Source organism: Dermacentor albipictus, chromosome 7 (genome assembly GCF_038994185.2).
Source record: "Dermacentor albipictus isolate Rhodes 1998 colony chromosome 7, USDA_Dalb.pri_finalv2, whole genome shotgun sequence".
NCBI classification, from domain to species: domain Eukaryota; kingdom Metazoa; phylum Arthropoda; class Arachnida; order Ixodida; family Ixodidae; genus Dermacentor; species Dermacentor albipictus.
The window spans coordinates 72,922,315-72,994,403 of record NC_091827.1 but is presented as its reverse complement, the minus strand read 5'-3'; the positions used below and the strand labels follow the sequence as shown (position 1 = coordinate 72,994,403).

Sequence of the window (72,089 nt, the reverse complement as noted above, 5' to 3'; positions counted from 1 at the left end):
TTAAACTTTCCGACAAATTATGAGATGTGGGATACAACATGGCGAAAGATCAGCCGACAGACTGCGTTTCCCGCAATCCTCGGGGACGTGATACAATAATTATTAACTTTTTTTAATAAACATCGGCCTCGGCAGTTCCGGACATCAAGGTTTCTGAGCTCAGTACGCGGTACGTCTATGTTTTGTATAAAAGAGGCTAGCAATCGCAGTCTTATACAACCACGTTCCAAAACCACTCCTAGTATATAACGCACCAGTGAAAGGTGACGACAATGCTTAATGCAGTTCACATTCTTGGCGCGAGGTAATGCTACTGTGAACGTGACTGCGTTCCTTAAAATTAGTTGGCTTATCGTGTCGCACGACATACGACAAAACACACGTTTGGTGTGTTAAAATAAAAGAAAAATGCAACTAGTATAATATATGTGCGTGCAGGTTTCATGAGTGCATTAGTATAAAAGTAAATTAACTAAAGGTGATAGCTCGCGTTCCAACAAAAGCACATCAGAGCGTGTGAAAAGAAAAGCAGGAATGCGCCACGACTTCTAGCGAGATTCGGAACTAAATGCCTACTCACAAAACTTTGACGGTAAATAGTAGTCAAAATTTTGGTGGTGTCAACACCCTAAAAGAGGGCTTGCATGTAGGCTCCCTAACAATGATATTTACTGTGCGGCGTCTGATGTGCCGCAGGGAAAACGCAAACGATAAACACGCAAAGGAACCGGGAAGAGGAATAGCGAGCACGTCTGATGTGTGATAGGCAAATGTAAGATTGCTGCACATGCAAAAAAGAAGGAAGGAAGGAAATAAACTTTATTTTTCAAAAAGTAGGCGAGCGTCATTGGGCCCTTAGTCCAGGGCTCCACTGGCGCGAGTAGCTCGCTGGGCTTGGTCAAGGAGAGCCACTTGGCTCTCCTTTCCCTTGTCCGCAAGCCATGACTCTCGCTGCCTATTTAACATAAGTGGATGTGCAGTTATGTATGGGCAAGTAATATGTCAAGGCCTTTCCAGGCACTCCTATGTGATGTGTTTTATTGTGGGTTTGTAGAACACCATGGACCAACGTCCAAAAATCTAGTTGGTTTATTTTACTGAGTTGATGCAGATTGGGCAAACTGATCGTTTGGATGCGTCGCGATTCCCTACTCTGCTGTCTGTTAAGGGCCTTGTGTGGATGACCGCACGCTCTGCCTTCCTCCCGCTGTTGTAGAAGAATGGAAAGAGGCTGCCAACATGCAGGGGAGCACCACGGCTTCGAAGCACAAATGAAAAGGGCACGAACGCGGTTGCCGACGCTATGTTGATGTCGACGGTGCAACGCCTAGTGTGTCATGGGGAAGGGTAATACTGCTACAGATACAAAAAAGGGAGGCCGCGAATATGCAGGTGAGTAGTGCTGCGTTGAAGCACAAATACAAAGAGCGCGAACGCGGTCGCTGACGCCCACCATTCGTACTATGAAGGCCGTATTAGGTATCTGGAATTTTTCCGTAGTCTCGTAAAGAAAAAAAAAAGGCGGTGCCGTTCGCTCCTGCGTCAATTATCGAACATTAAATAAGATCAAAACTTACGACATAGCTATGTATCATACCTCGATTTAACGCCGCTTCGGGAAGTTACCTTTGGAGCGGCGTATTTCTCCAACCTTATTCTTCAATGAAGAAACTGGCAAATTCTGGTGAACGAGACTCACAAAGACCGCGTTCGCTGCACCGGATTCACTTGATGAATTTACCACAATGCTTTTTAGCCATTGTAACGTTCTAGCCACACATGAGCGCATGAAAGACAATAAACTGCTACCTCTATCATCTAGATGATATTGGCGTCTTCTCCTCTAGCCCCAGAAGAAGTTCTCGGGTGCCTTGCAAATGCTGGCCTCCTGATCAAGACAAAAATGCACATTTACATTAAAACGTATGAAAGTTTAGGGCCACATCATTTAAAAGAACGGCATCCAGCCACATCCCGAGAAAATTACTGCTGTTCTCCAGCTTCCTCGCCCACAGCAGCAGAAATATTTAGGTGGTTTCCTCGGCTTGGTGTGTTAATTGCATCGTTTTATTCGCAAATATGCTGCAATAGCGGCTCCTCTACACGAGCTACTGGTTACCGGTGCCACTTTCACATAGACTGAAGACAGCGAGTCGGCTTTTCAAGCTCTCAAACAGCCGGACCATTGCTCTCTCACTTCGATGACAAAGCTCTCACCCTCCTGCTGGGTTAACACAACATGTTCCTTGCTCGGGGTCACCTTCGAATTAGGTGCTATTGACTTATATGGTCCCTTTGCTCTGACACCTCGTTACCATTGGATCGACACTTCGGCCAGCCCTTTAACGAGATATGCCGAAACTGCACCTCTTCAATCCGGTATGGCTTCGTAGGTCGCTGACTTTCTGTTGCGCTCAATCGTCTTGCGCCAGGAGGCTCCTCGCATTCTTCAGGGTGACCATGGCAACGCGCATATTTCACGAATTCTCAAGGAAGTTCTTCGGGTTGCTGATGCCGTGCACACATCTACTTCCACCTATATTTTGCAAACCTACGACCTGTCTGGGCACTTGCACCGCATGCTGTCTCACATGATTCCCACGTACGTCCGTCCTGACCTAGCGGAGTTGGATAAAATTCCTTCTTTTGTGATATTCGCATATAACACTGCTATTCAGCGGACTAGCAGCTACAGCCCCTAGTCCTTCTATACGGACGATCTCCTTCCTCCGTGTTCGACAGACTTCTCATTTGCACCTTCTTTGTCTAACGCGTTCCTTCCAGAATAAATTGCTGTCCAGTGGTACGCTCGTCAAGATGGATATTTCTTTTTGTTTATGGCGCGGCCACAGAAAATCCAATGTCGGCGTTGTCAGCGTCTGTTGGCTGTGAGCGCAAATTTATGATAGAGACAATAAATAAACAGATGTTAATCTGAAAAAAAATTGCGGGCTGGCGATTCGACCGCAAGAATTACGAAGCACGAGACTAGTACGTTAACCCATTCAGCCACTTTACCTCTTTTTATTTTCCAATTCAGCCAGTGTCGGTCGATGGTGCACCTGCTCTTCAAGGAGGTTTTGTATTGAAGAGTTCGGACGCGGCATATGCACGTGCATTCGATACTGCGTCCGCTTCCCCTTCGATAGGGTCCCGCCAACAATAGCCTGCAATGATTTCCGATGCGAACGCCGCACGTTTACGCTATCTGGTTCCACTCTTAAAGGGAACTTTAACATTTTTTAATGTTGTGCTAGCTGTGATATACTCGCCCATGTTATTACTCACGTCTACTTACGCTGCCTCACTCACTTTCGTGCTCACGTCTACTAACACTCACGAGCACTTATTCACATCGATACCGTCATCCACACTCGTATTCGTAGTCATCTCAACTCACTAGCACTCATTCAAATTCACACTCACCCGCGTTCAATATCTCAGTTTCACGCTCACGTCCACTCACCCACTTTCACACTCAGCTGCACTCGCACGCACTCAGCTTCACACTCACCTGAAATCGCACTCACAGGTGCTCACTCACGATTACACTACACTCACACTCAGAGTACTCACTAACGTTCACACTTCACCTCCACTCACACTCGCAGTATTCCCTCACGTTCACACTCACATCCAGTCACACTCACCGGGACTCACTCGCACTCACACTGACACTCACTGACACTGACTCGCACTCGCACTCACCTCCGCTCACACTCACTGACACTCACTAGCACTCGCACTCACCTCCACTCACATTCACTGGCACTCAATTGCTCTCGCACTCACCTCCACTCACACTCACTCACACTCACTTACACTCGCACTCACCTCCGCTCTCATTTGCTGGCACTCATTCGCACTACCACTCACCTCCGCTCACATTCACTGGCACTCACTCACACTCTCACTCAAACCTTTGAAATGAGTACGAGGAAGTGTGAATGAGTGCACTCATGCGTGATTGCGTCGACCTGTGGTGGGGAGAGTGCATCGCCACGAAGCCATCATCCTCGCCGTCACTCACGCAAGCCTGTATTATGAGCGCGTTCCTTGTTTAAAGCTCTCGCCTGCGCCTCGGTAAGGCCCACTGAAAACGCACCAACCATCTCAACGTGCTCGCTTGCCCTCGAGTGGTTCAACTCGAACGGCAATGAGCAGCTTTTCATTGGACACTGCGGCACCCATAGTCTCACATTAGCCCACACCCAGATTTCAATTTAGCCCAACCTCTAGATTTAGCCGTGCCAGCCCCACATTTAAAGTAGGGCCAACCACGAATTTCAAGTTGTCCCACACCCTAATTTCGGTTTCGGCCATCCGGACCTACAATCTTTAAGTTGATCAACGCCTAAATTTAGGTTGACCGACAGTAAATTTCAACTTGGCCCATCACACAATTGAATTCGCCCACTCCCAAATATCAAATTTGCCAACTCGCATATTTAGGTTGTGCCACCCGCAAATTTTGTGCTGGTCTGCCCCCTAATTTATGTTTGCGCACCCCCAGGTTTCAACTTCAGCCAACCCCAAGTTTGAGTCGGGCCAAGTTTAAATTTCAAGTTGACCCTCTAAACTTTATTTAGCCCACGTCCACATTTCAAGTTGCTCAACCCCAAATTTTAGGTTCTCCCAACCTCTAATTTAAGTTGGTCAACCCTGCATTTTAGGTGGGCCCACGCGCAAATTCCAAGTTCACCCAACCACTAAATTCAAGTTGACGCAGCCCCAAATTTCAGGTGGCGCACCCCTACTATGAGACGCCACCTGCGTTTTAAAAGGAGCCCTATGTATCATTACGGGTATCCTCTTTTACTGCGATAGCAATTACATAGACACAGAAGCAGCATTTCAACAGTCGGCGTCACCGTAAGGTTCAGTATTAAGTTCACGGGCAATCAAATCGTCACTGCGTTACCGGGTTACGCCGCACATCTTGAAAGCCATCTGCGGCGGTGACAGTGTGTACGCTGTGCTGTGTTTCGAAGGCATAGTTCGCATTAACGATTTATGAAGGGTGACTCGCTCGCTGCTGCTGCTGCTGCGTGTGCTCACTGCTGCGTTTTGACAGCGTGTATCCACGGATATTTAGTGAGGCGTATCCTTGCTGGCTTGTGCTCGCGGGAGGCAATGTTTCTAAATTTAGTGATACTTGCGGACAGCATTCTGTGTCTGTGAAGGGAAGCTAGAGAGCTAACGCGCAGAAGTGAGATCACTTCCGAAGAGAGTCCGCGATTTAATGAACGGTAGTTTGTCTGGGAAGGAGAAAACGAAAACCTTATCAGCAGTAGTCAAGCGGGACAGAACGCACCATTGAATGTAAAGGATTACTTATTTTGCTGCGTTTTTCGTCCAGGCACGAAAAACGCGAAATCCTCGCACGTGGAAGCTACCTCTATTCACCATCTCTTCCGAGCAACCAAAATCACTATAAAACGCTGCCGGCCTATTTGGCGCAGGAATATATGTGCAGCAGCCACGCGCCCGAAGATTTTCCTTCATAGTCACAGAAAGTTGTCTGCGCCTGTAGTATGTCTATGTTTACATGTTTAAACAACCAAAACAACAACGATCCTCACTTTGTACAGCTGTCCACTAAATTGATATCACCACTGATGCTTTGCATTTCTGCGAAAATGCGATTTTCTATTTTTTTTTTCCTTTTAGTTGAGCCTTATCACTAAAAATCTACCAATCGTCTACATTTACACTATAACGAATAAATTCCTCATAGTAGCAAATTAGGCACTTCTGGGCAGATGCAAGGCATCGCACATCATGTGTGACACGGCTTCAGAACTCGCCGAAAAATGCTCACGCATTACATCTTTCCCGATACAGCTTTTTGTTGCTCAATACGTGTTACATAAATGGCTTTTCCGGGTGCGGAGAAGCCTCCGAATAAACGCGCGGTGCCCTGAGCGGCCAGTGGTATTCTCTGGATTTTTCATGCTAGGAAAAACTCTTTTATGTAGCACGTATTGAGCAACAAAAAGCTGTATCGGGAGACATTCATGCTGCCCTGCAATTGTCTCATTGACGCTTTTCTTCTAATTATAATAACTGATAAGTTGAATTCATGTTTAATTAGGACTAATTTATTGTTGCAGTTGATACACGTAGCGTACATGAAGAAAGGTCGTCGAATGGCATGCCTTTATTGCATGGCAAAGTAACCGGGCAGCAGGCTGGCTGCCGGTGAACAACTTTAAGGTCAGGCTGCAAGTGACTAGACCAAGGCAGTGACAGCTGCGTATGAACACATCTTGGGCAAGGGTGATTGCTGGTTAGCCCGGCACAAGAAACCGCATGGGGCGTTATAAAAGTTCGTTGCTGATATACCACATCCCCCCAGCACTTATTTACAGTTGCTGTAAGCACCCAAATAGTCAGCCCTAAACGTTCAGGTGGTGGGCGTTGTCTCAGAGAGTATCCACCACCACTATCGTTGCCTCAGCCGTTAGCGTGGGCTGATCTTTGAACTTTTGCATTATCACTGTTTGGAACCCTTGATTCTGTAGGCGCCGGCGGCTGCTGCTTCTATGTCGACTCGGCGTGATTATCCACGCCCGGACGCACAATCAGCGCTTTGCTGTCGCGCACGATATGTTACAATATCGCAGCCACTCATGAACACCCCGTGGAGTAACAACACTGTCTGTACGACTTAGTCTTGTGACTCCACTAGTCCGGCAACGTAGCCCGTGCGGCCTAGAAGTGTTGCCTGCTACCACTTTGTTCCCGCACGGAAATTGCGTAAGCGCATTTGATCGCCCTCACTGAACACTGACGTGTGACTGCTGTAACTGGCGTTACGCGACGTGTTCCTCAATGGATGGTCTGACCAGGTACAACCTGGTATGGAGCCGCCTCCTCAGGAGCAGCATGGGAGTCGCTTCGCCGGTAGTCGCGTGTAGCGTGTTGCGACCGGTCAGCAGAAAATGCACAATCTCCGATGGTGACATAGGTAGTAGGATTGACTTTCGAAGCGCTGACTTCAGATTCTGGACGAAACGCGCGGCCAAGCCGGTGCTGCTTGGGTGGTAGGGCGCTGTTCGTACATGCCAAAATCAAACAGTTCTGTTTACATCCCTAAAATATCTGGGAAGTACAGTTCCGTAAGCAGCTTGTTCTTAGTTTTATTTCGCTCACGGAGCCTTGTTAACGGATTGATGCAATATCAGCAGCCTGCCGTACCACTTGCTGGTTGAATAATTTTTCCGCATATGTCGTGGTTGTTTTGGCGCAGGATAGGGTATCTCTTCATGAACCTAATGTTTTTTGATGAGACACTTGTCCTAGGCTGCAGCGGAGAACCTTCAACGGTCAGTCATTTTTTAGGACTGCCATTATTGCTTCTCAACTCGCATTATGCGAACCATAAAGACAAGGCTCAGTAGGCGTTACCAGCGATAATAGGAGCTCAGTTTCACGCACCAACTACGCCCTGAGTCATACTGTGCGCCTGCTGCAACGTGTTGGTTACAGGGGCTGGATGTTATCTATATAGGCCGGTAGTTTTCAACATTCAGGTGATCACCTTTCTTAAGGACGGGAAATATACACGCCGTGAGGCAATCATGAGGGAGGATTGAATATTTCAACGAAAACCGGAAAAAGACGTACCGCTGCAGAAATACGTTTGGTTAGGTTAGGTTACGCTTAGAAGATTTAGCCTCAAAGGGCCCTTCACCAGGCTTCATATAAAATTTGGTTATAGTATGGAAGATGTTACGTGTCCTGTAGAAATCATTCTGCTGCAATTTTTTTTTTCAAATCGACTCTTTAATAGCCGAGATAGAAACATTTCAGTGCCGCGAACCCATGATTTCAGGAGGCGAGCTCCACTGCCAAGTGGAACACTCTCTCCACTTTCTCCGTCTAGCCCCTTCAAGCAAAATTCCGTTCATGCGCTGTTCTCCCATACCAGACCTCGCGGATTGCATGGCGTCACGGTCCCCCTCTTCATTTTTTTCCTCGCTATATTGCGGCCCGGCGTACTTGCACTGATGGCGTCGCGCGGGAGCTGTTTTGATTGTCTCGTTTCGTGCAGTACACAATTTTGCGCGTTGTGCACGAGCATACTTGACTAGCCGCATAAATAAGTACTACGCGAACACTGAGGCAGACACAAGCGGATAACAAAGTATGATCCCACGTTTGAACGATGTAGAAAATAGCATATTTTATGTGTCTGTACGTGTGAGTGCACGACGTGGGAACAAGCAGATGAAACGGAAGTACATATCTCTTGTTGCGGTGCGAAGTAAAGCACAAAAAACCTGTACATATTGGGTTGTGTGTTTTATTATTGTTTTAAGCTTTAATTCCTCTATTCAACCAACATATGATGTTGGTTGAAAACAACATACCTTGCCTTGAATAATTCCTGAAGTCATGTGTCACGGCAAGGGACCCCACAGTGCAAACACGTGTACATAGACGCACTACCAGGTGCACGGTACCCTCCGACTTGGAGTGCGGCGGACGCGAGGGGAAAACAAACTGGCATTCAGTTGGAAATGTCAGGTCTTTTCGCAGCGCGTAGTGATGTAATACTTTTCAGACACCATCGTTATTGCGCAGTTTATGCTCTGTGCATGTTAGCTCAATATAGCCAGGCCCGATAAAACAAGATACAGCAAAAAAGAAAAGACACCTTCGACAGTTGTCAAATCGTCCGATGTGAAGATAAAGATGAAAACACATGCAAGAGGAAATGATTTTTCCACACAGATATATACGGTGACTGTAGAAACTACATCAATCAGCAGTGATTACGCTCCAGCATACTTTAGTACGTCGTGTTTTTAAGCAAAGTTTGATTGTCCGTCCAAAAACTCACCCTCCAATCAATATACATTAAGTAGAATTCTCATCCAAGGTAACACATATATAACAACAACTCTCTTGCTTTAAGGATGAGCAAAATCAATCACAGTCTAGTAAATTCGTAATGTCTTCGTCACACAGAGGATTTCTGATCTTAATGAAGCCCTTGGAATCAAGTTTACAATCTTGATCGGTTCCATTAGGAAACTTACACCAACGCGAATTGATATCAGAAAATTTACCGCCGGTTGGAATAGATTGTGATCCGTTGTGTTTGTAAGGCATTGGTATTTTTATCTACATGTTATCACACCTGGGTTGTGTTATATTCATTGGCGTAATAACATACAGACTTATTCTAAGCAGGGGCCTTGTAAATTTTGGTTATTCACTGGAAACTACCGAACACTTTCTAAGCGTTCTTTCGAAATAACTATTGGAATCCCTTCATTATTTGAAGTCACTGAAGATATTATTTCTTATGTTATTTGCCGGCCACGATGAGTGGGTCAGTGCCGAGGGAAATTCTCTCTCCAAGCGCATCTACTAGCCTTTCGAACCAGTTTTCCTTTCTTGTAGTTTCCCATAGCAGAGTGTAGGGACCAACCACGGCTTTGCAATCCAGTAAAGTTTTTCTTTCTGTTTATAGAGCGCATATATACAGCGCATAGCGCTGCACGTTCGTTATAGCTCGATTTATAATGCTAGGTGGCACAGATGGCACTGCGTAGAAGAACTTGTGCGGGTCACTAACCATCTGGCTGCCTGCGCAGCTTCCTTGCAAGTAAAAGTTAAAAATTAATTTTTGGGGTTTTACATGTCAAAACCACTTTCTGATTATGAGGCTCGCCGTAGTTGAGGACTCCGGAAATTTCGACCCCCTGGCGTTCTTTAACGTATACCTAAACCTAAGCACACGGCTGTTTTCACATTTCGCCCCCATCGAAATGCGGCCGCCGTGGCCGGGATTGCAAGGAAAGGTGCACGGCATATATCTTTTACATTTTCTGCTGTTTTCACGGCACTGTGGCACTTTAATAATTCTCACACGCAATCGCCAGCACTGTATGCATACGCAGCTTTTCATTTTTTTAAAACCACCAAGCCTTTTGAGGAGTCCTTTAATTCCACTAAACAAAGTTTATTGGTACAGAAGTGGCGAAAAACACTCGTACATGGCCGTCACCTCAGGTTGTCTGAGCAGCACTTATTAAAGGAGTGCAACAAACTTACATAGTAGCATTACCAGGTAGTGCAGCAGATAAGTGGCTATCGGGTAGTTGTGATAACACTCTCCATGTTTTGATACTGCACTTGTATGAGAGTGACAAGTAGATGTTTACTTCGTTCAAAGTACAGCTGAGCAGCAAACATATAACAAAGAAAAAGTAAGTTCGGAACGCTGATGTTTCAAACACTCGTAGGTTAGTTTAGCAATGGGAGAGGCTACTGCCAAGTTCCACAAAAGCAATTCATGGCTGTAGGGCACTTCTATTACGGTCTTGAATTTTATTAAATTCATCGTTTGCGATGTCCAGTTCTTGTGAATTTTGCGAGCGTCACACTCTGTCCGTTTATCAATATTGATTTTTTATTCAAGTACCTTAAAGGAAACTTGCCAAGGTTGACGACTGGGCGTGTTGGTATAGCATATTGGAGGTTGGAATGCGCAACAGTTTCACGATACACACAGAGGAGACACACACCACAGAGCGCTACTTGCAACTATCGTTTTATTCCCTTGTCAGTGGAATAAATACAGGAAGATACTCAGGGGGGAGGGCGGTAGCGACAAAACAAACAAGCAAACAAAAACTAAAATAGTTTTGACAAATATTGCCAACTACCAATGCCAAGCCGGCTTTGTCATGCGATCGTGTTTGCTGCACTCATCACAAAAAAACCCGGATACGAAAATTCCCGATTAGCGCTTGAGGAAATCTAATTCCTTTGCACTAAGGGAAACTGAAGGCGTGCTCACGCACATGCTACCCAAACGCGCAATCTCCGCAGCTTCGATTATCTCCCGCGTTATTTGGCTGCCATCTTTGCTTACAATCTTACAATTCTTGAATAATGGCCGACATCCGCAATCTCTACAATGTATCCCAAGGTGTCCAGTGACTGTTCTTGAAACGTTATATTCATGTTCATTTAATCTTTCGTTTAAACATCGTCCAGTCTGACCGATGTACTTTCTGCCGCACTGAAGTGGAATGGAATATACTACTCCCTCAGCGCAGTCGACGAACTTCTTTCTGTGTTGTGTTTCACAACCTCGTTTCTGTGTGGCACCTGGGTTAACCTTTGCACACATGCTCAGCAATTTCTCCGGTGCGGAAAACACCACTTTCACCTCGCATCTTTTACCAATTTTCTTAACTCGGTGCGCGATCGAATGAATGTACGGCATCACCACTATTTTTTGTCGTGTGCTTGGACCGCAAGGCTCCTTCCCAGATAACGGAGCCCTGGTTCCGATTTCCTTGAACAAACATTGTGCCACAGATACTAATAGTTGTGAAGGATAACCTGCCTCTGTGAGCCTGCGCGTTTGCTCCCGAAAGCTGTCAGCAATGCTATGATGGCACGACTTTTGCAACGCGTTTCTGTAGCATGACTTAACTATGCCTCGTTTTACGATTTTGGAATGCGCAGATTCGAAGGGCAAAAGAGGCTTATTTGCACGCGGTTCATATTGCCAACAACAATGACTGGAGCCCAGACTTGGCAATATTTGTCAAAACTATTTTAGTTTTTGTTTGCTTGTTTGTTTTGTCGCTACCGCCCTCCCCCCTGAGTATCTTCCTGTATTTATTCCACTGACAAGGGAATAAAACGATAGTTGCAAGTAGCGCTCTGTGGTGTGTGTCTCCTCTGTGTGTATCGTGAAACTGTTGCGCATTCCAACCTCCAATATACCTTAAAGGCTCATGCGGGCATACTAAGGGTATCAGAATAAATGAATTATAGTTAAAGCACACACACTCAAATATATCATCCATGCTGAAACAAAAACAAGAACACAAGAGAAAGAAACGCTAAAGATGTACAATAACACATAATAAAATTTGATGACCCATATAACCATTAAAATTGGCGTCAAAAATTAAGGTTGCATAGAATCTGTACTTCAAATGTAAGAATAAAATCATTGAATGCACATTACAGCTCACACTGCATGTCACAATAAAATAAGAACACAACCAGAAAATCTCGTCAACAGTAAAACGGACTCGGCGCTAACCTGAAAGAAAGCCACGTGCGCCACGGACATGAAAATATCGTGAAAATAAAGTAAAACCAAAAAAACTTAGCACAAGAACACACCGCTTTCTTGAACAAACGAGCGAGAAAATCCTACATGTGCGCTTTAAAATAGTGTTTCAGCTTTGCAAGAAATTCATGATGACCTATAGCGGATGCGATAAAATTTAGTAACTTATTCCAGTAATTATCGCAGAAACAAGGGACGAGTGACTCAAAGAACTTTGGGGACAACCGGGGGAAGCCGGGAGATGGAAATTCAATATGGCGAGCGAAACGAGAAAAAGCAGGAGCCAACGCTACGCCAAGTGTACTTGAAGAAGGCAAGTCCACTTGTCGAAACGTTGGCTCAAGAAATTCGGACGTACAAGTACGGTCTGCACTTAAAAGCAATGACAAAGGCGCAGGAAGGTACGATGAGCGGGCCTACTGTGGAAAGCGCTGAAATACGGCCTGCACTGATAAAGCTTGTGAAAATGAGAAAGAGGTCGTATTAGAATTTCATTTTGTAGTGACGGCAGATTACAGATATTATAATGTTAGTGATGCTAGCCGTTCGAGAGTAATTTTTCATAAGGAAGCCGGCTGCCTTCTTTTTACACATACTCGAGCTTCTCGATGAGCTATGACTGATGCGGGTTCCAAAAATGACGCGTACTCTCTGAGTGAAATAGCCATTCATAGGCGAATAGCTTAGTAGGCTTGTTGCCAAGTTACGCGAGATGTAGCCAAGTGTATTATACGCACTGCTAGTGATCGCATAGATTCGTTGATTCCATGAAACGTTTGAACTTGAATGACTTGCCAAGTAGTTTATTGTGTCGGCATTTGCAATAATAAGGCCGTTCATCAATAATTTGAAAGTTCCGGATCAGTAGCTTTTGTGAAAGCTAAAGACTTAGCTTTTGGAATAGCTTTTTTTGCCCCATGTCACATTGCAAGGTGTCACTGTAGCAACTGGTAATTATTCGTCTATAAATTACACAATTATCTAGAAATAGTCTAACTGTAGATGTAATAATATGGCAGATGTCGTACACGTATAGCAGGAATGCAGTCGTTCACAATACAGAACCCTGTGGTACCCCAGATCTGACTAGTGATCGTGAGGAACATTCCTTAGCTCTTACAAATTAGTACCGGTTTGTTGGTTCGTTATCCAAATGGTAGCCTTTGTATTCATATTAAAACAGCAAAGTTTTGTTTCCATAATAAACGCGTATTTGATACCTTGCCTAAAGCTTTCTTAAGCTCAACAAAGATTGCTTATACTTATCATGAATTCCGAATGCATTGGTTTTGGTCCGAGACCAGGTCGATTACCTGCGTCTCCAGTGAGCCGCCTTGTTGGAACCCATGTTATTTTTTGGGGAAAAGCTTTTGCCCTGTTGGGTATTTATTATTGCTGATTAGATATCATGTTTTCCTAGTTTACGTCATATAGTGTTGAGTCAAATAGGACTATAGTAAGAGAAAGAGGAGGGTACACCGGACCAAACTATTTGAAAATTTCAGCTATTTTCCCTCCATCAGGAACACATTTTCAATCAATGGAATGCTGAAAATAGGAGATATCAGTTCTTTCAATATTTTTCGAAGTTTTGGACACATTCCGTCTTCACCTTGAGCCGAACTCTTAGGAAGACAATAAATAGCGCTTTACGTGATATTAGGAGTGATTATGATAATATTACTCATGGAAGTAACAGAAGCAAATTCAACAATTTCGAGACCACATGGTACAATATAACACAAGATATAATTTATTGTCGTAGCGCTTCTAATGTTGTAGGAAATTGGATGGTTTGTATTATATATACGAAGTACTTTGACAATGGTTTGGTGTTTATTACTTTCAAGAATTTTGTTTTGTCGTTAGCTAACATGATGAAAATACCATAGTTAAGACTTTTTTCGTTAGCTGCTTCAATTTTGGTTAAGCATGACTTTGATTGTTTCCGATAGCACTTCGAGGCATTATCAGATGTCGACAGTTTAGCCTAATAACATCGTTTTTTAATTACAGCGCCTTACATGGCAGGTGGACCACGCGCTTCCTGTATACAGATAAATTGGTATTTTCGGAATGTACGTTTCTTTAAAAGAAGTACTATCACACTCTTGTAAACATTCATCCAGTTGTCATTATTCTCACGGTAACAAACTCAAAGAGCACAAGCTACACTTGAAAGGTGAAGCATTACGCGCAATATTTGAATACATTGCACCTTTAAAGTAGGTGCACTTGGAATTTTTTACTGCAAATATACCACAGCCGTCTCGTGTTTCTACCTTACGTTTTCGAAACAATATAATCTTTTTAGAAAAAAGACAGTTCATTGACAGACACATCTAACGGCCACAATATTTCTTTTCTCAATGATATCAGCAGAGCAGGGTTCGTCAAACACGCAAAGGTGATCCTGTTTTCTTAAAAGACTTGTAAAATTGGCCACCATATTACACAGCTTTGAGAAGGGCTGGAATGAGACGACAAATGCCATTCGCGAGAGACCCTTGCTTAGGAATTGGGACAATTTCATTGCTTGAAGGCTTCATGGGCATAATTTTTTTACCCAATATTAGCTTATCAAACTGCGGCTGATTAGTTTTATCCGTGTTTCGTTAATTCATTGCATTCGGGATGAAATATATTTCTCCATCTAGATTCGAGGACTTAGAATGCCTTTTAGATTGAAAGCACTTTTCATTACGTAGCTTTTGTCTTTGAAGTTCAGAAATTTATTCAGAACAGTCAGTGTGGTCGAGTTTCTGTTGACTAACTCGTCGGGCTCATTCTATTTCACCTCTTATAATATAAATCCTGGTAGTTTACTTGGGATACACACACTTTGATTATGAGGCACACCGCTGTGAGGACTCGAGAATAATTTTGACCACAAGGGGATCTTTAACAGGCACCCATTGCACGTTGTTTTGTGGACACGGGTGTTTTTGAATTTGTCCTGAAACAAAGTATGGCCGGTGTGGCTGCAATATCATGCCACAACCTTGTGCTTACAAGTGCAACATCATATCTGCTAAGCCACCGGGGCGGGTCATTTCACTTACTTGGATACCCCGGTTATTCGGCTCAAATTGAGAAATAATATTTTTTCATGTCGCTCCACATTTCAGCACTCTATTCAGGGATACCCTTGAATTAGCGATTATGTTATAAAAAAAATAAGAAACATAACAAATTTATGTCATTAGAAAATGTGATAACGGTGATGAACTCATTAGACCCGATAGTTTTGATATCGCCATTCGCACAAAGATTTCTAATTCTGTAACCTGTAAGTTCTACAATGCTCATTACACAGAACTATATATTTGAATGACTGAGCTAAGCTACAAGTTACATAATCTTCCCTGCATATGCGACAGGAAATCACAATTTGCAATTTTTTCGAGGGGCTTGCTAGAGGATTACGATGTAATCAGTACGGCTGAAAAGAATATGAAACACGCCTATGAGTAATGAAACCGCCTGTTAGGTATATGCTACCTAGACAGAGCCACCGGCCATATTACAAAACATTTTTTTTCTTAACAGTGTAGGCAATAAATGGGCTAATTCATTTTCAAACCGCTGAAGAGAAGTCCCTCGTACTCTACGCTCAACCTAAAGATCAGTAAGATGCTGAATGTTCACTATTCTAGAGATTTGGTTCCAGTAGAATTTCATAATTGGGATTCATTATTGATTTGATGAAAGAAACAAAAAATGATGGCTCAAAATATAAAAGATGTTATAATGAGTTAGAAGTGGAACAGAAGTGTTGGGCCTTTATTAATTCCGACCTGGTTAAGGCAACAGACAATGGATGCAGAGAAAGCATAGCAGAAATTTTAAGAACCTGAATAATGTGTGCAATTGATAACCTACCTGTCGTGGTTGCTCAGTGGCTATGGTGCTGGGCTGCTGAGCACGAGGTCGCGGGATCGAATCCCGGCCACGGCAGCCGCATTTTGATGGGGGCTAAATGCGAGAACACCCGTGTACTTTCATTTAGGTGCACGTTAAGGAACCCCAGGTGGTCGAAATTTTCGGAGTCCTCCACTACCGCGTGCCTCATAATCAGAAAGTGATTTTGGAACGTTTAACCCCATAATTTAATTTAATTGATGACCTAGAGGGAAATGAAAGTGAACGAAAAAAACACTTGTACATCGGGGTTTTCCGAACACCAGAAACTCGCGACCGTTGACCGGTGCAACCATTGCAATACCAATTGTGCAAATGCATCTTATTTGTGGGCGCGTACGACGTCTGACAATGGGAGCAATAGCCAATGCCACAGTGGCACTAACTAAAAAGGAGCACGTTCAATCTTTTCATGCCTAACCATTCTTTGGCGACTTATTTCATCAAAATTTGTCCGGTACGTAGAATAAAATATAAGGCCTTGTATCTGCTGAACAAACGTGTAATTTGCGAAGTTAAGACATGTAATCATTATCACACTGTAAATATAAATGATCGCTAGCTTCATTATTGATAAGAAACAATACAAACAAAAATAAAAGAAAGCATTCATCACCAGGAATGTCCATGTACCCATATTTATCCATACTCACATATGGCTCCATAAAAATTCACGGCGAAGTCTATGATAGGGGTGGGCCAACAAGAAGTATCGGGTACCGTCAATTGAAATTTCGGGTTGGCACAACTTAATTTTTAGTGCGGACAAGCTAAAATTTAGGGGTGTTCCAAGTGAAATTTACGGGTGAACGAACTGAAATTCGAGATAGGCCAAATTAAATTTATGTTTGTGCCAACTAAAATTTGGAGGTGGGCCAACTGGAATTTCGGGATGGGCCAAAATAAAATGTAGGTCCAGGTCAACCTAAACTTTGGGGTTGGACAACTTGAAATTTTTTTTTTGGGGGGGGACGTTAATTTGGGAGTGGGTACATTTTAAGCTTGTGGGTAGGCAAACCTAAATTTGGCGGTTGGCCAACTGATATTGCCACTCTATCGGTGGCGCTAGACTGACGATGTACCGCGTATGGCGTTACGGAGAGAGTGCTCGTCGGGGCAGGCTGTGGCGGCTGCGGTATTTACTCCGTGTTCGCTATTTTATGCAATTCTGCAACTTCATCTAACTTCACTTTATTTTATTAAAGACCCCAGAAGGGGGTGTTACATAAAGCTGGGTAGTACAGAAAATTTACTAATGCCACAGGTTGTTAACAAGACAGGTACATGGATACATTTTGAATAAAACATGATGGACAGGTGATTGAAACAATGTCGTGGCCACGGCCATTTCACTCTGAAGCTGCGCGACAAAAACAATGATGCACAAACTGTTGTGGTGCCAGAACAAGGTCGGGTGACTTGAAGTGGATGGCCCGTGTGGGGGGAAGTGCGCGCGGTAGGTGCGATGTAAGGTGGATGGGTGAAAGATCTGGGATAAATTTTGTGGTAAAGTGATAGTGTGGCGATCCTACGGCGACACGAAAGAGTGGGTAGACCAAAGTCATTTTTAAGGAATTAATCGCTGATATCGTATGAATAAGAAGAATGAATGAAGCGAGCAGCACGATTTGGCACTGCTTCGATAGCGTTCATCAAATAAACTTGGTGAGGGCTCCATATTGGTGAGGCGTACTAAAGTTTGGGCCGAATTAACGATTGGTAAGCCAAAAGTCTTACGTGGTAGGGTGAGTGACGCAGATGACGTTTTAGAAATCCTAATGATCGGTTAGCCGATGAAATATGTGTGACATGGGGCGCTAGGAAAGATCAGGGGTTAGTCTTGCACCAAGTTCTTTATAGGATTCACTTGTTTGAACTTGTATGTTATGGATTTCATAGGGAAATCGGAGCGGATTTTCGCGACGGTGGAAGGAAACTAATTTACGTTTGCTAGGATTAGGCATCATTAGCCAGTGGTTACACCAGTCAAACACTTCACTAAGATGATTCTGTAGGGCTATTTGGTGACATGTGTTAGTTATTTTGTGGTAGATAACACAGTCGTCAGCGAACATGCGGATGTTATAAAACAAATTGTTAGGCAAGGCGTTGATATATATTAGAAATAAAAGCGGGCCGAGGACAGATCATAGTGGCACACCGGATGTTACAGGGTGCGAGTTAGAGTTGACGTTGCTAAGGGAAACAGACAGTGAGCGGTTAGTCAGAAATTGGCCGACCCAGTTGAGAACGTCGGGTGGCAGATTTAGTTGATAGAACTTCATTAGTAGACGCTTGTGTGACGCTTTATTAAAAGCCTTGGTGAAGGCAAGAGAAATAGTATCTGTTTGTAGGTGAATGTTGAGGTTCCCATGCAGGTCCTGAAGAAAAAGGGCTAGTTGGGATTCACATGAGATGCCTTTACGAAATCCATTTTGAGAGGGATTAAAAAAAACTGTGAGAATCAAGAAACTGCATGATCCGAGAATATATTATATGTTCCATGAGTTTGCAAGACAGACTGGTTAGTGATATGGAGCAGTAATTTGGCGGAGAGTCTCTGTTGCCTGCTTTGTGAACTGGAATGACCTTCCCACACTTCCAGTCGTAAGGGAGAATTCCTGAGGAGAGTGGCTGGAAAAACAGCAATAGTAAAAATTCAGCAGGTATGTGCTTAGTGTTTTTAAGAGCTTGGAATTTAATTATTCCGTACCAGTAGATGACCTCATTTTTTTTCATTTAAGGACAGGATACCAGCGGAACTAATGCTTATGGGTGGTATTTCAGGTAAAGTAACAGAAAACAGTTCTGTTTTAGTAGGGTTAGGTTCATCATAATGACAGATGAAAAGGCTACACAAAATATACTGGCACTTTCTGATAAACTTGCTTCTTGACAAGATCGATAAGTAACGATGACAAGAGGGGTGTCATGTGGGTTTAGAATTTGCCAGAAACGTTTGAGTTTGCCAGGCACGTTTAGGAACTTGGTTGTCTGTTTAGGAAAAATTCTTTTCTGGTGACAAGAAACCTTTTTAGCAATGAGACAGAACAATTGGCGACATTTTATAGAGGTCGAAATTTGGAAAGTTTCTTCATAAGTGGCGTTTGTAAGACACCATATATTTAAAAAACTACATGTGAGTGACCGAAATTTTTGTTTGACGCGATGGCTCTGTGAACCTAACGGAGCTATGATTCGGTTCAGCGTATTAGTAGTAGGCGCACAAAGTGCTTAATCTATTTATTTTTTTTGGAATCCCATTTGAAGGAGTCTTCACGCTCCAATTCTATACCCGCACTGATTAAGGTCAATTGCTGAAAATATAAAAAATTTATTATGAGGTTTAGAACACAACAGATGAATAATAATATAGACCGCCTGTACAAAAGAATACCTATGTCATTTGAAGGTGAAATCATAAGGCCTTCTTTAATTTGTTAGGTCCATGAAACATGACGTCATACAATTACAGCTGTCTTTCATAAGTCTAACTTAGTCCACCTTGCACTCACTTGTACCAACCAAATCCACATAATCGATTTATTTCTCCCTTATTTCACCATCATCCCCCTTGTTCAAATTTGTACTAATCATAATACACCTTGATACTCTGTTATTCCCCCTGATCCACTTTTCTTCACCTTAATTCACTTTACTCCACTTTATTGTACGTAACTCTGACTTCCACTATCTGTAATTCCCTGTTACTAGAGACGTACAAGATGCTGATGACCTCATTGGTGGTTATAATTGTTACCACTCTTTGTGGACAACGCCGATTTTCTTGCTCATTGTACGTATAGTGCTGTCGTATTAATAATAATTAGGATAGTACTTGTCGTCACAGTTACCGAGCCATCGAAGCACTTTCTTTGGTTGTTGTAGTTAAGGATGAGGACTGGCATTAATAACTCCGACATCCTCGTTTTGTCTCGTGGCATCTGAGAAACATGCTGATCGATGAGTGGCTTTAAATAAATGTGCTGCAGCTTTCATTTTGACGCTTATCACACGCTTCAATGATGACGATGAAGTGACGCCACAAAACTCACACAGAAGTGCGCGTAGGACGATGAACTGGCTTGATTTACTCGATAGCAGGAGAACCAAAGTTCATCTGAACACATCATTCCTGTTGTTATGTTTGAGATGGGCATGCAGATGAGAGAACACGTAGGCTGTAGGCACTGTTCACATGGGCTTTAATTCTGAAAGTTATACTGTCACACAGAACATTAGTGGAAATAGGTTATATAGACGGCCAGTGTGCGTGATACACCGGTACACTTTTGAAGAAGTTTACAGCAAAAAATCAGTACCCGCTACGTTGCTGCAGCGAATGCAGTGTCTCGCGTACAAACGCGCAAGTAACTCCTGACTCGGAACTACCGGGGTGGCAGCGTTAAAAACCAAGGAAATGCGAGGACAGATTAGATTATTGTTCTGCGGCAAGAAAAGCCCAAAAGGATGTATGTTTTTTCAGAGCTTATTGTATAGCTGCCCGTTTGTAGCATCGATTCACAAAGAAATAAGAATCCGCTACGTAATACGATAGGCAAAATAGTGTCGCGATGCAGAACGGGACGTGCAGACAAGAGACGATGATGAAGAAATGTTCTTGTTGCTGGGGTGGTTCGGCCATCATATTCTAGTGTCAGCTGGTGCCTTCAGCATTCGCCTTGGATAAACAACATTCGTGCTTGTTTCTGCCTCGCAACATTTTGGTGACGGTGCTGACACGAAGCTCCAAATCGGTCGCCGCGCGAGCCCTGACACAATGATTGGCCACCAGAGAGCCACAATGACCGAGCGCCCACCTCCGTTCCCACAGACTCAGTCCTCCGTCATGCTGTCCCAGACGCGATGTCCAGGGACCTTCAATTGCATGGATGGTACGGACGTTGAAGATTGTATTTCTTGCTATTAGCGTGGAAGCGAAAATATTCTGTGGGACCTGACGATGATGCCAGTGAATGTGATGTTTTACATCCGAGACACTGCAATCGCATGGTACAAGTCCCCGAGCACGATATAACGAGTTTTGACGTCTGCAAGCAGAAGCTTCTTGACCGCTTTGGAAAGCTTTTTGGTCATCAGCTAGCAGCGAAGAAGGAGCTATCGACCCATGCTCAAGCGCCAACAGAATCTTCCGTGGCATATTTTCAAGGTGTCCTCACGCTCTGACGTATAGCTGACAATGACATGAATGAGACCGACAAGATTGGTCACATCCTGAATGGCATAGGAGATGACGGATTCAACCTGCTTATGTTCAAAAACTGACTCGGTAGACGCGATCACCAGAGTGCCTACATTTTGGAACTCAGGAAGAGTCGCTGCATTACACAGCAGTTCAACAGGCTACCAAATCTGATATATAGCACACGTCACCGTGTGCAGAGCAGCCACGTGGACTTCCTCTTTCTGGGAAACAAAATTTTACACGGTTAATTCATCGTGAGCTCGAAGCCATGTATCCCGCCATTCCTCGTCTGCCTTGCCGCGACAGCACATCTTCTGTACAGCTTATACAGGCATCTTTAGGTGGGTCTATCTGCCCCATTCTTGATGCCATTGTCAGTCAGGACCGGCCCTGCCCAAGCACTGCTCTCCTGTTTTCAGCGGTTCCAACTCGCCTCGTAACCTGGCCCATTGGAGAACACCGGGTGATAGGCCAATTTCTTTGAATTGCTTGCGTGTTAACTATATGGCTCGTCATTGCCGCAGTTGTTGGTCATGGTCCCCTAGGTGGAGCTTCCCCTCTGACCGTCCAGATCAAGGTTCTTCCAGTTGCTCTGTGTGTCCATCTGCAAATGCCGAAAACATACCAGTGACCTTCTGAACCAGGCGGTCACCATCGCTCCTAAGTCGTTGGTCTTGTTCGCCACGCTCCGTTCTTGCCACAGAAAAACTAGTCGGTGAAGCTCCCTGAAGTGACGCTGTATTAATGACCCAGCCTGCAAATCCTCTGATCACAATGCCTATCCTTGGAAGTATGTTAGAAGTTGAGTTGGATGAAGTTCCAGTTCAGTCTCTCGTCTACACCGGTGCGCAGATGTCTGCAATGAGTGCCACTGGTCGCAAAACCCCCAGCAATGTCATCACACGTGCCGTACCGTGCACAGTAAGCATGACCGACGGCAGTACGCATGCCCTCAACCGGTGCGGTTTTCATGGCCGGTAATCGTAACTCGTGCTGTACGCATGCCCTCAACCGGTGCGGTTGAGGGCATGCGTACAGCACGAGTTACGATTGCCCGCCATGCAAACACCGTCTTATTTATTGTGGCAGAGCGCTCTCCGCATAACCTGATTTTGGGGCTGGACTTTTTTTACCCATTCTGCCCTAATAGACGGCACTACAGGTGCCGTCCAGCTGTACCTTTCTTCTCACAGCTACTTTGTTCCTGAAGCATATCATCCATTCAGGTGTTCTGCCAACGGTAGTCACCTCAAGCAGCCTGTACCTTCAACACTTGACCACATGCTCCTAATGGTGACTACATCGTTTCCCGCTTGTCCAGGTTATTCTACAGCATGGCGTCGCGCTCCCAAGTACCGTTGTCACCATTGTCGATAATTCTACTTGGCTTCCCGTTCAGAACTTTGGGTCTCTTGCACATGTTCTTCGTGGTAACATGACAGTAGACCGTCTTACATATGTGTAGGAGTATGAGATGTCTATTCGCGCCTATTATTTCTGCTTCTACATCGATGATCACGTGTTCTGGTTCGGCTTCATCTCCCGACCATCACGTCGATAAATTATCGCTACCAACGTCTCTAAAGCTCAAACTGAAGACCTTATGCGCATTTTCTTTAGTTGCCGCGATATTTTTTTTTCGATGACCACCCGCTGAGTCGCAGTCACTCATCGGATTCACACCGGCGACGCAAGTCCCGTTCAACCCCACCCCTGCCACGTTTCTGCAGCACAGCGCAGCATCTTTCAAAGCGAAGTCGCGAAGATGCCGAAGAAGAATATAATCGATACTTCCGCTAGCCCGTGGGCCTCACCAGTAGTCCCAGTCAAGAAAAAAATGACAACACCTGGAGATTTTCTGTTGCTTATCGCCATCTGAACAATATCACTTAGAAATAAGTCTATTCTTTGCGTTGTATCGATGATGCGCTTGACTGTCTACATGGGGCGAAATATTTTGCATCGATTGGCCTCCGCTTGGCCTACTGGCAGATCACTGTTGATAAGGAGGATCGTGTTCGTGAGAAGACAGCCTTGATTACGCTTGATGGACTTTTTATATTCAGAGTCATGCTTTGGAGCTTTTTGATGCCCCAGCGACGTTCGACAAAATGATGGAAACGCTTATCCGAGGCTTGAAGTGGACCGTCTGTCTGTGTTATCTCAACGAAGTAATCTTTTTTGCTCAAACCTATGAAACCCAAATTGAGCGTCTCGAGACTGTCCTTGTTGTGTTTCGCACTGCGAAACTTGATCTCAGCTTGTCGAAGTGTATCTTCAGTCATCGTGAAATAACCATTCTCGGGCACCTTGTAAACGCCACTGGAATAAAACCTGACCTGGTCAAAGTTAGAGCCGTAGAAGACTTCGCTGTGCCTTGCCCAGTTAAGAGGTACCGCAGTTTGAGAGGCTTATTCTTGTTCTTTTGTCACTTTATTTAGAATTTTGGCGATATGGCGCCCTTTCACCGAGCTTTTAAAGAACGACGTCGATTTCGCTAGGGAGCAGCAGCTGGCGGAAATCTTCACAGCGCTCATTATACTATTCAAGAGCTCCCCAACTGTAGCCCCCCCCCCCCCATTTTGACCATTCAGTACCCATTGAAATCTGTTCAGATGCTGGTGGTCACGAGATTGGCGCTCTTCTTGCCCAGATTCAGCGCGGTCTTGAGTGCGTTGTCGTTTACGGACGCAAGCAATCTTCTGTCTAAGGCCGTGTGCAACTAGCCTGTCATGGAGCGAGAGTGCCTAGCGCTAAATTTGGCGATAGCAAAATTTCGCCCATACCTAACTGGTCACCATTTTCGTGTAATTACCGACCCCAACTCACTCCGCTGGCTCTCCTCGTTGAGGGACCCTACAGGGCGTCTTGTGCATTCGGCATTGCGCTTGCGAGAGCACACTTTCTATGTATTGTACATACCCGGCCGTTTATATCAGGACGCCGACTGCTTTTCGCGCTACCCTATTGGCCCACCGCAAGCCACAGCCGTCGAATCGGACACCAGCGTTATATCCATCTCAGGCTTCCTCAACATTGGCGATGAACAGTGCCATGATCTATTTCGGCGAACACTCATGGATCGGTTAAGCTCGCCAACTCCTTCTCATTCGCTGCCTCTGTTCTCTGTTCAACGGCGTGTGTACCAATGCAACTGGCACCTTGATTATGCTGACCTACGGCTGGCCGTACTGGGCTACATTCAGCGCACCGTGCTTCAACGGCTACATGACGCACCCACCACTGGGTATCTCGGTGTTGCTCACAACTTTGACCGAGTCAGGCGCCGCTTCTTATGTTGCCTCTACAGCCCTCTGCGCCGGTATGTGACTGCTTGCGACATGTGCCAACGCTAGAAGCCCACTCCCACGTCTCCATCTGGGCTTTTAGAACCCATAAATATTTCTAAAGGGCCTTGTTTCGCGTTGGAGAGGACCTACCTGGCCCTTCACCTTCCTGAACTAAGGGCAACAAATGGGTTGTGGTTGCGACCGATTACGTTATGCACTTCGCTATTACGGGAGCTCTGCCTACAAGTTGTGTGACTGACGTAGCGGATTTACTCCAACACAAAGTTATCCTGCACCACGGTGCTCCAGGTTAGCTCCTCATGGATCACGCACGTTACACCTAATAAATTTCATTGATGATATCCCCCCTGTGTTCTATTGAGCATCAAATAGCAATTGCTTGCCCTCCACAGACTAACAGTCTCACAGACCGACTGAACAGAATGCTTACCAACATGCTAGCTATGTACGTATATCCAGACCACCAGGACTGGCATGTCGCTCTGTCATAAGTTACCTTCGCGTACAATTCGTCACGCCATAACGTTGCAGCTTACTGAGTGTTTTATTTACTGCTTGGACGTGTTCATGTTTTGCCCCTAGACACTGTACTTCAACAAGTCACCTAGTGGCACACTGATTATGCACGTGATGCGCTTTTAATGGCAGCACAGGCCCGCCAGATGACCCGCACTCGCCTCACTGATTCCCAAACTGCCCAGAAGGGCTGTTATGATACGCACCATGGGGACGTGCAGTGTTTACCTAGCTCACTCATGCTACTGCGGTCACCATCTCTTCATGTGGGCCTATATGAAAGAACTTCTGTCGGGACATTCAGGTCCCTACCAAATCCGGTCACAGCTTTCCCATGTCACGTACGAGATCGCTCCTGAAGAGCGGGCCCATCGTCCGTACACCCAAGAACCAATGTTGTTTATGTCTCCCGTTTAAAGCCCTACATGCGTGCCTTTGCCGGGCCATAATCGCTTGCGCCGCGTCGGCGCTCCAGCCCTGGCAGCGTAGTGTCGCGATGCGGAACAGAACGTGCAGACAAGAGACGATGACGAAGAGGGGTTTTTGCTTGGGCGCTTCCACCGCCATGTTGTAATGTCTGCTGGTGCCTTCCGCATTGTCCTCACATATACAACATTCGTGCTTGTATCCGCGTTACAATAGTATTACGGGTAGTGAACTTGACTGCTGTGCAAACGAACAGGAGGCTTGATGCCATGCTGTAATTTTTATTCAATATCAAAGCCGGTTGGCGGAGACGTTGCCTCAGGAAGTAGCATTGCATCTCCTTTTTGCTTGCCGGTCAGTTATCTGTAACGAAAAAAAGCGAACGTCTAAATACCTTCACAATCTCTAAATATTTCTGAATAGTATCGTTCTGGGAACGCTGAATACTACCAAACCTAATCAAGTGTTTTCCTTCTCCTATGGCACTGAGCATTTTGTAAGCAGTGAATGGGTTCAGGTTCTTATTCTCCATACTTATGATGGGAACATTAGTTAAGAACACATGTACACACGACATATCAACTTAAATTGTACCCACTGTTACGTGCTTTCCCTTTGACTTATACTAGTTACACTGTTTAGTGTTCTTCGAAAAAAGTAAATTCAGTAGTTCAAACACGGAGAGCGTGCCAGGCTGGCACTTAAGAAAAGCGAAAGTCACTTGGCTCGTATTGCATGTTCATCCGCTGTCACCGAACCTGAAATATGGAGACAATTACTACTATATATATATATATATATATATATATATATATAAGGGGTTTCTTCAAAGTTCAGCACGCAGGACCCGACGAGGAACTCAATAAGAAACTTCTCAACCGTAAATATTAAGAAAAAATGATCGATGACGCAATACACCGAGCGGCAGGACATGACCGGATGGACTTTTTTATAGGCAAAAACAAGCCCAGTGGCTGCCAGTCGGCTAATTTGATATTCACACATGCCGTGTCTAGCCCTAAGGTCTCAGGCATACTCCGCAAACATTACAACATTCTCACCCAAAGCGACAGGTTAAAAGCCGTTTTTCCTGAGCCACCTCGTGTTGTGTATAGACGTTGGAAAAGCATAGTTCACATACTAACGCCTTCGAAAATTGCCACTTCTAACCCGACTGGCTGCAATAAACGACGTTGCAAAGTCTGCGCTCATATAACGCCTACATTGACTGCCACCAGCACAGCCAGCGTATTCATGTTCACTATTAAAGGCAGTTTCAACTGTGATTCATGTAATGTAGTGTACTTGCTCGAGTGCGGCACTTCCTACAAACAATACGTAGGCCAGACTGAAACATCTTTCAGGGTCCATTTTAACAACCACAGGTCACATGCCAAATCCCAAACAAATCTACCACTCTCGAAATGTGTTACCATGCCGGGCCACTCATTTAAGAATCTCAAATAACAATACTCGAATCTGTATTCAGCACCGGCCATGACCACGAGCTTCGCGAACCTTACCTGATTCACAAATTTGACAATGTCTAGTCCGGAATAAATGAAAACAAAGGAAAGCCAACCTGTCTAACTTTAGATTGAGCCCAAATATACACTTCGCACACACTGTACAAAATAAGATTTCTTTAAATTCTAAAGCAGGCCCTTAGGCATAATACAAAAGATGTTAAAAATACATGAACTGATTGGACTCGTGAAAAAAAATTAATGAGTGAACGATGATGTAGGCGTGCCTCATAATGAGAAAGTGGTTTTGGCACGTAAAACCCCATATATTATTATTAACGATGATGTAGTCCATGAATCCAACGTTCAAGGTCGGGTGGGCAGCGAGGCCGAAGGCTTGTTGCCCGTAGGTGGCGGAGATGGCTTTACATGAAGTCCTGGGTACGTCCATAATAGGTGTGTCACTGTCACATTTTGGATTTCTGTGTTGCAAAATGGGCACGATGAGCCGTAAGGACCATGGTACTGTTGTGGCCAGAGATCGGTCACAGACGGGGTGAGCGCGACCCCGACACGTAGCCTCCTTACCATAACCTCTTCTCGGCGGGTTAGCCCACCAGGGAGGTTGACCCACATGGAGGTATGAGAACTCGTGTGGTACGTCGGAGGTTTTCCTTTTCCCGGATCAGTCGTCCACACGCGTCTTCAGCAAAATGTGGAAGTGGGTATGTAGTAGTCTGTGGGTGGGTTGCCATATCTGGTTCAAGGAGACCCGGCAGGGCTGGTCGAGGCACCCACTGGACGCGTATGAAGATATTCGTAGTGGCAGCAAGACGGTGAATGCTATTTGAGAATAGAGTGGACCGAGATACCCTACGTATGTCATGGATGAATTGAGTAGAGTCTGTGCGAATGATGAGTTGAGAGTATTGAGCATCTTGAACAGAAGGTAGCAACGTGGCCAAGTCGTCTCGTATGGCAGCAAGCTCGGCAAGGTAGACCGGTGGTGCAGGATCGGCAACGTACGAGCACGTCTGGCCTACCGCCAGTATGAATGGACACACGAGAGCTGTGTGAATCATAGTGCCATTAACACTGGCATCAGTGTATGCTACAAGAGTCGCATCGTCTTGATTTTCGTCGGCGCGATGAAGGCGGGAAACATGGGCATTCGCCTGACGAGGAACCGGGCTATACAGACGACCAAGAGGCTTATTGTCACTTAATTGTACCCTTTTCCACGGAGCTACATCGGGTCTCGTAGATAGCGGATTGTCTATTTCGTGTCCCATGTATCAGGCCAGTGAAGCAGCCGGGCATAAAGATGATGGCTTTAGGGCGCGCATGCATCAACGTTAGTGTGCGAGTTCGTCAATAGTGTTGAGTTGGGACTCGGCCTGTATGGTTGGCAACGGAGTGAGACGTGGTAGTCCCGTTATAGCCCGCATGGCTTCATTAATAATGGCCTTAAGGCGAGCCCATTGTGCATTCGTGAGATGATGAAACTGGGCTCTGTAGACGAGTCGTGGTTGCAATACAGAATGGACAAGAAGGCGAGCCATTTTGGTGCTCGCTCCGCCAGATTTCTTCGCAATCCGACGTAACAACTGTATTGTTTCTGCGGCCTGTTGTTTTGCATTCTTGACCGATGGTCCCGCTGATCCGGAGGAATCCATTTCAAGGCCGAGTACATGGATAGTCGAAGCTTCGTGTAATGGCTGCAGATCCAGAGTTAACTGAAGAGGCCGGAGTGCCAGTAGACGGTGCCCATACTTGTTCGCTACTGACATGTACGTCGTCTTGTCCTTGGAAATGTCTAGGCCTATCTGAGCACACCAGTTGTGCGTCATGTTTAGGGCCTCTTGGAGCGCTTGTTCTTCGTGGCAGATTTCAGGATCAACTGAGCAGACAGTGATGTCATCTGCGTACATTATGTACTGTGTGTTATGTATCGTGGCTAGCTTCCAAGCTAGTGGAAGAAGAGCAATATTGAAAAGGACTGGTGCAAGCACAGACCCTTGTGGGACACCCCGATGTGCGACGATCTGACCTGCTGCTTGCCCGGCCAGGCGAATTGAGAAAGTGCGAGCGCACAGGAAGGCTTCGACGAATCTGCAGTCGCGGCTAGGAAACTGAAGCTAATTGAGAATTCCGACAATTGCTTCGTGCCTCACATGGTCGTATGCTTTACGAATATACATTGCCAGAATCGAGCGAATTCTTCGGGAGCGGCAACCGATAAGAACTATAGAAGATAGGTACGCAAGGCCATCCTCTGCGCCTAGATGAGCACGGAGCCAGATTTGGCCAGGATGACACCATGAGTACCGCTCGAGCCACCATGTAATACGTGTAGCGAGCAAACGCTCTAACAGGTTGCCTAACGTTGAGCTTAGTGCTATTCGGCGCATATGAGCGATATTATCTTGGGGTTTTCCAGGTTTGGGAATAGCATCCATTTCTGCATGCCGTCAAGAATCAGGAAGAACTCCTGTAGCCCAAGCTTCGTTTATCGCCCCCAACAGCACTTCGAGAACCTTGCCTTCCGTGTTTTTATAAAGTTCATACGGTATGCCATCTGGTCCTGGTGCCTTGCATGGCTTCGACAGGTCTATTGCCGCTAAAAGTTCCGCCATAGTGAAGACAGCTTGCATACCCTCGATGTCGGAGAGCGTAGGCCACGTTCCTGCGTCCGCGGGAAAGCAGTTTTGAACAACGAAGGGAGGCGGTGTTGTGTCCAAAGCCGGAAAAAAGGTGTGTGCGGCAGTTTCTGCGAATACTGCTGGTGTCCGGCCCGATGCTAACAGGGCGCAGGCTGCTGGCTCTGGAAGGTGCCGACCACGTTTCATTAATCGGAAGGTGTGCCAAATGGACACATTGGATGACGAAGACCCGAGAGATGAGCACCAGTCCATCCAGCGGCCACGTTCTAAGCGGGGTTCATGGCACCGAGCTACTGCAGTAAGGCGTTGGGCCTCTACGTGAAGGGTACTTGATTCAGGGTCGCGTTCTGATGCAAGTTCTGCTTGGTGGCACGACATGCAGAGACGCAGAAGTTGCAAATCAGGAGCGGTTCGTGATTCATCAACCCACGGCGTATGTGTCGCCTCGACTAATGCCGCCTTAAGACAATAAGAGGGGTCCAACATGAACTTGGATACACTGCTTTCTGATACCGCCCTGTATCGAGCCTAGTGAACCAAGGTGAATCGGATGATGTTCGCTACCCCCGGAGTCTGGTTCACATGACCACGAGACTAGTGTCCTTCCTATCCACCAAGATAAGTCCGGTGAGTGTGGTGGCGCGCGAGGGTGGTCACGCCGACGAGTAGGCATTGACACATTATTAAGCAGAGTGAATTGGGCGTCCATAAATGTGTCCAGCACACATGTACCACGCGCACTGGAAATAGCGTATCCCCATGCGATGTGGGGCGCGTTAAAACTCCTGCGACCACAATGGGGCAATCAGGATGTTTTTGTCGTAGGTGCGCCAACCATCCGACACACAACCGAGCCGCACGACCGCTGTAGGGGCGGGCATAGTACGAAACGATGATAACGTCCGTGCGTTGGAGACGAACCAATACGGCCACGACTTCTTGCCATAGAGTACACCACCGTGAACGATCAACGCGAGTCTGATGAAGAGTGCATCTTACATACGCTGCAGCCTTTCCTGGAGGGACATCGGGCGTAGCACTCCTATGATCCAACATTGAAGGCGGTGAGTATGCCACAAATCCTGGAATGGGTGGCTGGCTGTTGGGGTCTTGAAGCAGTAGAGCCGAAACACGCAGCTTCCCATATCTGAGACGCTGACGCAGCTCTCCGACCTTCTTCGCGATACTGCGACAGTTCCACTGTAAGGTGCCTTCTAACACACTTGAAGACGTGGCAGCCAACATAGATTATTATTGGCCAGTAGAACCGAGGTGAGATGCTGGAGCTGTTGCGCAACGAAGCTCAGGAGTTCTTGGGGTGAAAGAGGTTTCGACACAGATGCCGGGTTAGCCATATGAGCAGAACTAGACGTCGATGGCCAATGCGATGGCCGCACTCCGTCACGACGACGCCTGTACACTGTACGGCGTTCCTTGAGACGTTGGATTTCCTTTTCAAGGTTGGCCAGGCAAGCCTCGATCTCGAACTCTTCGTTTACCAAAGGAAGCGCCATGTCTTCTACTGGTTGTGATGCCCGTTGCGGTCGTGAAGTAGACGACCTAACAGCTGCGCTATAGGTACGAGTGCCAGCATCACTTGTCGCTGTAATTGCTATTGTCATCTGGCTAGCCTCCTCTTCCAGCGAGGCCAGAACGGCGTAACGGTTGCACACAGGGACTTGTTTCATTGATGGATCTCGAGTGGTCCTTGCTGGCTGTCGAGAATGGCGTTGTCGAGCCTTCTTAGTGGCCTTTAATTTCGCAGGAGACGTCGTGTAGGCGATGTCATGATCGTTTGTTTGGCATAGGCCGCATCTAAACGATGCTGACGGCTCAGCCTCCATGGTGTCGTCCTTGGGTGGGTAGGGGCAGGATGATTTCATGTGTCCCTGTCTAAGCAAAAGTAGCAGTACACAACGGAAGGCTTGAAGGACGCGGGCACAGTACGCAGCCGTAATACAGGATACGTTCAGGTGGGGAATTAGGACCTTGAAGCGTGATTAGGCACGTACGACCGCTGCCTAGGTACCGAGCAGCCACGACCTTGTGGAGTGCCTCTTGGATTCTTCGTAAAGGTCAACACCATTAACCACGTAACATCTTAAATTGGTACCACTGGCGAGGTACGCCTGGACTGGAAGGACACATTCTTTCGAGACTTGTGTTTGTTGCAGTTCTTCGAATTTATAAACTAGTGCCATAGCAGACACCCATACTGAGACCGTAATAGTGGGTTTGTGTAGAGCAAAATCTTGAAATCGGGAAGTCTCGAGGCAGGCGTCCAGGGTCGCTTGAATGATACGGTTATGCAGATGGGACATATCATATCTAGCACGAGGCTTGATAACCAGTTTGTACCACGTTGTCGTTGGCGACTCCGGAGACGTGCGTGTCGGTCGTGCGGGCAGGCCTTGTGATGAGCGAGGTCTTTTCGGGGCTACTGGAGCTACATTTTCATGCGATGGAAGTCCAGTAGCTTCGTTCGTTCTCTTGGCCGAGGTGTGCGCCACGACAGGAGGGCTGTTCTGCGCCATGTTGGTGGTATCCATACTCAGGGTACCGCCTTCGCACGTTGCACTTGTCCCCACGAAGGACACGCTCCTGATTTGGATGGCAGTTGCATCGGTAACGTTCCGCTCTTTCGACGCAGCGGACAACAGCTAAGGATGATTAAGTGATGACGAGAAAAACATCATTAATGTGTGTCATTAATGACGAGGCAGGTGAACTTTCACATAAGATAATGAATGAATTGACGGACGGCACAGGCGCGATGGACGAAAAAACAAAGCAAAATTCTTTTTATAGCACTTAACTGTTGCCGCTCTAAAGCTGTATATAATTTGGATTTTACGTTACAGAACAGAACAACTCATCATATGGTGCGCTCACAAGAACTGCTGATTACATGATAATTACGATCATAAGGTGAAATGACGCTGGGCTACCTATGACATTTAACCGATTTCATTTTCTCCATGCATTCGCAGTATTTCTATATAGGTAACACGTGTGAGTAGTGTGAGGTTCAATGTAAATTTGTTGGCATCTTTGCAGCGATATTGTAGTTGGCATCGACGTTGCTCATGTTTTCTGCGTTATTTTCCAACAGCCATGTTCTCATCGGACACAGTTCTGTGGATATAGGCCATGTTTAAGGCATCGTGGCCATCTACATCTCTTTTGAGCTGCCGACTCTGTTTTGCTGAGCATCACAACGAAAAATGGCACGCAGCACAACGTGATCTTGTTAAGGACAATCCTGATGTGGCACACATAATTGAATAATCATCAACTACATGGTTCATTCAGGCCTCCAAGGTGCATGTAGAAATTCCACTACTCTCACAATTTGTGTAGATCGCAAACTTCCCTATAAAAATTCATACCGTCATTACAACAACTGAGAATGACGATCATGACATGTGTTTGGTCACATGTGTTTGGTGAAATGTGATGACGTGTGCTTGTTATGACATGTGACATGTGTCATGAGATGACATGTGAATGACGTGTATGTTAAAGTTCAATAATTGGTTGCAATTAGTTACCTATTCAGGCTCTGGAAAGGACTCATATTCATCTCCACCATTGGAGCCACCATGACGAAGTCTGGGTATTGCCGGTTTGCCAGTTCCCTGTGTCATTCCTTCGCTCTCCGCGTCGTCGTCATAGTCCACCCCATCCTCACTCTCACCACTGCGTGCCTCTGGAACGAGATCAAAATTTACGGTTATTATAGATTCCCGAAAACGGTGAGAGATTGTAATACATACTAATTACAAACATTTGGAAAAATCATTAAACGTGGTAATGAAGTTGCTAAAGCCGGAACATTAGCAAAGAAAGTAACTGAATCAAAATATCTCTTCTTTGGTTGAACGCATACCTAATGCGCAAAGCATCTTCCAAAATAAAGAACGAGCAACAAATTTCTCACTTCACTAAATAATAAACGCATATGAAATGCGCCGCTAATGCAAGAACAAAACAGCAACATAATTGCACAAAGTTTCTGCTTTGACACAAGAGCAGATATTTTGGATTGTGATAATTTCCAAAAAGGTTCTTGCTTTCTGCCTGCTAAGACGTATTTTAATATATGTTCAAAACTTCGGCAGCGATGTTAGTGGTATCCAGAATAGTTACTGCTATACAGCATACGGCGCCTTTAAATGCAGCAAACTTTGAGATGTGAAGAATAAAATCGCGTAGTCAGTCGGCACGCTATAGAACTCGAAGAAGGTGCTCTAGTGTCAGAAAATAATCACGAAGGTAATTACTAGCAACTAGATTATTGGTTCAAGTAGAAATTGTATTTACTTTCAAATAGAGATGCTTTTTTATTTATCAGGCCTAAACTTTTAGTGGAATAGGAGCACATGCGAGAGAACGGGAAGCCCAGGCAACGTACTGACAGGGAAACATTCATTCCGTACCGAACTCCCGCGCATTATCAAAATGACAGCGTAATGGCTGTTTGCAAGAAGTTGTAGCAATTTTTTTAACCAACATTTCATTAAGTGCAATCCCCTTTTTGTGACCCTCAACAAGGCAGTTGCCCAAAGCCTGTAGCTGATAAATTTCTATAAAACTTGAGCAGTTGCTACAGATTCAACAATCTGCACTACTTCTAGTTTCGTGTTGCCGATATTTCCGTACCACACCCTCAATTAGTGTTGTGGCCTTAGGGCTCGTCTCTTTTCCTGAGGCCGTTGTTATGATGCTAAAGACAGCACGCTTCTTTTCTAAAGTGGGGACATGATAGCTGCCGGCCATTCATTATTCCAGTTATTACTAGAAATTCAAGCTTCCCAGCATTACCATGCTGACAAAATCCACATACTCACTTATATCCAAACTTCGCAAGAGATGGTGGAATGTTGTACCCAGAAAAAGTGCATATGATGGTCAGCACACCATGCATACATATTGCGCCCTAAACAATTCACATTTGAGAAGACCGCTGTGCCTTGTGCTTCCCAGCTGTCCCACAGTGCGCGGTTTAACTGCCAGTATACCATATTCTGGTTCATGTAAATTTTAGCGCGATAACATTCTATGGTTTTTCTCTTCCTCTGCGCAATTAATGCTTTCTAGCTGTTTATGTGGCATTAGTCAGCACGAACCAAAAGATGTGGTTCTGTCTGCTGTTTGCCGAGCAGAGAACTGGCGTCACTGGGGATATAGCCAGAAAGACATCTCCTTCACGGCGTATGTGATATTCGTATGCTCCCATCATTGATCAAGCTTCCATTATCAATCTACCATGGCCCCACAAAGGTTACGTAAACTTAAGTATATCAAATCAATAGCGCCACTTCCGCAGCACCTACGTGCCTCTTGATGGATGTTGACTGTAACGATGTTACAGAAAGAATTCCAGGGTCACTTAACCTAAACAACAGCAAAACCGAGGATATAGTGCCACTTAGAGGCACCTAAGCAAAAAGATTGAGGTCGCCTGCCATTTCTTTATTGATGCGAACGCATCAACTGACCCATTAAACGATGAAGCTGGTGCCTGTAGCAGACTAATTAAATCCTAAATTCTCACTGGCTGTGGTACCACGTCCCTTGCGCTCCTCAATGGAGCCGAGCAGGCGAAAGCGAACACCTGCTGCTGCGCTGCCGCACCAAGAGTTGCTGTAGGAGAGAGGGCATTACCGCAATCCCACGTCATCCTCACTCTCGCAATCCTGCATTACCCACGCGTTCCTAGGCCGCGCAAGCTCTCGCTTGCGTTCTAACTTCGCTTTGATGATCGCTCTAAAAAAATCAATGCGTATAAAGAACAAATTGGAAATGAAAAACGTTGGTGCTACTGAGTTAGGAACCTACGACCCCACGCTTACAAGTCAAGTGTCTCACCTACTACCTGTGCGCTCTGTGACATCAAGCTGCCTGGACCAAAATTTATATTGGTAAGCACAGCCTGGAGAAAGCGAGGACGTAAAAATCACCGCAGCTTACTCGTGATTGTTCCCATTAGTCTCTACGCCGTCGGATAAGTTAGCAGGGCGTCACGGATCGAAGTGCACCGGCCTTGTGCTATATAGGAGGCGTTGGCAAAGCGTCGCAATGCGCTCGATTGGCGGCGGCGAGTTCATACCTCGAAGTAACGTGGGGTGACGTTCAACTCGTCATTAATGCTTTCACATTCACAATTCATAAGAAGTTGTTGGGTGTCCTCGTTTTTTTTAAATTTAGGATACCTTGCAGGACCAAGAGGGCTATGAGTAGTGGGAACGAACAATCATGTATAAATAACTGCAAAATACTTGGTTGAGGTCGCTAAAGTTTTAACGGGGAGCCATGATTAGGAAAAAATATATTATGTCATTTTCTAATTTGGCTTCGTGGTTCGCCATGAGGTTGCCGCTTTGTATATGTTCTAATATATTCATACATTTACAATTTACGGATGTCATGGGATAACTGTAGTACACCCAGGAACCCACCGATGCCGTTGACAATCATCTTATTTTTTTTCCTGCCACGTATATTCAACGTTCTTGTTCAAGATATTGCATAGACACTCCAAGTAAATTTTTAGCTTCAGCAAGTATTTACCGTCGACTGAATGCATGCTACGTGAGTGCTTTTTCGATTAACCTCCTTCTGTATTAACCTCCTTCTGTATTACATTTTCTTTGTAATTGTATTGTGTAATAATAATAAAATTCGTTGATTGATTGATTGAATGAAAACAGCCAGTAATGAAGCAACAAAATCAAGCTCGGAACCCCCCCCCCCAACCTGCGCAGCCGGTACATTTATTATTTACGTTTTTGGGTGAGTTCGACAGTTAACAATAAGAAAACAGACTTTCTTCTTTGTGTTTTGCTTCTTTAACTGCCTTTGCAACTTCAGTATCTGCCTGCTGCTTTTGCTTGTACTCTTGCCCTTTAAGAATTCATAGCTTTAGCAAGAATGAGAGACGGACCTTGGAGAAGATCATTCTCTATCAATGAACGACTGCATTGCCTAGTCAGCTAATTTAGCGCTGAACTGATCTGCAGCTTGTGACCTATTCAACAGCTTACCAAGATGGGCCCTTTTTACATGCGTGAATATCGTTTCTTCTTTTGGTTATTTTGGATAGCTAGACTCTGCTTCTTGAAATTTCTTTCATATTGCATAAGCAAGGGCCAGCGGACCGACAAAAATCCTCACAGAAACGCATGAAATTATGCACATATCACCGACTCCCAGGAACTTGAACTTACACATCGGACGAGGATGAGCCCCAGCGCAGGCGCTCACGGGGAAATATGAGAACCACCCTAATGTATCGGTGCGTGGACACTTTCATCACCGCAAGAAGCACGGCACGAGACCGAAATAAATGCGTTGTCGCTTTCCAAGACTGAGCGCTACGGAGGCAGAGAAACTAGTGATAGTATTAGCCATCATGACGCCAGACCGTACTGGGTGTGCATCATAGTTCTGACGGACTCTTAGGTGGCATGCAAAAATGTTTCCAGGGCCAAAATTTCTAAGTCCGCGAACTGCATTCTAAGTAGAGTGCAGCAGCTCCTTCCATACATACAATTAGTGTAGACTCTTGGGCATAAGTCCCTACGCGGTAATCACCAGTCACACACCTATGCCTTAGCGCATGGGCACCGAAAGTCACGAGAGAGACGCACCGATGCGATATGATTTACCTGCATGCAGATCCTACAACACTATCGCTTTTTACGAAGAACACTACCACCCGCTTTTAATGCTCTAACACGTGTCGAAGCCCCGTACTTTGGCGTATAACCAAGTATCTAACCAAGTATCTCTCCGCACTGGTGTCTGTATCATGCCATGGGCCCTGTGCCGTATTTTTTAAATACATTACCCCAATGAGATCGTTGCACAGTGCTCTACCGCATGCTATGGGCTTGCGCACGCGCACTAGAGCTCCCATCCATGACACCTCGCACTACATGGCCATGGGAAGCATTATGAAACATATTTCCAGTGCACTAATGAAGACAGGTGAGGAGAGAAGGACAAGAAGAACGCCCGCTCGCAACTATCCACGGAAAACAGTCACTTATGTACACATGGACTCACTGCTGGTGCACCCGACCGCTTGAATATGTTTCCTTGCACCAGGCCATAATCATCAAAGGCAGTGTATACGAAATGGAGGAAAATGTTTCAGATGACTAATATACAGTACTGTACATCCTCCGGACTAACTAGTTGCCACAGGATGGCCGGATCCAGTTCCTTAATGTGCTCCTTATTCTTTACGAAACGCACGTGCCCTGGCAGAACTAGCTAAGACAAAGAAAAGAAGTTCTCAATTAACAACCGACCAATTCCAAGCTCGTAAAAAAGCTATAGCAAGAAAGTACGTCCGCTCTTCTCTAGCCAGCTCCTTCGAACTCCAAGTTTGTGAAAACCTCGACTATTTGCTAAGCTTGCTGGAGAAGGCTGGCATGCATAGAGAAATTGTGGGCTCAGTGACAGAAAACCATATTCGGGAGGTGAAATGTGGTGGGAGGCACAGGCTGGAGGAAAGACCATGCGACCTGTCGTTGTGCCCTACTGGTATCAGGTTTCACACAGCCTCAAGAAGGTTGGTGGCATTTGCGGTGTACGAGGTGTGTTTTCAGCCCTAAAAAGCTGGGGCAAATGTGTATCCTCGTTAGGCATAAAAAAGGGGGCCACTCTGCAAAATAAAGCACACCAAAGCCATCTTTGAACGTGATGTTGGGCTGGTGCACAGCATATCCATCGCCTGTGGGAATTGTTGTGTGGGCGAATCTTGGAGCTCTCGCAAAGAACGCGTGTTACAGCATAGCAAGAATGCTCCTTCATTACGTGGCGGTGGTCATTTAGCGGACCACATTCGTTGTGTCTTGCACAAACCAGCATGCAAGGTGTTTTTCGAACAAACGCGGCTGTCGGGCAAATTCAGAACTCGGAAAAAACACAAAATTTTCAAAGCTGTTCTTCTAATGTGAGTTTTCTGCCTCAGTGCTCTTTCTGTGGCGCTCAGGATATAAGAGCTGATCTCAGGGCAAATGCACGTGTTAATTCAGGCAGGTAGGGCGGGAGATGCCCAAGATTGTGTACACCAGAACGGAGAAACAAATTGAGCGGCGCTATTTTCATACCGCAGTGGCGCCACCTGCTGCTCCAATGGCTCCGAACAGCGAAGCGAGGCGGCCGCAGGTAGACGAAGTGCTTGCGCTTTAACATTTCATTGAAGTTCTCACTAAGGACGGGATGGAGAACTTTAGCTAGAGAATCTAGTTAGTGAACTTCAGCTTGTCGGAATGATTGTGCGGCAAATCGGAATGGCTGTGGCAAGCGCAATGTCCGCATGCAGAGGGTCGTTTGGGTAAGTCCGTGTTACCTTTGCATGCGGAAACATTGGTTCTGAGGCTATTCCACTTTCATTTGCACCTCTGACAAAACGTCATGAACTAGTAAAGCCTTGCAGTACGCGATTTAATTTACCTCCGCCTTGTAGTGGCTGGAAAAATATCACGGCCTGCCCCTTGAAACAGGCCACATGCCGAAGGTTCGAGTAAGCGTAGCGCACGTGCGCGGATGCCTAGATGTTTCCGTTTTTTGTCTCGGCAGGGCGGAATATTGAATTCAGATTTGTTAGGCCGTGTTTATTCTACTGTGAAATGTATGCATACTTCATTAACAAACATCGCCGCTCTTTCTCTCTGGCCAGTAGTTACGATAAGCAAAACAAACCAGCTTTCACACGTAAAGGTGTCGAATAGTTGCTGAAAGGTATAGCGAAATTTCGGGTCCACTAACGCTAGCGCACGGAATCGAAACTGTTGCGCATGAGTGATTGTCATGAGTGTCAGAACTTTGTAGTGCTCAGAGCACTTTCGCGGCATTTACTTGTGAATCAGGTGCGGAGTTCGATGGCGAGAGCACTATACGAAGCCGACTTCTGGCCTTTGTGTAATCGAGGCCCGTAGACAGACAGGTACACACACATAAATAAAAGGACATGAACGGCTGAATATGCCACTGCTGCACAGCTCTGGACGTACATCGGATTCGTCGCAAACGGTGCTCTGCAATCTGCTTCTTTTTCGCTGGTTATTTGCACGTCCATATATGACGCAGTGAAGCCCCGATGATGTTCTGTGCTTGGCTGTTGCGGGCAAAGACATATTTACACATCGAACACCCCATAATACACACAATTCACATTCACGCGAACGCATCTTGGCAGCTCAGGGAAGATGGCGGCTGGTCGCTGGGTTCCGGAGTATGCGTTCAGCCGATCCGGTTAGAGACTATCTTGTTCTGGTCTATATGAAGATGCAAAACTTTTGCCTTCATTTGGTTGTCTCCGTCTTTGATGATTCCGGCCTGGTTCAATGAAAAAGCTTTGATTGGTCAGGCGCACAAGCAGCGCATCCCTGTGTACATCAAGACGTGTTTTCGGTAAACAAAATTCAGTTTGAGTTCAGCATTCCCGATGTCGTTCTGTGGTTGTCAGTGTTTGTTTGTGCGCTGGAACGGTTTGATAGTGCTGTACACACAATCAACTAGCACAGCTGTCCACGCTTAATAGAGGGAGCGCTAGCCAGCATTGAATCTATAGACCAGCTGAACCTGTATACGGGAACGAGAAAGGGAGCTAAGGTGACTTCACTCCTTAGCTAATGAGACCACCCATTGCAGAGCGGCGGGGCTACGAACGCACGCGTGTTCTTTTATATAAAAATTATTTTCTCTCAATCTCTCTCCCGGTCGTTCATTTTTTCGGTGACATCCGAGGTGGTAATCTTTAGCTTTTATTCTTTCTCTCTCTCGGTCATTGATTTTGTCGGTGACATCCAAGGTAGGAATCTTTAGCTCTTACAGAATTGTTTTCGCTACAATTCATCTCCAGACGGACCGATATTGACGTTAAATATGTGCTGCATGATTTTGTGTAAATAACATGTATTTCCTTGATAGTTAAAGTTCGGTCGTTGAATGCTCACTGTGTGTACTTTCCCGTTGTCTCTAGCACACCTTGTTTAGGTGGCGCTCTTCGTTTGTGTGAGGCGCCGCCAATATTTTTTTCTCTTGGTTGGAGTTTTCATCCTTGTGCATAGCCGCTTCATGCTACGTTGTCGGTTACTCTATGCTAGAAAAGGTATGTTCATGTAGTCACCGCCTGTTTACCTTCCCCTAGATTTTGTGGTAGGGGGACTTCTGTGGCTTTTAACATGTTTTATAGAAATAGGCATTTTCACCGTTTCATTTCTCCGTGTCACGTCTTTCCTTACCAAAGACGGTGTTTTGTGTTTGTGGGATTTTCAACTACCACAAAGGAATGTTTAGAGGCGTGCGATTCTCTCATGCTCTTGTCTTTCTCCAATCATTTCGGCCCTTATCCTGGAGCTGATATAGGAAATTAATAATATGCAACGTCTTGTCCCTCGTTGAACATCCTGTGGCTGCGGACGCTAAATTTATCGGTGGTTTTTGTCATATATCTTTTCTTAGGAGATTGCAGTGTGGCTTGTCACTTGGCAATCAAAGTATTCATGGCATTGCTGTCTGATGATAGAGTAAAAAGTGTCCTCATAACATTCATTCACTGGTAGGATCTAAGTCTATCTCTTTTCTTGTCATTAACTTGTCACTCATCGTGTCGGTAAAAATCGCATTTAGCCACGAAGCTTAACAAATGAGCCCCATCGCAACTTCATTCTTCAAGGAAACGCTACCATATCACCGATTTCGGTGTTAAACTTGGCTAACGTATACCAACATTTATTATCTTAGCATTGATGCTTTTTTGTGTGGCCTGCGTGAGACAGAATATTTGTCTGCGATCTCATGGTCACCATATTTATCGGTTTCGCAACACGTAGACAAACGGCAATTGACAATTCCTTTATGAAAAAAAATAGTAGGTCGAAGAAAGGTGCCACGTATTCACAAGCTTCATATCCACTATCAACACGCACTTGGACAAGCTGACAGGCCTAGGAATCCAGATACTCTGTCAGGAGGTGTGCACTCTCAGCCTGGTGAAATTCGATTCTTACAGAGCCAAATTCCTTCGCGTGTTTCACAAATACACTTGCCATGGTATCCTCAGCCTGCTATGTCACAAATGTATATACACTCTCCTGCCACTTACAGATCACGCACAAAAATTCCTAAGCAAAGTCCTTGTGCACTTGCAAATCTTGATTTACTATGAAGATTACCCACTTCGACAACACCTAAAGGAAACTCTTTTTCAGGCCTTTAGAATCGCACGTGTAGGTGAGGTGACATTACTTTCTTGGCCAGCATATTACCAACGTATCATTCTTCAGTGATGGCCTCGCAATTTTTGCATCGAAAGCATCTTTTGTCCTTCATCCATCTTTTTAATATATTTCTGGCGGAAGGTAATGTTGTAAGCTACCGTGGTCTCTGCAGACGAAGCACAAAACGCAAGGACCTTATAAGTCGCCTTTCTTGAGGAGTAAAGTACAGCTGTTGTCTGTATAGTAGGAATCAAGATGAGCTTCAATCTCGATATTGGTAAGCATTTCTGTCGCGTTCTTCACCAATAAGACTCGCTTCGCAACTCTTCACTTTCAAGTGAAAGCTCATCCTCTGCTTTAACTGCCGCTGTCACAAGTGCGGCTTTTCGGACTTTCGGAAACAGATACTGTGGTAGCAAATGAAAATAGAATATATATACACCTGTTGGTCACGGTAACAGATCGTGACATCTAGTGGGAAAGCTGGCAGTACAATCTGTGCCATTGTATGAATATGTTAGACAGACTTGCTGAGCTGATGTAAAAGGGTTTCAGGAAGTTTGTATGTCATGGGAGTTGGCAAGAGATACGGCGTGACATGCCTCAAGTCATTGACATATTCCTCAGTAACACTGACTGTCACTGCACTTCCACATGAAAAAAAGACATTTTGCAGCTGAATGCAAATATTGTCACTGAAGCCACATCTAAAATGTCAACTGGGTCAATATACCATTGCGCAGACAAACCTACAATTGAAATTGACGCGGCTGCACCGCTCATAGATCTTTCATTATAATTATATATCTGTTTCATCTGTTTCTCGTTGTGTTAACTCTTCTATTGGTTTGAAATAACTAATTATGTGGCTATCATGCTTTATTTGTCACTATCTATCTGTCCCTTTGTGGACTCTTTTATTGGGTTGAGACCACCAGTACTACTGCAGCTTTTCATCGTTAAATATCTGTAACTGGACTATGGTAACCTTGATGGATCTGTGCGTGCAAAGCTTTTTGCAGAGCCTGAGCAGAAGGTGCCACCATGAAATTTCCAGTTGGTGGTAACGCTGATCTTATTCAAAAGCGGTACTCGCCAGCCCTGACAAGGCCAGTCATTGCGGTTGAGCCATCATTCTGCGACATGAATATCTATGATTCAGCCATGGACATACAATCGATACGATACGATACGCTAAGCTTCACTATGTCAGCGTTGTGGGTAAAATTGGAACAAAATGATGTATTTATCACGTGTCCAGGCTTTCTACGGTTCCCTTGACTTAATCGGTGAATTCATTTCACGCCGCAACGTTCGCTTTAATTAGGCTGGTGAATCGTCATGTTCTAACGATTAGAAACTGTACGTTCTCGCCTCCAAATGCGAATCCATCAAGCGTGCTGTATAGTGTTCGACAGAGTGCTTCTTTATTACTACCGTCTGCATTCAGATGCTGCCTTGTGGCTATGAATGGATGGTGCCGCAGAGGAACACATCTAGAACACAGCGAGTGTTTCAACAAAGGCACGCACCAGCCTACTAACGTCTTGCCTTCTAGTGGCAGACTCTGAATGAACACACACACACACACACACACACACACACACACACACACACACGCACACACACACACACACACACACACACACACACACATATATATATATACATATATATATATATATATATATATATATATATATATATATATATATACATCATTGTAGCGACAATGTACCCTCAATGAAGCCCATGGAATTACGTTGGGGCTCGAAGTATATCTCCATTATGTACACGTCATCAGCAGTTACCAATATAAAAGAGCCTGTGGTGAAGCACATTGTTGTTCCTTTCTTTACCTTTCTTTTTCCTAACGCAATCACTGCAAGAGCCTCTATGTAGGCGTAATACAAATGCATTTTTGCAACCACGCAATTTTTTTCTGCAGCAGGTCAAATTTTGAATGATGTTCAGTTGCATAAATCCAATGCGCTCTATTGGAGAGCACTCTATTGTTCTTTTGTTTTCGCTTGTGCTCTTAAATATAAAAGAAACATTCAATACGGCCCCAAAATTAACGTAATTTAAACATTCTCTGCGCCATCCACTACACTGCTGAAGCCAACTGGTCTTAACTTGAGCTATTTGTATTGCGTTGCCATTTAGAAAGGGTTTGTTAAATATCAGGGCCATGCTTGGTGACCTAGGCTATGTGAATGATTTCATGAAAATCACGTTTTCAATGCATCCATGGGTACTGGAATATACGCGAACTTTTTAAGAGGCAACACGTCAACAGGAAACTAATTTACCTACATCATCAGAGACTCGGATCAAGACTCCGCCAGGCTACAAGAAGCATTACGCAGCACGGACCTGGCGGCGCAGCTCTGGGCCGCCGAGCGAGCCCACGATGTGGCCAAGGAGTTACAACTCCCGGTTTAACGTGGGAGCAGCCCGCTCTATGGGACATTGTGCCCCGTAGCTCGCAGGACCTTTCATTAAAGTTATTCCATCCATCCATCCATCAGAGACTCGTCTTGGCGAAAGCGCGGAATCAATTCAAACAAGAAGGCGTTTGCTATCGCTGAAGTAATATTTTCTGTAATGTATACGTTGATGAGCCGTTTATCAAATTGTTCTCAATTTTCGAACGAATAGATTACTATCAAACAAATTTTCTTCGTGAAAGAGAAAGAGTAAAACCTACAAAATATGGATGCCTTGTAATAAATACCGGCCGATTTTTTCCCTAGCTGCAACTATGAGCTGGAACAGCCAAAAGGAGATGGCTGCTCGGCCAAAGATACGCCGACATTAATGAGAAAAAAGTAATGGTTGAACTTAGCGCCGCCATTATTACTCCAAATTCGCAGCCACCGTGTAAACTCTTTAAGGGCCACCCTTTTTTTCCGAATTTTGACGAAGTGCGGCTCTTACACGGGACCGAATCCTTTTGTATGGGTCCTTCTAAGAGCCGCTACTAGATGGCGTGTGCTTTGTAGACGGAATTACGTAGCGCATGATGCATCGGGGCACTGAACGCGATTGCTCCTCAGCTGCGTAATTTTTCAAAATTTCAGGCTGCCAAGTGTGGCACGAATCCATATGGTATTTGCAGATTGTCTCTAATAATACAAAGATACTGTGCTATCTTTCCCGGTGGCGGCAGTATACTCTAGCAAATAGTATTTCCCTTGAAAAGAGTTGTGACGTCTAGATTTTGGGGCGCAATGACTGCAAGGAATACTGGTGGATGCATGCTTGCTAATGCCCTGTTTGGATAGTACGCAAGAAAATCGAGATAAATATATAATTTTGGTTAAACATGAAATTGCAATAACCTAAATATCACATAAACATATGTCAGATTTACCCAGAAATAACGGTAGAGTGGTAACAACATATCACCGCTTTTCTTTTTACTTACCCACGAGATCTTTTGTTTGCTTTGCCATCACCATAGAGACCACTGTAATGAAATTGAGCAATGCTTTAGAATTAACAATATAAACACAAGATAATAGTGCTATCACACTTATATGTGCTGAGATATGCAATAATATAGCTGATAATGCAAGAAAAAACGTTGTTTTCCATACTTCCTACGTAGCCAAATGGGAGACAAGGTACCTAAGTACATATTGGGAAGTAGAGCAGTGTCAGAGCAGCAGACACAATACAGTCCTCAAATTACCACATCATTCCACCTCTGAGTTTATTAAGAAAGTACCTTAAGCACGTCTTGTGAAGTGCTGCGTGATAATACTTGAAGCGGTCTGCGCTGGACGCATGAAAGAAGACGAAGAAATGGGCTAGGGGAGAAGTGAGAAGGAAGAAGTAGGAATAAAATGGCGGACGACACCTGTCTCACTCAGATTATGTCATTTCTGTTGCCGTTCTAGTTAGGAACGCTACATTTTGGCGCAGCCGACAGTTTTCGAAGACCAGCCATGCGGGTGACGTTTTTCGTCGACCAGGCGTCATCGGAGTCTGTTGTGTTCACCCGATACCAAGTTCACGGTGAGCCAGCGACGGACCTTTCTCCTGAAGTTAGTTCTACCGCGCTGATCAACGTGGTGCTGCCACAAGCTGCAATCAGCCGCCAAGCCCTCGGGCAAACAGGATCGGTGACAGCGAATCTACAACGGCAGACACTGAGCGAACTCGTTCTGGAACCCATACGACGTGCCACCCTCAAAGACGAAACGCCTGCCGGGAAGGTGAGCCTAGACTTGACTGTTATGGAACTGCAAAGGAACATTATACAACAGATCGAAATAATGAGAACTTTCGTCCAAGCGCTTAGTCGAGGCCAGTCAGCACGAAGCATTGTTGAACCAGCTGTTTTTGAAGGAAACTCGCAAAATGCACACTACTGGCTGTGGTTTTTCGAGTACGCCTGTGACAGAAATATGTGGCACTCCGACGACACAAAGATTTTGCATATGCGCCGCTATTTGGGCGGTATAGCCAGAAAATGGTATGACGTGCAACTCATGGATCATGGAACATGTTGGGAACAGTGGAAAAACAACTTTTTAGGGGCTTTCGAAGGCAACGCAGTAGAAAGATGGGATGCGGCACTACGGTTCAGTTATACAGGTGGCTCTCTGCTTGAGTACTGTCTTGAGAAGCGTCGCCTATTGTTTTCTGCAGAACCGAAGCTGTCGTCTTCTGCTGTTGTAGCTTTGATAACGCAAGGGTTGTGTATCGAGATGCGTAGTCATGTCCAGCTCAAAGGTCCAAGAACGTTTGATGACCTTCTGAGCTTTCTACAGACCTCAGTGCCAAGAATTACATCGAGAAGACAGCCAGATGGTAGAACAGCGCAACTTGATTCTCGTGAGCTGAGTGAGCATCTAGAGTCCTTGCCGTCAACTGAATGTGAACACAGCTTCATAAATAACTCTCTGGGAAGCATAAATAATGACTGTGAGGATGGTGAAGAACCAATTGCCGCAGTTCACGGCAACCTACTTCCACATAATCTGTCTACCGTGCATCACAAGCCCCAGACAAAGAGCTTCAGTGAGACAGTGTATTTGGTGTCGTCAAGCTTATTGTATGCCCCCATTAAGGTAGATGGCATTGAAATGAAGGCTCTCGTTGACAGTGGAGCTTCGGTATCTATTATCAACAAGACTCGAGTGGATGCCAGTCGTCTGCACGCTGGTAGAACATTGCGTGTCCAAGCCTACGATGGGTCAGTGACCATGCATAGCGAATGGGTAACTCTGGCTATTGAATTTCAAGGAAATGCTATTACCAGTGACGTATTGGCAATTCCCAATGTCACCTACGATTCTCTTTTGTCCCGCCCAGACATGAAAAAACTTAAGATGAACCTCTATTGGGATGACCAGGTAATGGCCGAAGACACGATAAGAACCGAAGATCCTGGTGAAGAACCTAGTGTATCAAGGCTAATTTTTCACCAGGAAAACATCAAGAATAAGTACCCAGAGCTTATATGAATGGGAAGCTACCCTCCAGCAATGAAATCCCATGTCGTTCCTTTCGAGCTCGCAGATAAAACAGTGGTTCGTAGAGCCACCTATCATATGTCCAGAGATAAAAAGGTGTGGCTGAAAAAGGAGTTGCAAGAAATGTTAGACGCAGGTATCATCCGGCCTTCTGTATCACCATTTGCTTCTCTTATAACTATTCCACCTAAAGAAGACGGGACAGTCCACCTCTGCACAGACTACCGGGCTCTCAATCGTCAAACTGAATTGATACCTTATCCAATGCCGAGAATCGACGAAATCATTGACGAAACCGGTGGTTGCCATTGTTTTTCACGAATAGATCTCTGCAAGGGCTTTTGGCAGATTCCACTAAGTGAAGAAATGAAGAAGTACACCGCGTTCATAACCCCATTTGACTTGTTTGAGCACAACCGCCATTTGGTTGGAAAAACTCCCCTGCGTGGTTTCAGAAGATTATGTCGGACATTCTGAAACCTTGCCTGGGCATGTTTTGCAATGTGTACATTGACGACATCATCATCTACTCAAAGACAAAGGACGAACACCGTATTCATCTTTCAGAAGTTCTTCATGCCCTCAGTCTTACCCAACTCAAAGTCAACTTCAAGAAAAGTGCGTTCTTTCAAGATACCGTAGTATTTCTTGGCAGGGTGTTTGATGGACAGACTAAAAGCACCAAGCAGGAATCGGTAGAGAGAATCTCCAAGCTGGTAAAGCCTTATGATGTGCACTCCCTGCGCGTTTTTCTTGGCCTTGCAGGACACTTCCGGGCGTTTATCAAAGACTACGCACTGAGAACAAGGTGCCTCACACGTTTAACTCCGAAAGACGTGCCTTTTCATTGGGACGAGAAGTGCGAAGCTGTCTATGTGAGCTTGTAAAACTAATATCGTCGGACCCCATCTTGAGAATACTGGATTTTTCTTTGCCTTTCATTCTGATCACGGACGCATCACATTATGCTACCGGTGCAGTTCTATACCAGAAGCCATCCAAACAAGCTGATCAAGCCAAACACTACGTCGTGGGGTACTACAGCGATACCCTGAAACCCGCCGAAATCAATTACTGTACCACAGAAAAGGAAGCTCTGGCCGTCTTAAAAGCTGTGCAGTACTTTCGTACTTACCTGGAAGGTGCCAAATTCATACTTTTCACGGACCATCAAGCACTGACTCAACTTCTGAGCATGGCCCAGCCAAGAGGCCGCATTGCTAGATGGGTGAACTATCTGCAACAATTTGATTTCGTAATTTCGCACCGTTCTGGCCCACTCCTCACTGACGCTGACGCACTATCAAGATTACTTGTACAGGAATCAAGCAATAATCCAGAGACAATCAATCATATTAAGCTATGGGAAGGTACACAAGAGCTCCAGTTTATCAATGGAAGGTATCACGTACCACCAACTATGACTCCAAGGATTCTTCATCTATACCACGACACCCCTGAATCTGTTGGACATGATGGCTTCTGGCGCACTTATAAGAAATTGCTCATGAGATTCACATGGCTGGGCATGAAAACCGACATCAACCATTACATCCACACATGCCACCTCTGCCAGGTGAACAAAGTTAAATTCAAGCAATCGACAGACGTTATGACAAACCCTGAATATTCAAGCGTCCCGTTCGAAGTAATTCATTTGGACTTCGCGGAGCTCAAAAAGAAGGGGGAAGGAGTCAAGCGGACGCAAGCTTTCTTGCTCTCCATAGATGAGTGCACAAGGACGATTGCGGCTAAAGCTGGCAAAGAAGACGCAAACAGCGTAATAGACCTCCTCAAAGCTGAATGTTTTAAACACACAAAGACGCTCGTCTGCAACAACGGGCCGGCTTTCCGGAGTGCCAAGTTATCAGAGTGGGCACAGGAGCACGGCATAATGATAAAGTATGCTTCTCCATACCACCCGGCAGCAAACGGCCTAGCGGAACGTGCCATACGAGACATCAAACAGTATCTGAAGATGTATCCAGACTTTGCCGGTGGCTGGAAGTGCTGTCTCGAGGCCGCTGTGAAACATCACAGCAGATCATACACCGTGGGTTTAGGCTGCAGCCCTCATTTTGTAACTTCGGGTACAGCGCCCATACTTCCCGCAGATCGTGAGTTAGGTCTCCTAGAGAACCTCGAACTTGCGGAAGTAAGGAAAACTGTGAAAGAACTGGAGGTCTACAAGCGCCGCATGAAGCGAAACTTTGATAAAAGGCACAGTAGCGAGATACCGGACATAGAGCCTGGAGACTATGTCCTTGTAAGGAAAGGAGCTGTGCCCTCAAATTCAAAATTTTGCGTACCATTTCAAGTTATTAAGACTGCATGCCAGCATGGAATATTCAAGAATGTCTGGTACGCCGGAGCCTCGGGCCAAACGGAGTGCGTCGCTATTGGAAACATATTCAAGTATTACCCCAGGAGGTGTAATTAAAAGAAATCCGGAAGAGTGAAGCGGTCTGCGCTGGACGCATGAAAGAAGACGAAGAAATGGGCTAGGGGAGAAGTGAGAAGGAAGAAGTAGGAATAAAATGGCGGACGACACCCGTCTCACTTTGACTATGTCATTTCTGTTGCCGTTCTAGTTAGGAACGCTACAATACTGTTTGCCAGAAGAAACCAGTTTGATGCGAACAAAAACTTTATACTAGTTTCATCACTGTCGCTTACTTCAACCAACTATTGTACGTATTGTCAATTGCATTGGATCACGGTGCTATCCAAGAAGCAGTTCTCTATCCCTTTCCATTTCATTCATTTATCACTTTGTCTGCGGTAGCCGACACGTAACGACTTTAAGGAATTTGAGAAAACGGACATAACCAAGAGGAGTAATGCATAATGGGTGAACCCATTTCTGGTGAATGGTGATCATGACGGCCGCACCAGTGTATTCGCTCTTTTGGTAGAGCTGCATAAAAAAATACGGCGGAACTGGTTTTACTTTGACTTTTAATGACAGTGCGATTAGCATTCGATAAATGCTACGCCACGCCTTAATTTAAAAGGTATTTTATTACCACGGAAGCAATGTACCGACCCACTGTAAGCAATGAGCGCGTCGTGTGTAAAGAGTGTATACAGCCTGGCTCATGTCTCATGCTTCATGTCTAGCCAAGATGTGTCAACTGGCGGCACCACCATGAAGTCCGCGTGTGGTGTGTGTGAGCACATATTAAGAGAAGATTGTCTGAATATATATGATGCAGGTACAGCTCCGCCAAACCGTGGAAAAGTTTTAGAGGTTTGTGGATGCGTTAGCATTTTAAGGGTATTCACGCATTTTCGGGGACATTTTATGTATGTACGTATGTATGTATGTATGTATGTATGTATGTATGTATGTATGTATGTATGTATGTATGTATGTATGTATGTATGTATGTATGTATGTATGTATGTATAGTATGTATGTCTTTGTACCTAGTCATTTTCCCGCATACTTACCTGAGCGGACTATCGGGTAGTCCATCGTCGAATGGGTAGCGCATCGCGTTGGAGCACTTGGCAAACAGGGTTTGAAACTAACTGGCGGACCAACTTTGGTCACTGAATAAATAGGCAATGAGCACATAGATGCTGCTTTTCATCGAACCTCTTTCACGCCCACATGAGTCACTGCAAGACGTGGGAATGGGCTTGGTGCCGCTCTTCGAAGAAACTGTTTGACCCAGACTTTGAGTGCACCGTATGTGCTATCGGTCTGTGCTGATATTCAAATAGCTACTGTGATATCAACTTAGATCACTGGCTAGGTGTATAGGTACGTGCAGTTCTTCACGTAATGTCGTTGACACCAGCTTCAATAACTAGGGATGTGCCACCGGGAATGTGCCGCTCTACAATAACCAAAGAGATCCCTTAATTTCTTCCGGTGCTGTGCGTAATTAAACCCAAGTCAGAAAGGCTTATCAAAGACAGTCACCAGACGCATTAGCAGGCTGCGCAACAAATGCACTGGTTTTGTACCGCTTTAAAATGATTTTCTTTCGGAGAGAATCTTTAGCGAGCTGCGCCAGGAATGCGCTGAGTATACACTGCCCTTTAAGGAACCCCTCGCGCACGTCAGACAATCATATAGTAAGACATCAACAACAGCAAAGGTGAAATTCCATGTACCTATAATTGAATTAGGGGCATTGTGAATTAATAGAAATAAAATTACATGAAGAAACAACTGGCCTTAGCTAGGGCACAAGCCTGCGTCTTCGCATTACGCATGGGATGCTCTTACCATTTAAGCTACCACGGCGCCGTTTTCTGATCCACATTCTGGAGTATTCATGTTTTCCTACTTGAACTAAACCTGAAAGTGTTAGCGAGCGCCACACCGCACGGCCTGGATGGCGGATGCGGAACATCATTTGGCTGCATCATTGGTTAATAATGATAAAGCCAATCATCCTACCTGAAGACATCAATTCTGCGGCATTCAAGACCTTGGTATGTAATGAGGGAGAAAAAGGAAACTGAGGGCCATATTTTTATTAGTCATACATAAGCCGACAAACAAAGACACCAAAAACAGCATAGGGCGCCTTACAGGCACCTAAATGTCGAATGGGAGAGAACAAATTATAAATTAATGAAAATTAAAGTAGATGAAAAAACAACTGGCCGCAGATAGGGCACCAACCCGCGTCTCCGCATGATGTGTGCGGGCTCTTATCAAATGAACTGCCGAGGTGCCGTTTTCGCATCCACGTTTTGGGGAATTTATGTTTATCTACTAGACTATACCTAATAGTGCCGGCCAGCGCCTCATCTCACAGACATAATGATGGATGTGGCACATCTTGTTTGGTCGCAGACGTATTGTGTAAGCAGACTTTCTTGGTTGTAGGCTACTTGATAATAAACGTTCACAAGCTGCAAATGTACCCGAAGAACGAAGGTACCAACTAAAACAAAATAAAATGAATTATCATTCGTAAGGAGATTGATGTTGGAAAACTATAACAATCTAAGCTTTGAGGGTACACTGATAACCGTGGGAACCTTGGCACTCCGCTGCAAAACTAATCTAAGTAAATTATCTAAGTATTCACCTAAGTAAATACATTTACGAGATGAGAACTCGTATATGTCTTCTATTACGGATCATAGAGCTTATACTGGACCATTTATTACTGTGTAAATTCTGTTGAAGTTACCGTAGTATATAATTATTGACAATGAGGGAGCTATACAAAGCTTGTATTTTGTACGACGGCGTCGCCCAATAGTAGTCTCGTATAGCAGGACTACAAATACACTGTAGTAGCTGCTGCAATTTTAATTGATATTGAATTGTGAGTAGCGCGGTTTACATCGTAAAAGCTGTTGATTCGTATGGACGTATTTTTGCAAGGTAGAAGGATTTAGTTGCGTCTCTATATCCAAAGAAATGTGCGATAAACATACAAAGGTTCATAAAATATTTCCATGGGAAGCAAAGTAGCCTTGTATTTGGAGAAGCAAAATGAATTGTTGAACGACGGCTCTTTCTTGCACCTCTAATAAAGGGTACATTGTGCGACGTCTGTTACAAGCTACTGACGATATGAAATAATATTCTGCAGAAAGTCTGGAAACGCTTGAGTTCACTATCGCTGTTGGACTGCATTTTACTGATTATAAAAAATGGAAATTTGTGTGTTCAACTCCCGTATATTGCTTGGTACGCTCTACTCGTTAAGCGGTTTCATAGAAAGGCCTTTGAATAAAGCCGTGAAATAGCGCGCCTGTTTGTGGAAACATCAAAATATACTGAGTCTCTTGGATAATAAATCCTATTATGTTCCTATTATGTGTAACAAAAAATTCATGCTTTAAATACACTTTCTCATAAACAATTCCAGTAAACAGCCATTGTGTTTCTGGTGTAGAAATATGTACAGATTTCGTTCAACGAAATTTGTCAAATGCTGGAAATCCCCATATGTCGTAGGAACTGTACGTTTCATATGTGTGAGTTCGCTACTTTGCAGCAGAGAAAGGGTTTTGCAATGATAATCGGAATTATGTCATAATTAGAGCTTATCATACTAGAGATATATAGCTTCAACAGTGTGCCTTATCTTGTTTCCCCTGAAAGGCTTCAAAATATAGCCGCCTCGAGGAGCTATTTCCTGTATGACACTAAAGATGAATTGTCAGCATAGGTGGAAAATATTTACGTAATACTTTAAAGCAAGTTGTTTTGTAAATAAAGTAATTAGGTGATAACCTGTTTAATTTAAAACTTTTTCATGTCTTTAGAGAAGAGAGTTGTTAGAAATTATCGTAAAATTTGAGTTGCGTTTTTCTATAACCTTTTTGTGGTCATGTGAACCAACATAACTGGCATGAATTATTTGTTAACTTTAACAGGTTACACACACCGAATTTGGAAGACTGGCTCGCGGCTTAACCCAGCCGTGACGTATTAGGATGAAGTGAAAAGATGTTTCGCCACTCTGTATTTGCACAGAGCGCCAGTTGGAATAATTTGGTGGGAAAACGGCATTACGACTGCAGGATCATTTTACGCACCTGTTCTGCGTCGCAGAGGTATGCAGAAAAGTCACGTTTTATTGCCGCGAGCTAATTTAGGTAATTTAAATAACTAATTTAACGCCAGCACTTTCAGTGTACTTGTTCAATTGAAAAGGGTAAATTACGGAAATATAATTTTAAGGCCGTTCCCTCTAACACAACAACAAATACATGGACCGTACAGTTTACAGCAAAGAAGTGTGTTCGTTTGATTTTGTTTAAATGTCGAAATATTTACTTCTGTTTTTACTGCTAATGTTGTCTACCTGGATTTTGGCCATGTGAGAGACGTAATTGTAATAACAAAATTTAAACCTTTAAAAGACGTTTTCGAAGTAAAAGAAAAGACATGTATTGCACTGTCTACTGAAACAGACTGATAATCGTTATTTCCAAGCACGTAAATATGTACCACAGCGTACCTAACACATTGTGGTTTGTATTGGGCATATCTGTGCAGAAACATACAATAAGAAGTTTCGCGTTGATACAATAAAATTGTCATATTTAATGCTTGTGAAAAAAATGAAGTGCGGAGGAGCCTTCTTGAAGCAGCTGCAAAGAGCGCTCCTAAGATATTAGGAGTTGTCGGATTTAGAGTTGTCGCTAGAAACATTCTTAGCAAATATAGCAGTACAAAAAGATGACGTTCGAATAAATACCAATACAACAGATATATTATATTATAAGAATTATACTAATGAGATAGATGCAACAACGTTCGTACATTTATCTACTTGACCTGAGGGCCAATAAACGCTGAACAGGTACCAATGCAACCACAGAAGTATGACAAATACGAAAGCCTTACGGCGTACTACATACCTAGAGATAAAATCAAAAGAAGGGTTGCAGTTTTTGCCACCATTCTCTCCTTCGAAGAAATAAGCAGTCACTCGAGCTCCCTTGAACGAATTTGGTGCACAAAGCTTGTTGGGAGGCTCTTTATATACAGGTCTTCTCCGGGAAGATCTGGAGGCGCAAAATACGCAGGTATGACCTTCGAAAATAACAAAGTCACGTGCTGGTGTACGTCGCCACTGACATTTTAAAAGAGCGAAGCGGGTGCGCGTGTCCAATAATGCAAAAAAAAACAACTCAAAAACTACACTAACAACAACGCAAAACTTAGAGGCCTTCAACTCAGTCGCATCTCAGTACCTTTTATGCATGTCTTTTTTTTATTATGTCCAGAGACCAGGAAGCCAAGGTAACAAGCATGTTTTTTTTTCGGTTAAATAAGATATTGATGGTTGCTTTTGACGATTCCTTGAAATACTCAATGCACATATGTTTTTCGTATGTGTTCTATGTTGTACATTTAGGGAAACTATACATGAAGGGTGCAACGATGTCACATACCAATGTATAGAGGTAAACAACGTTCAAATGTCTCGCTTAGCTAGACTGCCTTGACATTCTATCGGAATTACAGTTAAAAAAGAGCCTGTCAAATTTTCGAAACTTTCAGAATGCGCTTTAGTACAACTTAGGCTTCTATCAAGCCAGAAACCAGAAGCATCAGTGTCATTACGTCAGGAACCTAGAATTTCTGTATCGACGAAAATAATTGTCGTGATAAAGGTTTCGTTTTATGACAACAAAGCTTTACATCGCGAACGAAGCTTCGTTCTGAGATGTTAGAAGTGTGCAATCTTTTGCACTTGCACCATTCTATTGCATGTTCACCGACGCCAGCCATACGCATTTTTCTGGCGCGGATATACAGATCATAGTTGCCAGAGGTTGCATTTTATTTCCATTTTGTTCAAGGAGAGACCCCAAAAAATATGCAGATCTAAGGCATATGCTTCCGATTACGTGAAGAAATGATTTTGTGAAGCGCTGAATGAAATGCTATCAATTTGTCCATTTAATTCCTGCGTCTCTGAAGTAAAGTGTGGCGCGCATGTGTTCACGTGGACTGTTGCTGCAGAATGTGACAGATTGTATAGACTACTATTCCTTCATTTCCTTTTGTTCATCATAACCAGCAGCCTATTTTAATTTGAACACAACAGGATGAAGGTCTCTCCGAGCGATATACGATTAACCCTGTTTTGATTTAGTTGATTCTCTCTTGCGTCTACAAATTTCCTAATCACATCTTCCCACCAAAGCTGCTGCCATCCGCGACTGCGCTTTCCTTCCCATGGAACCCATTCTGCAACTACAATCGGGCACCATTTATCTGTTCTAAACGTTACATGGCCTGCCCAGCTCATTTTCTTCATGTAACGTTAATCAAAATATTGGCAGTCGCAGTTTGATAATAAGATCCACACTATTTTTTTCTGGTGTCCTAACTTCGCGGCTAATATTAGGCAGTTTTAGTATAGCGTAAGTGGCACCACGCTAAACGTTAAAATATAGTGGGGCCACACTGCCCTTGCGCAGAAAGCTATATAATCTGTGGGAATAGAGTGGCTGCGTACTTTAGTAATTTCACGGGAAACGCTAACTCTCCCAAAGCATGGACACTGAGAAATAGGGTTGTCGAACAAGGCGGCACCAATGGCTCCCGCTTCACCATGAATTCTCTTTAATACTACACACTCACTATCGTTGATCACCAGTAGCTATTGAAATTTGCTTTCACTTCTTCTAAATGCACGTGAAACGCTAGGTATGAGCGCCCAGCGCATCCAATTTCTGAGATCGTTCGGCGATTCTGGCGTCCGTAGGTCTGATGAGACGCGTCAGCATAGCAACAAAAGAACGGCTCTTAATTAATTGTCTTGGCTTGGATATGTTTGTCACGAGGCACCAGACGACACCCTGTCTTTTAACGTAATGCCCCGCAAAAGGCATGGCGTTTATTGTCCGTAAGGTGGCAAACACTATTCCCAAACGGTCTACCTTCAAAAGATGCTGCTTTGACTACTCTTACCTAGATGGCGAGACAATCACCTTAAAAGCTTTGACTCCTCGCACCTACATCCCGCAGTGGCGTTTTGCGCTTCGTGGCATTTCATTGTTTTAGGCTAAACTAAAGCTCTACCAAATAGCATCGCGCAAAGTTTTAGCGTGAGGAATACGCTAACGCAAATATTTTACGCTACCGTAGAATTACCCAATTTTCACATTATCGCTTTTTAGGGGTCCGAACGTTGTTCTCTAGCTTCTTTCTTAACCTCTATATTACTGATCCGTTTCTTTTTAGAGCCGTTTTGTTTTATTTAATTTACATGGGTCAGGCGCTTCTTCGACTCTCTCCCATCGAAATGGGTTTGCTGAATGTGCACTTGGTAATGATATTAAACACTCGGCAATGATCTCAAAAAGCTTGTTGACGGTGGCACAATATTCTAAAAAGAAACTTGCAGAATTCGCACCTCAGGTTTCTTGGCCAACGCTTTATTTTCGCTGTGTGTCATTCTATGGAAAAAATACCATTATAATAAACATGCCGACAGGCAGCTTCGCCGATCCCCCGTCGTGGTCATGTGCAATAGTATAATAATCATAATCTTTACGACATGGTCATAGTAACGAGCCAGTTGGTACTAAGTGTAGGGGCGGTTGTAGCGTCACGGTTAAAGCATCGGGTGGCTGCGCTGGCGGACAGAGATACATATCCTTAAGGCAGATGCGCCAAGAATGCGACCATCGACCGACTAACCGATAACTAGCATAGCCCTGCTAAACCACCGAATGACATGCAAGGAAAGCTTGGAACTACCTCTGGCTGGTCTGTCAACTTTTCCGTTTCAGATAAATATTCGATTTCTCCATTTGAAATCAGCCACTTACCCATTTCGAATTCCAGCTTTAAAAGAGCGCTATTTAACAGCCGCCAGGAGTTTTCCTCAGAAGATTACCTTGCAGCGTCAGGCTCGCCGTCGACAACTTGTTACTACCAAACTCTGTAATAAGAAAAGAAAACTGGGCCAAAATACTTCTGTTTGGGTCAGTGCCCATTGCCGTCCAAGCAGTTCCCCAACCAATCTACTGATCGGTGATGTAATATTGACTCGTAACGACACAGCACCCGGGGCGTTCTATAACCGAGCGCAGAGTGTTCAATGTACTGCCGGGAAAGGACTTCACCTTGCGCGCTTCATCCGTACCTTTTACCACTGGTGTAATTATGAATCGCGCCATGCTTAAAACTCTGAATAGCGAAGCATCTTATCAACCTTGGTCCTCCTCGGTGGATGCAGAAAAATTTCGGAACGAAGCATTGAAGAGCATCCCGCAATCTCTCGAAGAGAAGAACGCTGAGACTGGATGGGGCCCCGGGTGTGCACGCCACCTAACATAGCTGATGACGCTGTCCATGAAGTGATTGCTCAAATTTGTTCGAAGCACCGACTAGCTTTAAAAAAGCAGCAAAACACACTAATGTACAGTAGTATCACGCATGATACTGCGACACAGTGGCCACCCGAGGACAGTTGTTTCAAATACCAATTCGTCAACGTCGATGTACGGGAAGATTTTGAACTGACTCTACAGTTTGACTCAACTGGTCAGAGTGCCCAATTATAGCGTGATGTGTGAAGTTTCACGCAAGTCAGCGACGCTGCGTAAGAACATTATTTTCCACTTTCATACACTTGGAGACATTTTTACCAGTTAGCGGACTCTTCGGCAGCATTTTTTATTAGAGGAAAATTTATTTAAATAAGTAGCCTTTCTTGGCAAGGTACCACCACTTTTTGGATATAGATGTTTCTAGCCTCTTTGGTGGGCCAATCTCGGAGACAGTGCAGTCTAGACTTGTGCGCCGATGCTGAATATAGACCAAGTGCATTCGATGCCAACTGTGTCAGACGTCTAGCTCAACCAACACAGATCGTGCTTTCATATCATGGCTATTTACCACATTTCTCCGAGACATTTCCCAAAATAATTTATGCTGCAAAATTGTTTCCTGTCACGTGACGTGCATCCAAAGTATACTCATGTGGGCGGAAGGTCATTCTGAAAGAAGTAGTATAACAAATATGTACCTGTACAACGCTTCACTACTACATCTTTTGAATGAGCAGGGATCCGTCACTATTATTTAAAAGTGCTCATCGTCAACTCCAACCATAAAAAACTGATTAGGAGTATAGAATTCATACAGAAATATATCAAACCGCCCATTTATTTTTAGGGAAATTAATATTACGTTTTTTTTTACTACTTTCTGAAGTAATATGCCGAGCATTGACAAAGTTCCGTTTTAGCAAGCTTTCGTCCACTATTCTCGCGATAAGGTGCTCCTCGTAAAAAAATGAAAAAGTATGACAGGAAATGAACTACATAAGCCCGCGTTTTGGCGTATAATGGGCGTTATTCTTTTGTTTCAGGAGTTACGGTGTGTTTGCCATAGTTCCGTGCCATTGCTTCACTTCCAAGTGTACAAGCTACCTTGCTCTGGGTAGTGGGTGCGTGCAGCTTGCGAGTGTTACGAGACCATCTTCAACATGCACGATATTGACTGTGCGGCAGAGTTTCATTGCCAATTCTAACATTTCTCTTTGTGTTGTGCGCTCATCATTCCATCAAGTGCTGAAAACGCCGAGAATGCGTGGGAAAGGTCTAAGAGATTGCTCATTTTATCGCGTCTTATACTTTGTTTTGCTTAACGAACAATTTAAACGCCTTTCCTTGAAGTTCTAAAACACATGGTCAGGTCCACGAAGCCCATAAACCTAAGTACACAGGCAGTGGTAATACCGGATATACGAATAAAAAGCGGCGAACACCTGTCAGGAATTCTTCAAAACGCGTTTACGATCAAATTGTGAGGAAATCGTGTGAATGAGCAATGAGGTGAACGCCCATGGGCGAGTTAAACTGACTCCAATGTCAAATTTAAGAAAGGATCGCCTTTACCAACACTTATGCTTGTCTATATAACCTCAGGAAATAGGCCTGTCACATTTTTTTTCTAAAAAACAGTTTTCTCCGATGGATGTACCCATTACTATACGCTTCAATATTTCTGGTTTCATTTTTGCAGACCCACCTGCAACTCTCCAGCAAACCGAAACTTCCCATTCAGATTGCATATGAAAAGTTCATTTCAAGCAAGTTTTCCGAAACTGCCGCTTTTGCTTGGAGACTCTGTGTATTCTTCATCGACTGCGGTGCTAGTAAAGCCACCTGAGATGGAATCCCACGCCTGCGATTGAGGTAAAAAAAGTTCCGCCACTGAGCCGACTCGTACTAAATCTTTACCACTGACGCAAACGGCACGTAGTTTTGAGTCTGCATCGGCTATAACGCTTAATATAGTTGCTGCCAAAGCATCTAGTCAAATAGACATCGGTCGCCCGTTCCAGCAGTCCTAGAAATCCAAGAAGAAATAGAAAACATCACTCACCGTTTATATTTCGAAATTTCATTGTTTAAGAGCAAGCGCTCGTTGTGGCTTACTAGAGAAAGAGAGGCACTCTCTTTATAATGAGATTTTTATTACAGCTGCGTACGGAAGATGTGGCCAGGTTCACTTTCTCTCTTCTGTTTGGGACGTCTCCAGTGCGCGTATTATGCTTATCGCCCGATGGCGCCCCGGTGCATGTTTTGCCAATACTGAGGCCGAAGTGTAATAAGTAATGTGCCCAAAAACGCAGGGTGCTCTAAAAAAAGCAATGGAATTGGTACCGACGGTGCTGGCATGTGGCCGGTGCAACGGGTGGTAGTAGCCCTTCATATCAACGGTATCGCTGTTTGGTGGTACTGGTGATAAGGGGAGCGTTCTTGAACCCTATTCGTGACAGCTAGTGTTTTGATACTCTGTCACTGAGGCGATGCGCGGCTGGTCCGAGTATCAGGCGCTGTAGTTTAAGACGCTGCATAAATTAGGTGGTTGACACGCTGGTGGAGGCAAGGTTCATGCACAGTGGAATCAAGGAATACGCGTCTGGACAGGTTGAGAACGGGAAATCGGGCGGATTTGTTCAAGCGTTAAAGCAGGTTTACCGTGTGGAAGTGGTGGCGCCCTAGTCATGCAGCCGCCTAGACTCCAAGAAGGAGCGGGAAGGTAATGACCCCCACGGTGAGACTAAGCGAAGGGACGGATGGTCGCTTTACACCCAATCCTCATAGGCAACTCGCTGGCGAAGGCTGTATTTTATCATTGTCATCTTGAAGCTTTATCACGTTAGCGCTTTTTTTTACTTGTGTTCCCACACAATATGCAGATTCTGCGTTGTCCGTTTGTTTAAGACGTTATGGTGATCCTTTTTCGGGAGAGGGGGGGGGGAGGTAGGAGGGCTTTTGCAGCGCTTAGTTCATTTATAGTTTCAATAATTGTCTTTCTCTACACGCGTTTGTTCTCGCCCCTCTGCTGTTGAATGAACACTAAGGAGCGTGAAACTGACACCAAATACTGAAGCTCGAGGGGTATTTCTGACGTCAGTGAGTGATTGGCACATTCATAGTCACCCTGTCCTGTTAACACCGGAACATACATTACCGACGGGCTAATGCTTAAAAGGCCTTCGGAAATGTGCATTTAGCTTGAACATAAAAACAAGGAAGTCAAGTGGAAGGACCATCGGGGTCTGCGATATCAGCTCTACGAAATCCCGGGCTACATTCTGGCTCCCGCTGTTGGCACGGGCCTTGCGCACACAAAAATTGGCACTCCTGCTGAGTAGCTCTGTGCGTTCCGCACCATGCTGGATACATTGCCACGAACGGAACGTAGAGTAAACACAAAAATAAAGACATTCGCGGCGATGCTTCAACTGCACGGCTGAGTTATCCCATATTTGTTCATTGGACAATGTCAAGCACTGGCGGTTTTCCTGTGGCTTCATTGTGTGCATCACCGAGATGAAACTAGCGTAAAAAGGACGCTGCCGGCGCTCCCGATTACACCAAAATCTGTGAAACGTCTTGGACCTGCCAATGCGATAGCTGTTATTTTTTTTTCATTTGAATTCCTTGGATTGACTAGCCTGGCTGCGCGCCGTCACAGCTGCGTCATCCAAATCTGATGTGTTTGTTCTCCATATGGTACTTCATTGAATTGCGGTGTCCCCACTGTCCCTTGATCACCTTCTGTCTCCCTTCTTTTTGTGCGGTTACATGCTGCATTCCAAACTGACCAAGTCAACTCAGCGGGAAGAGCTACACACGCATTACTATTAACACGCTGTGATTGGTCTCGGAGTGTACTGCCAAATTCTCTGGCGTACTGCCAAATCAGCCATAGCACAGCCCATCTACATCCCAACAGATACGTTTTTCATCTCACTTGAAATCGTCTGAAAATGAGTTGATGTGAGAATCGTTTGCGGGAGGTAAAGAAGGCGGTGCAATTTCTTGCTCCGTCATACAGACGTTACGTTGTTCTTAATAAAATTCATGATATGTCCCCATCCTTTTTAAGAAGTAGTGATGATTGAAAGGTTGCTTTATTGAAAAAAACATTTAATTTTTATTTCCTATTGATTATATAAGGTATCCAGCAATGGTTCCTTGTCGTGGCGTCGATGCCGTTCTGAATCTTCTTGTTTCTCGGCGCAGCGCTGAGCGACTGTTTTACTCTTGCTGTGCCTTCAAATATAAAAAGCTAATTCTTTCCAAGGTTGTTACAAATAATGAGCTGTCGTTTCTTCGCACCACAATCCCTTTTACTTGAACACCGTGCGTAACTTGACGGTGAAATAACATCTTCCTATACTACAGAATGACTTATTTCAAAATGGAGGGAATGGCTCAAAAATTCTTAGCACGAGTTTGATGACGTGCTGCCTTGCCCCCGTAGTTGCGAATTTTTTTTCTGGGTGCACTTTTACCAGCAATGTGCCTCCATAAAGCCAAGACCAAAGAAAGCAAGCAGCAGCTAGAGTCTGCCTGACATACTAAAAGAACAGAGCCAAAGAATAATAAAGAGAATATTTTCGACGAAGCCACGATGGTTAACTTGAGCAGGGGGAATGAAAGACACAGTGCATTGACGTCAATGAAATTGGATATGCATACAGATAAACAGAATGAGAAGGTCAGTGTGGAGCACAGAACAGTTTATCAAAGAGAAGGCTCGTCTGCGTCAAGGCGGTGGTCGAATGTAAACACCTAGTATAAGCTAGACCCCGGAAGTAACACAACCCAAAAAATTTCTGCCACCTCATAAAAACAAGAACTGAAGGTCAATACTGAAATGACAGTCCCGTTTTCAACCATTCTAAATAGTTATAACAAATGAATTCCTGTAATAATATACTGAGACTAGTAAATAAATCAAGTTCGTAGTCTAAAATGGTGCAAGACAATTGAACATTTAGGTTGAAGTCAAAGAAAAACAAAGCCTTTCAGATCAAGTTTGCATTAAAAATGGGGGGCACAAACCATTTAGTTTATATAAAAATGGCAAGGTCTGCGTATTCTACGAGAGGTACAACAGGTTACTGAGAGCGCCCTAATGTTGCCACTGTGGAAAAGTGTGAGAACGCTCACCTCACCACCGGTTGTGCCGGTACCACCGCGTAGCGCTATCACCACACTTTGTTGGTACTCCACTTTGATACCACTGGTACCAATAGATCTGATAACACCAACACCGATGCCACCGATAGCACCAGTACCACAGAAGATACAACTGGTACCCATACAACAGCTATCACCGTGCGGTATTGATGATTCATCTCCTATCGGCACCGGTAGTGCCGATGCCTGCGTGCTGAAGCAATACACTTCTTCATTGGAGGTGGATGACAGAGCACGCCGGGAGCCTCACCTTCAATCTGGGCTGTGTAATACAGTGAATGGTTGTGAATGTGTGGCGACAGTATGCTGCGAAAGGCATTGGAGATGTTTTAGCTCAGTCTGCGAAAAAAAAAAATATGCGACGAAAGTTCATCAACTGCGTAGCCTTTGGGTACAGCAAGAACAGGAGTAGGCGAAAATTTATCTTCGCCATGCAGATGTGCGGTGTCCATCATTAGCCATGGTGCATGTTACGTGTTGTGAACTATGTTGAGTTTGTCGGCTTCCGATAGAGGAGGAGCAGTGGTGTCTAAAATTTCAGGGTCAATTATCAACGTTTTGCTCCATGTGATCGATTGGCGATGGAATTACAAGATAAGAGGGCTCGTGTACGGTCGATTTAATGCAACCCCAGTAGATACGAAGGTGCAAACATTGGACAACTGCTCAAATTCTAGAATCATCTTTTCTTTGGACACGGCTGACGCGCGCACTGGTACACGTGGGAAGGTCCATATCGCAGCACACCAAACGCCTTATGACGTCAATGCTCTTGCGGGAGCTCTTGAATGAACATATCGCCAGCTGAGCTTGAGTCACTCTGTAGGTTTAACTGAGCGTTTGCCGGTACCAGCGCTCCATGCATCTCTTCTTCGACCCCACGCGTGCGCGTTTCAGCCTGGCACTAGACGGCGCAGTGTGTCCAGATAGAAGCGGCAGACAGGAGGCCGGTTGCCGCATCACGCACAGCTTTCTTATCTTTTTGCACGCACCGGCCAGCCATGAATTTCGGGAGCGACGCCGAGACTTCACGGCGGTGGCTAGAGATGACACCGGGTGTCCTTATGCAAGCGCAAGGTATAGTTCCTTAGCGTGCACGCCTCCTACATAACTTGATTCATCCCGGACACTAAGTTGTACGTCTATATTCATAAATTGCTAACGCATTGGCGTCGATAGTCCTTGGTGGAGGCGTTGTTCAGCGCGAAGCGTTCGCACGCAGGACAGCCAACTACATCCATGAAAACAGTCTTAAAGTCATTTCATGTCACAATACTGGCCTCGTAGTTGCCAAAGCAGAGCTTCGCGACGTTCACAAGATATAAAATTACGTTGGTGAGCTTTGTCAGATCGTCCCACGTGTTGTGGTTGCTCACCCGCTCGTACGACGAAAGCCAGTTGTCCACGTCAGTATCAGCAGTGCGACTATACACAGCTGCGTCTCGTTGGCGACCGGCAACACAACTAACTGGTTCAGTTGACGTAGTGAGTCGCTCACCGGCCTCGTCTGGCACGGTCTTGGCGGGAGCGGTGGGTAGAGTGCGGATTTGAAGTTCCAGGCCAAGGCCTTAGGGCACCCTGCTCTTCCACCACATTCTACAAGGTTTATTTACGATTAGCGGGAATCCCAGTCAAATCTGCTCTAGCGCAGAGAACAGCCGAGCACTTCCAGCCAAACGACAGCTCGAGCAAAAGTAATTACAACGATCCTTTCGTCGTTGTCTTCCTCATTTCAGCAGCCATGTGGCCGTGCTCTCTCCGTGAGCAACTCGGTGAATATTTTGGCTAATTATATACGAAGGTTAAGATTATTGGTGTGCTGAACGGCGGTACAAGCGAATGAGCCTATAAACTCGTAGGCTCACCGACAATGTTTTACGAGTAAGCACACCTCAAACAAATTCGCATTTGCACCGGATCCAAGAGTGTCACCTCATAAGTACTTCTAAAGCACACCAATATGTTTCTAGAATGTGGTGTATTCTTTTATGAATTATTTTATTTATTTATTTTATTTCGTTTACCAAATATGTATTTTACAGTGGATGATTGCGTGTTATTGGCCAGTCCTTCAGAATGGGTACGTGTTAACCGGAAAAAACAACTACACATGCGCCGTATTCCTCTGTGCAGGCACTCTCTCAAAAGCCATTATACATCGTCATTGTCTCCGTGACATATGTGCACGACGCTTCACACAGTGCGTACGCATGATTTCGTGATTTCATTATGACATATTGTGTCAGCGGTTATTGCATTACCATGAATTGTGCATTATATAGTGTTATGAGTTTTATAGTAGAGAACTGTGACCTTGCGTAAGTGGCACGCTTAATGGGTTGCATGCCGCATACGGTGAACTTAATTACAAGTGTATGCATCAGCGTATGTAGTAAACAATTTATTCACCCGCTTCACTAATGCTTATCTTCACATAGATATGTTACTGCTGCATAATTATTTTCCTGCTTACATCGGTTGAATTAGACAGGAATGAAAATATATGGCCATAGTAATGCCTGTAAGACAAAATTTGTTACGTTTTTTTTCAGATGTTCAAGGAAAGCTAGCGTAGCAAAGAGAAAGTTTGATCACGGATTCGACCCCGCTATTGGCGCACGAACTCAAAGCACTGGCAGACGACAGTTAGCGTCCTCGCGAATCCACCAAGACCTGCCCAACTAATTACTAAAAAATACCTGGGTCACTGTCCTTCAGAAGGTCTTCAAGTGGGGAAATGAAAGGTTCACTCGAACAAATACTGGAAGGCACTGCACGTAATGACACCGTCATTGTTATATACAATTATATTAGTGAAACGCTTCAAATTTCTTGTTATTTTTATTGTATCATAATAATTGATGCCAGAGCGTCTTAAAAAATTACCATTCATTTCGTATAGGCTTCATACCTGGTGCAAAGCAATGCCTGCGTCTCGCATCATATATGGCTTTGATGATATGAAGGGTACCTGACGCAAATTTGTTTTTGAGGCATTAACCACTGCCTCAGTGTTAATGAGCGTTCGGATGCGATTCTTTCAATAAAGTGAAGTTCGTTCTGATAAATACCAATTTTCTAGCTTACACCAAAACATATCTTTCACTACAAATGATTCACACAAATGTGTGGCTGGGGACACTTTGACGACATGAGCACGCCTCTTTTTGTGTGTCTTTTTTGTGTCTGCCATTGTAGCGACCATGGGCCCACACACAAACAGGTGGCAACTAAACCAAGAAGCAGCTCTTTTACGCCTATTGTACACACAGAAGAGAGCACCGGGATTAATCGACGCCAACTTCTTCGTCAAAAAGGGATGGTTATCAACTTGCGAAGATACCAGAACGCGCTAAACCAACGTCAGCAGCTACTCTCTAAAATTGCATTAGCAAGAATATGTGCACCAAGATAAGTGGGTTCCGCAGAACTTTTATGTTCACAATAGCTTGGCCCTCGTCAAGACATTGTTAGAATTAAAAAAACAGGAATTTTTGCGTGTTATCAATGATTATATCCTAAAAGAATGCTGCCATTTGGTAGCTAGAACCTCTGGAGGCTGAGGCCAGAATTTGACCTTCCTTACTCATATAGCAAAACCTTTTACCAAGTTACTACCTGTATTTCGTCGCATACTACCACAAAAACAACGTTCCCTGAAGTAAAAATAAAAATAAATGTTTTAGTGAATATTATTATCGCGTTAGTTTGCCAGCGAAAACCAATTTCGTTTCTCCTGCCAAGTATTATTCAATGCGCCTTTTTATTCCATAACTGGCATGAGAATAATTTTACGAGTGGCTCCGTCTCAGATGTAATTAATGAAGGAGCCTGAGACAATGGGTTCTAGCTATAATAATTTTTTTATAGAAACACAGATGGCCAGAGACAAATTGTTTAGAACAAATACTGGCCGCATGACTTCAATATTTTTTCACTTGTGGTACCGTTGCGGTGTTTTTACGTTCTGCAGCAGTCGGTTCCTACCATTTTCTGGGCAACGTCTCTTCTATCGTCCGCACAATCACCCACTTGAGGAAATTGAGTTCTTGTTTTTAATTGTCTTGAAATATATTTTTACGGTGAGATGCGGTAATTGTAATGTTCAGATTAAAATATAATTACGGGAGGCCTAGGTGTCGAATATATAACAGTTTATTTCTTTTTCATTTATTTCAATACTGCCAGTCTCTTTCGGAGACCCTAGCAGGTGAGTGTGGAGATTGTACCTTCAGGTGTAATATTACATCAGCACCACACGGCAAAACAGAAAGAAGAATCCAGTGCAGTGACAGCCGTCAGAAAAAAATGAGTGAAGTGTACACACAACAACAATCCTCAATGACAATCAGCAATGAATGTCGAACTGAAATTCTATAAACAACACACTTGTAGCGCCTATAACATACACACAGTTATTATAAAAATATCATACAAATCACACATTTGTAACCTAAGATAACAGAAAGTAAACAACAGCAAAAGATCACACAAATTATTCATCAAATTGAGTGATACACTGGCCGACAACAGCAAACCTGAAAGCACGCTGTTGTGAGCACTAGGACACTAATATGCTTCCAATGATCATAAAGGTCTCTAGGGCTGAGAGCGTTACTATGTTAATATATGATATTTTCTATTTTTGAGGCAAAGTCCTCTAATAAATTCGCATTAGTAACCGAGAGATCTAAACACGTTCAGTCTCTGACAGCAAGTGGAAAAAAGAGTGCTTGAAAGTGTCATTGTGGTAACAGTACAATTTCAGTGTGGGTGATTGTTTGCGCCGCGTTACGCGGGATTCTGATGGACGGATGTAAAACGTAGTGCCAATTTTGTAATAGTTGTGAAGTAGCCGAAAAGGAAATTTCAGGCTTGCTTGTTCCGCTATTACCACCAGTGTTTGGAGGCCAGAGCTGGTTAACATATTTGTGGGAGAATCAGTGCCCTTCTATTTGTTGCATATGAATATTGTAGCCTTCCTGTGTACATTTCTTTAGTTCTTAATGTTAATGACTGTATAACGAAACCATGCTGTGTTACCCAAGTTTAATACCCGTCTAACATAGATAAAGAGGCTAAGTGCTTGGTAGATTGAGGGGACAGCCGGAGGCATCTGCGAAGGTAAAACAGCTTGTGAAAGGCAACTGAAGTATCATTACAAATTTGCGCATACAATCTGTGGTTTGAGGCTATAGTTACACATAAATGTTTTTATTCATTCACTTTTTAGAGTCTAGTGCTTTCAATGCTGTAATCAAATTTGATAGCTTCTTTCTTTCGCGTTATGTTCGTGCATACTGTGTTTGGGCGGTTAAGCGACATTTCCCACGTTTCGCATCATTTCGAGAGTTCGCTTAATTAATCAGTTAGTGCAAGGTGACCTGAATAACTGTTAATTTCTTTGTAAAACACGCAGTCATGGGCGAAGAGCCTAATGTGGCAAGAAATGTCTGTGATATCATGAATAAAAATAAAAAGTAACAAAGGCCCCAGAATGGCGCCTTGTGGTACTCAGGACATGACAGGCAGGGTATATGATGGTACGTGCTAGAACAGGACATATTTCGGACGGTCAGTTAACACGTCTTCAATCCAACTTATTAACTCATCTCCAATATATTTAGGAGCTTTGCCATTATTAGTTGTGGCATACGGAATGAAAGGCCTTAGAAAAGTCTAGTAGTGTAATGTCTGTTTGCGCGGAGTTAATAACAGGCACTGGTAAATCATGAACAACCTCTGTTGCGTTATAGTCGATAATCTGGTGCGGATCCTATGCTCGCTATATGACAAAACGCCGTTCGTCTCCAATAAAACAATTAGGTGCTTTAAGATGAGATGGTCCACTATTTTGCAAGACTTGCTCGTTAAAGAGAATAGTCTGAAGCTTGAACAGTCATCGCTATTCGGTAATCGGTATAATTGCGGCTTTTTTCCAATCGCCTGGAAATGTTGATACGGCGAGAGTTCTGGAAAACCAAACCAATGTATTTGCGGCACCATACTGCATATATTTTAAGAAAAGGTTTGGGGACCCCGTCTGGCCCCAAATATTTTTTTCTTCTTTTGGCGGGGGGGGGGGGGGGGGGGGGGCTTTAACTCTTTTTAACAGTCGGTTCTTACCATTTTCTGGAAAACCTATCATTTATCATCTCCACAATTACCGAGCAAAAGACCAAATATTGATTCGTCACTTACATCTAATGGGTTTATTCCCGCAATATCTGGGGTGTAAGCTGCGAGTTTTTTTCGTTATCTTTTGGGAAGAAAGAGTGAGAGATGTTGTATGTATCAGACTTGGCCTTTTTTATGCAAATGTTAGTTCAGGACTGCCTCTTTTGCTAGGGTGAAAATTCTTTCAGAACCTGAGGCTTACCAGTGAGAAATGACGGTAGTGTCACTTTGAAGTTTTGTTCTTTTGTTTGCTTTGCTTTAGTCATGAAGGTATGGCGTTTTTTAGTTCTGATACATTCGTACTGCAGCACTCTTTCTTTACCGCTTTCCGCAGTCGTTTAACTTTCCGCTTTGCGTGTAGGGTTTCTCTTGTTATCAAGGGGTGATTTCTTTGGGCCGCGTTAGCCGTAGTGGAATAAAGTTATTCATGCTATAATAAACAATTAACTTGAATCGTAGCCAAAGGTCATTGACAGTTGTGGCAGGATCACAGTTGAGTTCCATGAACTCGTTAAATTCATGACCTAAATATTTAGTACGCTGGCATCATCTACTTTACTATCAACGCTTTCTCGCAATCAAAGAAAGCTATATATAAGGGTTGGTTATATTCTGCACATTTCTCTATCACTTGATTGATAGTGTGAATATGGTCTATTGCTGAGTAGCCTTTACGGAATCCCGCCTGGTCCTTTGGTTGACAGAAGTCTAAGGTGTTCCTGATTCTATTTGCAATTACCTTAGTGAATAGTTTTTAGGCAACGGACAGTAAGCTGATCGGTCCATAATTTTTCAAGTCTTTGGCGTCCCCTTTCTTATGGATTAGGATTATGTTAGCGTTCTTCCAAGATTCCGGTACGCTCGAGGTTATGAAGCATTGCGTATACAGGGTGGCCAGTTTCTCTAGAACAATCTGACCACCATCCTTCAACAAATCTGCTGTTACCTGATCCTCCCCAGCTGCCTTCCCCCTTTGCAAAGCTCCCAAGGCTTTCTTTACTTCTTCTGGCGTTACCTGTAGGATTTCGAATTCCTCTAGGCTATTCTCTCTTCCACTATCATCGTGGGTGCCACTGGTGCTGTATAAATCTCTATAGAACTCCTCAGCCACTTTAACCATCTCATCCATATTAGTAACGATATTGCCTGCTTTGTCTCTTAACGCACCCATCTGATTCTTACCTATTCCTAGTTTCTTCTTCACTGTTTTTAGGCTTCCTCCATTCCTGAGAGCCTGTTCAATTCTATACATATTATAGTTCCTGATGTCCGCTGTCTTACGCTTGTTGAATAACTTAGAAAGTTCTGCCAGTTCTATTCTAGCTGTAAGGTTAGAGGCTTTCATACATTGGCGTTTCTTGATCAGATCCTTCGTATCTTGCGATAGCTTACTGGTTTCCTGGCTAACGGCATTACCACCGACTTCTATTGCGCACTCCTTAATGATGCCCATGAGATTGTCATTCATTGCTTCAACACTAAGGTCCTCTTCCTGAGGTAAAGCCGAATACCTGTTCTGCAGCTTGATCCGGAATTCCTATTGTTTCCCTCTTACCGCTAACTCATTGATTGGCTTCTTGTGCACCAGTTTCTTCCGTTCCCTCCTCAAGTCTAGGCTAATTCGAGTTCTTACCATCCTATGGTCACTGCAGCGTACCTTGCCTAGCACGTGTACATCTTGTATGATGCCAGGGTTCGCGCAGAGTATGAAGTCGATTTCATGTCTAGTCTCACCATTAGGGCTCCTCCACGCCCATTTTCGGCTAACCCGCTTGCGGAAAAAGGTATTCATTATCCGCATATTATTCTGTTCTGCAAACTCTACTAATAACACTCCTCTGCTATTCCTAGAGCCTATGCCATATTCCCCCACTGACTTGTCTCCAGCCTGCTTCTTGCCTACCTTGGCATTGAAATCGCCCATCAGTATAGTGTATTTTCTTTTGAATTTACCCATCGCCGATTCCACGTCTTCATAAAAGCTCTCGACTTCCTTTTCATCATGGCTGCATGTAGGCCTAGTTGAAAAACACAACAGGAAATTTTGACAGTCTGTCGTATTTTGGGACGCTGTTTCTGTAGTTCTGTTGCCTGTAGTTCTGTTGCCTGTAGTTCTGTTGTCTGTAGTTCTGTTGTCTGTAGTGTGACGTCCTGTAGTAGAAAGCTCTGTAGTTCATGATCAATATTTAATTAAAAATTGAGACCTCCTTAAGGATATGTAAATTTGTTAGTAAAGAAAAAGAAAAATATAAAAATGAAAAAAAAAATTAAAAAAAAAAAACGTCCGCGGCCAGGATTCGAACTTGCGACCGCACGATTCCGAGCCCGACATCTTACCACTGCACCACCGCTGACACGTTCTTCGAGAGTAAATTTTTGGCCTTTTGAACAGTACGATGTGCTGATGCGCTGATGTTTACATTTGCGTTTTAAGGGTCAAGATGCGCTATCACTCCACCGCGTCAAGTGCCGCATCTCTAGAAGACCAAGCGTGTTCTTACCATCGACAGGTACATCATGGAGTGCTAGAACATCTATTTTGATGTACGATATCCATATTAAATGAGAAATTCAGAAATAGGCAACGGTGACTGTTAGGGTTGTTTCTG

The 72,089-nt window shown here is 44.4% G+C and overlaps 2 long non-coding RNA genes across 2 annotated transcripts; one reads left to right on the top strand and one right to left on the bottom strand.

Moving 5' to 3' along the window:
- Positions 1–25,757: 25,757 nt before the first annotated feature.
- LOC135916071 (uncharacterized) lies at positions 25,758–57,636 on the bottom strand. The gene is made up of 5 exons (XR_010568835.1): positions 57,622–57,636; positions 54,694–54,840; positions 45,291–45,332; positions 33,173–33,330; positions 25,758–25,855 (listed from the first exon to the last, which is right to left on the bottom strand). It is a non-coding gene; the product is annotated as an uncharacterized lncRNA (long non-coding RNA).
- Positions 57,637–64,249: 6,613 nt separating this feature from the next.
- On the top strand, positions 64,250–68,097 carry LOC135916085 (uncharacterized). Its single transcript, XR_010568845.1, has 3 exons — positions 64,250–64,380; positions 65,437–65,503; positions 65,856–68,097. It is a non-coding gene; the product is annotated as an uncharacterized lncRNA (long non-coding RNA).
- The last annotated feature ends 3,992 nt before the right edge of the window (positions 68,098–72,089 follow it).